At 42.7% G+C, this 72,089-nt stretch overlaps 2 protein-coding genes across 2 annotated transcripts; one reads left to right on the plus strand and one right to left on the minus strand.

Annotated features, from left to right (window-relative positions):
• Window positions 1-37,615: 37,615 nt before the first annotated feature.
• On the plus strand, window positions 37,616-39,753 carry LOC110501453 (homeobox protein Dlx2a). Its single transcript, XM_021579029.3, has 3 exons — window positions 37,616-38,191; window positions 38,300-38,484; window positions 38,704-39,753. Exons 1-3 carry the CDS (start codon window positions 37,873-37,875, stop codon window positions 39,028-39,030), a joined length of 831 nt encoding a protein of 276 aa, XP_021434704.1. The 5' UTR covers window positions 37,616-37,872; the 3' UTR covers window positions 39,031-39,753.
• Window positions 39,754-44,237: 4,484 nt separating this feature from the next.
• LOC110501454 (homeobox protein Dlx1a) lies at window positions 44,238-48,048 on the minus strand. The gene is made up of 3 exons (XM_021579030.3): window positions 47,586-48,048; window positions 47,104-47,303; window positions 44,238-46,532 (listed from the first exon to the last, which is right to left on the minus strand). The coding sequence occupies exons 1-3, from the start codon at window positions 47,896-47,898 to the stop codon at window positions 46,278-46,280; spliced, it is 768 nt and encodes a 255-aa protein (XP_021434705.1). The 5' UTR covers window positions 47,899-48,048; the 3' UTR covers window positions 44,238-46,277.
• Window positions 48,049-72,089: the final 24,041 nt, after the last annotated feature.

A 72,089-nucleotide genomic window follows, 5' to 3' on the forward strand; every position in this document is an offset into this window, starting at 1 on the left:
CACTTTGAACTCTTAACTGTCTGTCAAGGCAGCCAAGTTTTAATGTCACATGCACAAGTATAGTGAAATGTATCTCTTGCAAATCTATAAACCCAACAATGCAATGATCAATATTAATGTAGTAGTTAAGGTAACATACGGTAGAACAAAAACACATGAGGAATAAAGATACACTGAACAGATATATAATCGGAACATGTCAAGTGTTGGTCACATGTTTCATGAGCTGAAATATAAGACTCCAGAAATGTTCCATACGCACAGAAAGCTTATCTCTCTCTTATTTCTGTTTACATACCTGTTAGTGAGCATTTCTCCTCTGCTAACGTAATCCATCCACCTGACAGGTGTGGCATTACACAGGTGCACCTTCTGCTGGGGACAATAAAAAGGACACTCTAAAATGTGCAGTTTTGTCACACAAGACAAAGCCACAGATGTCTCAAGTTTTGAGGGAGTGTGCAAATTGGCATGCTGTCTGTAGGAATGCCCACCAGAGCTGTTGCCAAAGAATTGAATGTTCTTCTTTACCACAAGCCACCTCCAACGTTGTTTTAGAGAATTTGGCAGTACGTCCAACCAGCCTCACAACCGCAGACCACGTGTAACCACGCTAGCCCAGGACCTCCACATCCGGTTTTCTCACCTGTGGGATCGTCTGAGACCAGCCACCCGGACAGCTGATGAAACTGTGGGTTTGCCCAACCGACAAATTTCTGCACAAACTGTAGGAAACCATCTCAGGTAAGCTCATCTGTGTGCTCATCGTCCTCACCAGGATCTTGACCTGACAGCAGTTTGGCGTCGTAACCGACTTCAGAAGGAAAATGTTCACCGTCGATGGCCACTGGCACACTGGAGAAGTGTGCTCTTCACAGATGAATCCCGGTTTCATCCCGGTTTCATCCCGGTGTACCGGGCAGATGGCAGACAGGGTATATGGCATTGTGTGGGTGAGCAGTTTGCTGATACCAATGCTGTGAACAGAGTGCCCCATGGTGGCGGTGGGGTTACGCCAATATCGAGTAACTTTGCACAGCCATTGAAGAGGAGTGGGACACACTTTCCACAGGCCACAATCAACAGCCTAATCAACTCTATGCGGAGGAGATGAGTTGGGCTGCATAAGACTTCCCTTAAGTCACACCAGTCAGGACCCGTCAGGAAGTCCAGTATTGAGTTGCAGAGGGAGGTGTTCAATCCCAATATCCTTAAGCTTGGTGACGAGCTTGGAGAGGACAATGGTGTTGGGAACGTATGCACATCTGGGATGTCTGGGATGATGGAGTTGATGCGTGCCATAACCAGCCTTTCAAAGCACTTTATGATTACAGATGTGAGTGCTGTAGGGCAGTGTTCATTGTGGCATAAAGCCTTAAAGTTATTGGGAACAGGAATGATGGTAGTCATCTTAAAATGTGGGGATTTACAGACTGGGACAAGGAGAGGTTGAAAATCCATGTGAATATGCCTGCCAGCTGATCTGCCCTATGCGATGGGCATAGGTGCTTGTGTAATATGATTCCACCTTATTCTCATATTGGACTTTTGCTCGTAGCAGGACTTCATGTACTTGTTCCTGTCCTCAGCTATGGCCTCAGAGTTGTCAGCGATAGCCCTGTGTGTGGTAGCCCTGTCCTTTAGTTTAGCACCAACCTCTGTGTTAATCCACAGAAAGCAGCAAACCTTCACTGTGGGGAGAATGTCGCTGATGCATTTCCTTGTGAAGCCGGTGATAGAGGTGGTTTGCTCGTTGATGTTATTGGCGGAGTCTCTGAACATATTCCAATCAGCGCTAGCAAAACAGTCCTGTAGCATAATCTCTGATACTGATGACCATTTCTCAATGGAGTGAGTCACAGGTACTTCCTGTTTGAGCTTATTCTTGTGAACCGGAAGCAGGAGTACAGAGTCATGATCTGATTTGCCGAACGGGGGAGGGCCTTGTATGCTTGCTTGTGTGTAGAGTAACAATGATCTAGGACTCTATCCTGTATCCTTATGTAATACATGTATCACTAGCCACTTTAACTATGCCACTTTGTTTACATACTCATCTCATATGTATATACTGTACTCGATACCATCTACTGTATCTTGCCTATGCTGCTCTGTACCATCACTCATTCATATATCCTTATGTACATATTCTTTATCCCCTTACACTGTGTACAAGACAGTAGTTTTGGAATTGTTAGTTAGATTACTTGTTATTACTGCATTGTCGGAACTAGAAGCACAAGCATTTCGCTACACTCACATTAACATCTGCTAACCATGTGTATGTGACAAATAAAATTTGCTTTGATTTGATTTGATTTATCCCTAGTGGCGAAAGAGACGTGTTAATGGAAGTTGAGCGTCACGTGTCTTAATGACAGAGAATTAAAATCACCACCAACGAGGAAGGCATCCTCTGGATGTCAGTTTCCCTTCTTGTTTATAGCCTTCATACAGTTTGTTAAGTGCCAGCTTGTTATAGTTATTGTCCTGAAGTGGAATGTATACAACAGTCACGATAACAGCTGAAAACTCCCTTGGGAGGTAGAAGGGTCGGCATTTGACCCTCAGGTATTCCAGTGGCTTGAGACAACCACTGCACTCGAGTCAGAACACCATTTTTTGTTAATGAAGAGGCACACCCCTCCCCCTCTTGATTTCCCTGACTCTAATGTCCCGTCCGCTCTCTGAATGGAGAATCCAACGAGTTGGAAAACCATGATTCAGAAACACAGAGAATATTGCAGTTACGAGAGTCCTGTTGGTAGCAAATCAGTTACTGGCCAATAGAATGGAGGAAAGAGGTGGCCGGTTTTCTCTTTGCTTTAATCTCGCCAGAATTCCCCCTCTCTTGCCTCTGTAATGCCGCCATTTCCTCTTGGTTACCCTGAAATTACAGAAAGAGCCCAGGGCAGATGAGTCGAAGTCAAAGTTGAAGCTGGAATTGGGGTAAGTAACTGCAGATCTCATGTTCAAAAGTTATCATCGGTTATAAGAAACGGTAGTGGATACATTTTGTGAAAATGCCAAAAAAAATCACAAGGGGTAGGAGCCATCTAGTACGGCGCCATCTTGTCTGATGAACTCGAGGGCAATACTGGGAATAACTGTCATGTACTGGCATGTTGTGTCTTGTCTCTGTCCTTTCCCTTCACCCTGTCTCCCTCTGCTGGTCGTTGTTAGGTTACCTTTTCTCCCCCTCTTTCCCCCAGCTGTGCCTTGTCTCCTCCTAACCACCTCGTCACCCCTTTTCCCACCTGTTCCCTTTTTCCCTCTGATTAGTCCCCTATATCTCTCTCTGTTTTTGTTCCTGTCCTTGTCGGATTCTTGTTTGTTGTGTTTCATGCCTGAACCAGACTGTCGTCATGTTTGCTGTAACCTTGTCTTGTCCTGTCGGAATCTGCCGGTCCGTCTGAGCCTACCTATGTTTGGTAATTAAAGAAGCTCTGTTTAAGTTAATTCGCTTTTGGGTCCTCATTCACGCACCGTAACAGAAGAATCCGACCAAGAATGGACCCAGCGACTTCGGATCCTCTCCACTCAGCCGTCGGGATCCAGGGAGCGATGCTAGGCAGACACGAGCAGGAAGTGTCTGCTGCTCGACATGCCGTTGAGACCAGGTTCACCATCTCCGCCTCGATCCACCGGCCACTTCCAGGGCTTTCGAATCTCCGGAGCCCAGAATCAATAACCCGCCGTGTTACTCTGGGGAGCCCACTGAATGCCGCTCGTTCCTCACCCAGTGTGATATTGTGTTTTCTCTCCAGCCCAACACTTACTCCAGGAGCACTGCTCGTGTCGCCTACGTCATATCTCTCCTTATTGGACGGGCTCGTGAGTGGGGCACGGCAATCTGGGAGGCAAGGGCTGAGTGTACTAACCAGTATCAGGACTTTAAGGAGGAGATGATACGGGTTTTTGATCGATCTGTTTTTGGGGAGGAGGCTTCCAGGGCCCTGTCTTCCCTATGTCAAGGCAATCGATCCATAACAGACTACTCTATTGAGTTTCGCACTCTTGCTGTCTCCAGTGGCTGGAACGAGCCGGCCTTGCTCGCTCGTCTTCTGGAGGGTCTCCGCGCAGAGGTAAAGGATGAGATTCTCTCCCGGGAGGTTCCTTCCAGCGTGGATTCCTTGATTGAACTCGCTATTCGCATTGAGCGACGGGTTGATCTTCGTCACCGAGCTCGTGGAAAGGAGCTCGCGCTCTCCGTCGCCCCCCTCTCCGCATCACTACCATCTTCCTCTGCCGGCTCGGGTGCTGAGCCCATGCAGCTGGGAGGTATCCGCATCTCGACTAAGGAGAGGGAACGGAGAATCACCAACCGCCTCTGTCTCTATTGCGGTTCCGCTGGTCATTTTGTCACTTCATGTCCAGTAAAAGGCCAGAGCTCGTCAGTAAGCGGAGGGCTACTGGTGAGCGCTACTACTCCTGTCTCTCCTTCAAGATCCTGCACTACCTTGTCGGTCCATCTACGCTGGACCGGTTCGTCAGCTTCCTGCAGTGCCTTAATAGACTCTGGGGCGGAGGGCTGTTTTATGGACGAGACCTGGGCTCGGGAACATGACATTCCTCTCAGACAGTTAAAGGAGCCCACGGCCTTGTTCGCCCTGGATGGTAGTCCTCTCCCCAGGATTCAGCGTGAGACGCTACCTTTAACCCTCACTGTTTCTGGTAATCATAGTGAAACCATTTCTTTTTTAATTTTTCGTTCACCTTTTACACCTGTTGTTTTGGGCCATCCCTGGCTAGTTTGTCATAATCCTTCCATTAATTGGTCTAGTAATTCTATCCTCTCCTGGAACGTCTCTTGTCATGTGAAATGTTTAATGTCTGCTATCCCTCCTGTTTCCTCTGTCTCTTCTTCACAGGAGGAGCCTGGTGATTTGACAGGGGTGCCGGAGGAATATCACGATCTGCGCACGGTGTTCAGTCGGTCCAGGGCCACCTCTCTTCCTCCACACTGGTCGTATGATTGTAGTATTGATCTCCTTCCGGGAACCACCCCCCCCCGGGGTAGACTATACTCTCTGTCGGCTCCCGAACGTAAGGCTCTCGAAGATTATTTGTCTGTAGCTCTTGACGCCGGTACCATAGTCCCCTCCTCCTCTCCCGCCGGAGCGGGGTTTTTTTTTGTCAAGAAGAAGGACGGGTCTCTGCGCCCCTGCATAGATTATCGAGGGCTGAATGACATAACAGTGAAGAATCGTTATCCGCTTCCTCTTATGTCTTCAGCCTTCGAGATCCTGCAGGGAGCCAGGTTTTTTACTAAGTTGGACCTTCGTAACGCTTACCATCTCGTGCGCATCAGGGAGGGGGACGAGTGGAAGACGGCGTTTAACACTCCGTTAGGGCACTTTGAATACCGGGTTCTTCCTTTCGGCCTCGCTAACGCTCCAGCTGTCTTTCAGGCATTAGTCAATGATGTCCTGAGAGACATGCTGAACATCTTTGTTTTCGTTTACCTTGACGATATCCTGATTTTTTCACCGTCACTCCAGATTCATGTTCAGCACGTTCGACGTGTCCTCCAGCGCCTTTTAGAGAATTGTCTTTTTGTGAAGGCTGAGAAGTGCACTTTTCATGCCTCCTCCGTCACATTTCTCGGTTCTGTTATTTCCGCTGAAGGCATTAAGATGGATCCCGCTAAGGTCCAAGCTGTCATTGATTGGCCCGTCCCTAAGTCACGCGTCGAGCTGCAGCGCTTTCTCGGCTTCGCGAACTTCTATCGTCGTTTCATCCGTAATTTCGGTCAGGTGGCAGCTCCTCTCACAGCCCTTACTTCTGTCAAGACGTGCTTTAAGTGGTCCGTTTCCGCCCAGGGAGCTTTTGATCTCCTCAAGAATCGTTTTACATCCGCTCCTATCCTTGTTACACCTGACGTCTCTAGACAGTTCGTTGTCGAGGTTGACGCGTCAGAGGTGGGCGTGGGAGCCATTCTTTCTCAGCGCTCCCTCTCTGACGACAAGGTCCACCCATGCGCGTATTTTTCTCATCGCCTGTCGCCGTCGGAACGTAACTATGATGTGGGTAACCGCGAACTGCTCGCCATCCGGTTAGCCCTAGGCGAATGGCGACAGTGGTTGGAGGGGGCGACCGTTCCTTTTGTCGTTTGGACTGACCATAGGAACCTTGAGTACATCCGTTCTGCCAAACGACTTAATGCGCGTCAGGCGCGTTGGGCGCTGTTTTTCGCTCGTTTCGAGTTCGTGATTTCTTATCGTCCGGGCTCTAAGAACACCAAGCCTGATGCTTTGTCTCGTCTCTTCAGTTCTTCAGTAGCCTCCACTGACCCCGAGGGGATTCTCCCTGAGGGGCGTGTTGTCGGGTTGACTGTCTGGGGAATTGAGAGGCAGGTAAAACAAGCGCTCACTCACACTCCGTCGCCGCGCGCTTGTCCTAGGAACCTTCTTTTCGTTCCCGTTCCTACTCGTCTGGCCGTTCTTCAGTGGGCTCACTCTGCCAAGTTAGCCGGCCACCCTGGCGTTCGGGGTACGCTTGCTTCCATTCGCCAGCGTTTTTGGTGGCCCACCCGGGAGCATGACACGCGTCGTTTCGTGGCTGCTTGTTCGGTCTGCGCGCAGACTAAGTCCGGTAACTCTCCTCCTGCCGGCCGTCTCAGGCCGCTTCCTATTCCCTCTCGACCGTGGTCTCACATCGCCTTAGATTTTGTCACCGGACTGCCTTCGTCAGCGGGGAAGACTGTTATTCTTACGGTTGTCGATAGGTTCTCTAAGGCGGCTCATTTCATTCCCCTTGCTAAGCTTCCTTCTGCTAAAGAGACGGCACAAATCATCATCGAGAATGTTTTCAGAATTCATGGCCTTCCGTCAGACGTCGTTTCGGACAGAGGTCCGCAATTCACGTCTCAATTTTGGAGGGAGTTTTGCCGTTTGATTGGGGCTTCCGTCAGTCTCTCTTCCGGCTTTCACCCCCAGTCTAACGGTCAAGCAGAACGGGCCAATCAGACTATTGGTCGCATCTTACGCAGTCTTTCTTTTCGTAACCCTGCGTCTTGGTCAGAACAGCTCCCCTGGGCAGAATACGCCCACAACTCGCTTCCTTCGTCTGCGACCGGTCTATCTCCTTTTCAGAGTAGCCTCGGGTACCAGCCTCCGCTGTTCTCATCTCAGTTCGCCGAGTCCAGCGTCCCCTCCGCTCAGGCTTTTGTCCAACGTTGCGAGCGCACCTGGAAGAGGGTCAGGTCTGCACTTTGCCGTTATAGGACGCAGACTGTGAGGGCTGCTAATAAGCGTAGAACTAAGAGTCCTAGATATTGTCGCGGTCAGAGAGTTTGGCTCTCCACTCAGAACCTTCCCCTTAAGACGGCTTCTCGCAAGTTGACCCCGCGGTTCATTGGTCCGTTCCGTATTTCTCGGGTCATTAATCCTGTCGCAGTTCGACTTCTTCTTCCGCGATACCTTCGTCGCGTCCACCCGGTCTTCCATGTCTCCTGCATCAAGCCCGTCCTTCGCGCCCCCGCTCGTCTTCCCCCCCCCCCCCCCATCCTTGTCGAGGGCGCACCCATCTACAGGGTCCGTAGAATTTTGGACATGCGTCCTCGGGGCCGTGGTCACCAGTACCTCGTAGATTGGGAGGGGTACGGTCCTGAGGAGAGGAGTTGGGTTCCCTCTCGGGACGTGCTGGACCGTGCGCTGATCGAGGATTTCCTCCGTTGCCGCCAGGTTTCCTCCTCGAGTGCGCCAGGAGGCGCTCGGTGAGTGGGGGGGTACTGTCATGTACTGGCATGTTGTGTCTTGTCTCTGTCCTTTCCCTTCACCCTGTCTCCCTCTGCTGGTCGTTGTTAGGTTACCTTTTCTCCCCCTCTTTCCCCCAGCTGTGCCTTGTCTCCTCCTAACCACCTCGTCACCCCTTTTCCCACCTGTTCCCTTTTTCCCTCTGATTAGTCCCCTATATCTCTCTCTGTTTTTGTTCCTGTCCTTGTCGGATTCTTGTTTGTTGTGTTTCATGCCTGAACCAGACTGTCGTCATGTTTGCTGTAACCTTGTCTTGTCCTGTCGGAATCTGCCGGTCCGTCTGAGCCTACCTATGTTTGGTAATTAAAGAAGCTCTGTTTAAGTTAATTCGCTTTTGGGTCCTCATTCACGCACCGTAACAATAACACTCTTATTAGGAGATTGTTGACTGGACAAAGGGATGACAAAGGCATGAATACAGTGTTGATATGTCCTGAGACAAAATATTACTGATGAGTGTATTTTAGCCTTGAGGAACACTTTTTAAAATGTTTTTCTTGAAAACCCAAACCTGTGCACATAAATCTACTGTATATTCACATACACTGAGTGTACAAAACATTAGGCATATTGAGTTACACCCTCTTTGGCCCTCAGAAGAGCCTCAATTCGCCGGGGCATTGACTCTACAAGGTGTTGAATGCGTTCCACGGGGATGCTGGCCCATGTTGACCCCAAATGTTTCCCCAGTTGTGTTAAGTTGGCTGGATGTCCTTTGGGTGGTGGACCATTCTTGATACACACAGGATAATGTTGATTGTGAAAAAACCCAGTTCTTGACACACTCAAACCGGTGCACCTACTACCACTTAAATATTTTGCCTTGCCCATTCACCATCTGAATGGCACACATACACAATCCATGTCTCAATTGTCTCCTCGCCTTCATCTACACTGATTGAAGTGGATTTAACAGGTGACATCCATAAGGGATCATAGCTTTCACCTGGATTCACCTGGTCAGTCTATGTTATGGAAAGAGCAGGTGTTGCCAATGTTTTGTGCTCTCAGTGTATATCACACACAATTGGTTTTAACATGTTTCAATGGAATGTATTCTGCCTATCATTCACAAAAGATGTTGTTTGATCATGCCTTTAAGATGGGTTACAGCTTGAACTGACCTGGGTCTTATTCTCACTGCAGATCATAAAACAATGTGGACATTGTAGAGACCTCAAAGCTAAGTCTGCCCCCATTTCAACTTTTCAAAGATTATAGGGAGGAGAGAGAGAGAGAGAGAGAGAGAGAGAGAACTTTCTAAACGCATTCCTAATTTCTACAAAGGATTAGAAAGGGGCCTATGTCAGGTCATCATAATGGCAGCATTACTGGTTACGGCAAAGATGTGTCAGAACACAAGGGTTACAATTATGGAGCTCACAAGACCAAAGCAAGGGACCATATGGAAGTATGTTTGCTAACGTAGTCCAGTTATCTCATGAGGTGGAACGAATAATAGTACAGTTAATGTATGTTTGCAGTGTTATGCTCAGCATTTACTCAATAAGAAGATTCACACAGTCAGTGTCTGCTTTACAGTTGCAATAAAGCAAGCTATTGAGTTCCAATCCAAATGAACTTTTGTATTTATCCTTTTAAACTACATCTTGTCAAACACACAGCCAATTACATGACCATTTTGAGTCAGGAACAAGAATTCCAGATTGCGTGTTGAATAGCTTCTGATTCAAAATGTCACCTTTCACTCTTCTCTTAAAGACACTGGAATGTGAGTGGCTAATAGTGACACTGTTCTGAAACAGGCTTCTAATGTTACTGATAGGCGTGTAGCATTCTGTTAACCTAGAAGTTAAGGATAATATACTAGATTTAGAGTGAATAAAGAACTTATTGATTTAAGCTTAGCCACAGGAGTTCAGGTTCAGACCAAAGTCTATTGTAAGATGTACTTAGAAAGGATTTATCTTGATCAATGTTGGCAAATTACCAAATGAGGTGGCAAATTAATTAATGGCTTTGTGACATAAATCAAGGCGGCTGATGGCGCGGTGTGCTGTATATTATCATAAAGAATTATACAATCTGTTATTCTGTATTACTGTCCAGCATTTTGATTTGTTAAATCAATGTGTAGAAAAGGGTCACCAGGGCCTTTTACCTACAGTGCATTTGGAAAGTATTCATCAATCTACACACAATCCCACATAATGAAGAAGCAAAAACATGTTTTAAGATATTTTTGAAAATGTATTTGTAAAAATAAAAATAAAAATGATCACATTTACATAAGTATTCAGACCTGTCCAACCCCCTCCAGGTGTCGCCCATATTCCCCATTATTCCCTGTGTATTTATACCTGTGTTCTCCGTTTGTCTGTTGCCAGTTTGTCTTGTTTGTCAAGTCAACCAGCGTTTTTTTGTATCAGCACCTGTTTTTCCCCAGTCTCTCTTTTCTCATCCTCCTGGTTTTGACACTTGCCTGTCCTGACCCTGAGCCCGCCCGCCTGACCACTCTGCTTCCCCTTGGCCCTGAGCCTGCCTGCCGTCCTGTACCTTTGTCCCACCTCTGGATTACCGACCTCTGCCTAACCTGACCCTGAGCCTGCCTGCCTGCCGTCCTGTGCCTTTGCCCCTGTTGCTGTAATAAACATTGTTACTTCGACACATCTGGGTCTTACCTTTATCCTGATAAGACCCTTTAATCAGTACGTTGTTGAAGCACCTTTGGCAGCAATTACAGCCTCAAGTCTTCTTGGGTATGATGCTACAAGCTTGACACCCCTGTATTTGGGAGTTTCTCCCATTCTTCTCTGCAGACCCTCTCAATCTCTGTCAGGTTGGACGGGGAGCGTCGCTGTACAGCTGTTGTCAGGTGTCTCCAGAGATGTTTGATCGGGTTCAAGGACATTCAGAGACTTGTCCTGAAGCCGCTCCTGTGTTGTCTTGGCTGTGTGCTTAGGGTTTTGTCCTGTTGGAAGGTGAACCTTCGCCCCAGTCTGAGGTCCTGAGTGCTCTGGAGCAGGTTTTCATCAAGGATCTCTCTGTACTTTACTCCATTCATCTTTAACTCGATACTGACTAGTCTCCCAGTCCCTACCACTGAAAAACATCCCCATAGCATGATGCTGCCACCACCATGCTTCACCGTCTGGATGGTAATGACCAGGTGATGAGCAGTGCTTGGTTTCCTCCAGAAGTGACGCTTGGCATTCAGGCAAAAGGGTTCCTTCTTGGTTCCATCAGATCAGAGAATCTTGTTTCTCATGGTCTGAAAGTCATTTAGGTGCCTTTTGGCAAATTCCAAGATGGCTGTCATATGCCTTTTACTGAGGTGTGGCTTCTGTCTGGCCACTCTACCATAAAGGCCTGATTGGTGGAGTACTGCAGAGATGGCAATCCTTCTGGAAGGTTCTCTCATCTCCACAGAGGAGCCCTGGAGCTCAGTCAGAGTGACTTGTCAACTGTGGGACCTTATATAGACAGGTGTGTGCCTTTCCAAATCATGTCCAATTAATTGAATGTAACACCGGTGGACTCCAATCAAGTTGTAGAAACATCTCAAGGATTATCAACGGAAACAGGATTCAACTGAGCTCAATTTCGAGTCTCATAGCAAAGGGTCTGAATACCTACCTACCTATTTGTAATAAATTTGCTGACAATTTCTTAAAACCTGTTTACGCTTTGTCATTATGGAGTATTGTGTGTAGATTGATGAGGAAAATTGTTCATTTAATACATTTTAGAATGAAGATGTAACAAAACAAAATGTGAAAAAGGAGGTGGGGTCTGAACAATTTCCAAATGCATTGTATGAGGTGTAGCCTTTAATTACCAAACTAGTATAGAAATTTAAAAAAGAAACCAGATAAACAGCAGGGCCAGCCAGGGCTTTCATGTCCACTATAGCCCTGGGTGGCTGTGTAATGTGAGCAGTCAGAAGGGGTCTGCTATGTCAGATTTTCTCATGTCAATGGTAGGGGGTAACCTGAGAGACGGTGCATATTGAGGAGGGACACAGGTGGGTGTTCACAGATGAGAGAGCCTTTCTCTACATATTTGCTTTTACATTTGTATACAGATGTAGGATCTTAATTTGAGCTGGTTTCCGACAGCAGGAAAATAAGTCCCGCAACAACAGTTATTATGTGGATTATGATTAATGGAAATTTTTGTAGGGGTTGATACATTTTTTGTTAGGGAAATCAAGTCTCAAATTTCCAAGTGGATATACTTAAACATTAGAAGCCTTTTAAAAACTCAAATAGGCTACAGCTTGCATTTCCTGCTTTGCAAGAAAATTCTCAGCAACAAAAGAGTGATCAAACTAAGATCCTACATCTGTAGCAGGAGGGAGCTTTTACCTTTATATGTGGTTGGTCTTCTTACAACATTTGCATCTTTGTATGCTCAAAATACAACGATGAGTCCTGTACACAAAGACTGACCCCACGTAAACTGCTGTAACGTTATTTAAAAAAATGTGTGGTACATCTCAGTGGCATACATTTTGTAAGCATGCATGTCATGCCCCGACTGTCACTATCTTTCAGAAGCATCTATCTTTTTTTTACCAGATGCTAAAGAGAGGAAGGATGTCTGAGGCTGATATGGGCCCCTGCGTAGTCAAGCTGTGGTGAAAAATGTCAGACATGATTTGAAAATGAGTGTGTGCTATTTGGGTGCACCTAATTCAACATTTCTTTTCCATAATGTTCAAACCATTCTATATATTTTGTATATTCTATAATCCCTCTAAAGGTTGGTGATTTATATAGAAAAAAAGACATGGATAACTTTTAGTTACTTTTTACTTTTTGCAATCAGACTTTATTGCTTTGTTCAAGCATCTTTGTAACACTGCCGTTTGGATTTTGCAGACCTGTCACCCAAGCTGCTTTTGAGATTGAAGGACTAACTTCTGAAGTTACACTATGGTGAAATCAAAGCTGACTGGCTAAAGAAATCAAACCCACAAGTTATCGGACGCAGCCCAAAGAGCACAGCAGGCATGGCACTCATAAAGGCATTTAGACAACTGTCGTTACACCCCATCTAACAATCCTAGACTGGTCACTGCTATGCAATGCAATGACAGATGCACTATTAGACCACTAAGGAGTACAGAACTCCTCAGTCATTATCATGCCATATGTCCACCTCAGTTATTACATACTTAACCTGTTGTCATGAGGAAGTAGGTTCACAGGGATTTCAAAGCATTCTCGTTCATGAGATCCGTTTTTTAAAGATGGATGCCTTTGTAATCCACCTTGGTGTAGCTCTAATAAAATGCACTGGTTACATGATCACGTTATAATGATTTCAAACATCTGTGTTTGGGGAGATATACCTGGCTACATGCATATCGGGTGGTTCTTTGGCCTCAAAACATCACTCAGACGGATTTGTCCTGCTTATGTTCGCATATTCATCTTACATTCAGTCTGACAGCCGAAACAGGGACGACAGAGTGTTATCTGAGACAAGTTCACCGCGAAACTCCACAGGGCACAGTCTCTGGCGTGATCATGGTGTCACTATTGCGACACCACCCGCACAATCCTCTCTCTCGGCATCCCTTAAAATCAATCTTTTGTTTTCTTCTTTTTTTTTATTGTAAAAAAATAGGTCAATACAAATATTCAACTTTATAGGAAACTGAACATTAGCATTTTGTCAAGGTTATACATTTCAGGAAAGGCTGTTTGGAAAAGCAAACATTAGTCACAGCTATTAATATGGAATACACAGACCTCTTACTGCTTTACAGTGAACGTGTGGGAATGCCTGGTGAGTGAGTGTGGCTGAAGCTGAAGGCCCCAATGAAAAGTCTGTGGCCAGATAGTTTTGTCTGCACCAGTGGCTGTGTGAAGCGTGGCGTTAAATCACACTGTGTGAAAGGGAGAGCTCCTCATCTGCTCCTGTTGTGACAGTGACAAGGCCCTTTGTGGAGGAACCCCTGGCAGTAAATCTGCTCAGGTCCTCCTCACAAAGCACTGCCTCCATTTACGACTCCTCTGAGGGAGGTGTGCCTCTGAATAAACAATGAGGGGAGTGGGACCTCACGGACCTCACTGCATTCTTTCTCAGGCAGGTCCAGCAGATGAGGCAGGGAATTATGGGGGACTCCCCTTTGTTGTCTCTCTGCAAACTGCAGGACTGCGTTCCTTTGATACAAAGCCATGCATCTCTCCATGTGCCTCGCAGGTTGTTCTTGCATAGCATCACAAGGCTCATCGGCAGGTAATTACTGAATAAGGTAAATGTATAATATCATCAAAAATGGCTCATTCTGTATTATAATATATATGTAATAGATTAATAACTCAATTATATTCTGTGCACACCAATGTTGTATTCAACATCTAAATGTACAAAATGAGCGCAATGTGTGTCATAAAACAAGAAAATCCCGTCAATACTGACATTATCAGCTGAATAATGTGCACTCAAGCACATCAGACGTTAACCTAAATAGCAGTATAGAGTTCCAAAGGGAAGACTTCCTTCCAGTTGTGATTGTCTACTGCAGCTTGCCCATGGAAGCCATTGTTGTTCAAAAATACCCTAGCATCTGACAAAAGCCAGCATGACTAATTCAAAGGAAACATGTGCTCAATCATGAGAGCCCAGGGGTGGATGGTCCCAACATAAACAGTATCTTCCTGCACCCAGCAGAGGAACAGTCTCAGAGCTACTTTTGCCCCAGTCTGACAGGGAATGGTCTTGCAAAGCTAAAAACCATTAAGGAAATCGTATCCGTGTTCACAGGATACACAGTCACGTGTGATACATTACGAAAATTCCATACACTCATGGCATGCATGTATTTTTATTAACCAATGGTTATATGAATCAAACAACAGTTGGTGCTTGACTAATCAGCAAATCAATATGCTATTTTTCAGTAAATTAGTTTTGTGTGCTAAGACAAAGGGAAAAATAAGCCACCAGTTGTTTTCGAGGTTGTGTATGGATACCCACCACACAAACAACCAGGTATAATAAACGTTGGGTACACTGAACTAAGGGATTACCAAGGGCGATTTGCCATAGTGATTAATGCTGCAACACTCTCAGCAGGACATAGGTTCCATGAATCGCAGCAAAAGCTATTTCACTGAACTGGAAAGCTGCCTGCATTTCATTGAGTGTTCTCACTCATAGTTTACTCAAACTTAAATGTATGACATTGTCTTGTAGATTTGAACCTAGTTATTGTCTCATACAGTATGCGTAAGGCTATGGTAGATGTATCCACCCCAGTAGATTTATGGGGCTCCTCTGCACCACTGCTCAGCATTGTGAGAGAGTGGACAGGGCGACGGGAGGTCCCAGCTTACACAGTGGGGATGCCCATAGTTGATTAGCCTCACAATGAAAGTCATATCCTCTACTTTCTCCTGTTATCTTGTGAGGTGCAGGAGCCGTGCTTGGCAGCTTAAGTGTTGCAAACTCAACCATGTATGTTTCGTGTATGTTTTCCCATGTCGAAAGTTTAAACAGTAACAGATTTCTCATTGCTGAAATGGGCCTGACCACCAGGCACCATTTGCATCTGCGGCCTTTGTCTGTATAGTCCAATTTCATAATCATTCAAGGGATAAATAAACAACATGGAAACATACTAATAAATGTAACCTTACCCCTCCCCTCTCCCACTGCCAATCTATGCCTGATGAGAGGAATGGCTGCTTTTATAAAGGGAGTTGGAAGTGCAAACAGACAGTATTGGTCACCCTGGACACCTGGAATTCCAAACAGAGAACAAGACCACATTTGTATCAAGGGTCATGTTTTCTAGGGCCTGAGTCACAGGGGTCATTAACAACCCTCATGGAAAAACGGCATGATTTCCCATGTGACATTTCCACACGTTTGGCACGTGAAACCATGTACAACCATCTGTTTTTGGAACCCTTCATATGTGACATTTCACATGTGTTTTTGGAACACTTCAGATTTTCACATATGAAATAGTGTGTTTATACTTTATTATTCATTATGTCCTTACCTGGGATTTGAACTCACAACCTCTTGGTTCACTGCATTTCAATCATCCTGCTGTGTCAATGACTGATTTCCCCTGTATTCCTACACTTTGGACTTCAAAGTAGATCTCAGCTTTGTTAAAAATACACTGAAGAAAAACTATTATATTTATCATAGTGATTCAGGAGTAAGATTAAATCAGAATAATATGCCCAACCAACATTAGACAACTATAGAAAAAAAACTCAAGTTGCTGAAATCAATGATGAGAGAATAGTCAGAATAGCTGATCATTAAAATAACAGTGCAGAGGAGACTATTTTGCTAAGTGCAGAGATGCATTATTAAGTATTGAACGTGTATGTGAATGCTGCAGAAAGGTCAGTGTACTTCAAGTCCAGGTTGTGAGTTCAAATCCCTGGTAGGGTTGTACTTTGGCGATAACACATGAAATTGCACTTGAATGTAAAATAATAATCATGTGAAGTGCTCCAAAAACACTTTTTCAAATGTGAAATGTTACATGTGAAGTGTTCCAAAAACACGTTTTCCATGTGTGAAATCACGTGGTTCAACATGTGATAACATGAAACTGAATTGTTAGCCATTGCTGTAAATTTAGTGGGATTTTTTTGTCATTTTACTGTACATTTCTACAGTAATAGGATACTGTATTAGTGTCCTGCTTTATATTTACTGTCATCACAATGCACTTGGAAAGGCTACTTTTTGGCCTGTCCTACAAATTAACTTAGCATGCCTCACTTGCAATTGCATTTAAACTTATAGGATACTTTAGATGCACTTATTATTTTATAGTAAGCTACCAGCTATTGAGTTGCGGTGGAAATAGTGGAAACAACTTTTAATGTATTTCTACAGCTGAACTGCATTTTGTCAGTAAATATACAACAACAAACTATATTCAGGAAGTATACAGAAATTCAAATTACTTTCAATGATAGAAAATTATGAAGTAGAATTTAGTTTACTTTCTGAATTGACTGGAATTAACCTCAAAATTGGTAAGCACACTTCGGACAAAACCACATCTGGGATTTAAACTCACAACCTCTTGGATGCCAGCAACATGAATTTCCTGCTTTGCCACCGAGTCTGTGGCTGTGACAACGATCGACCACAGATTTACTGGCAAGAATACATTTCTGCACATAGCTAGAAGTTGCCCAGAATCAAGTCAATAATTGTGCGATTATGCGACGACACCAACAAAAAGGTTCAGGGACACTTGACATTAAGGCCCATTTTCATTCAGATCAAGCGTAATCCTGTCTAACGCTGCATTTAAAAATATATATATATTGCTTAGTAAAACTGCATAAGCGTTGCTCTTCACTTTCTGGAGGACCGAGTTTTGAAATCAGTAGAAGATCTTCAAACTAAGGGCAACCATGGCATCAGTGACAGAGAGGAAGAGGCGTCCATCCATGTAAGAGTCTACTGTAGCTAGCTACATTTTCAGATATTACACGTTTCTAATTTTGTCAGAAAGTAATTTTAATTTAAAGTTAAAATGTACTGTTAGCTAGCTAACTAACATTAGCTGGCTGGCTGGCTTGCATTACGTGTATGATCTGTGTAGTAATATTTATTTATATCTCAGAGCCATTTGCTTTGCTAGTTATAGCCTAAGTTAGTGAACTAACATTGAACCTGGTTGGTTAGCTACCTGCAGATTCATACAGGGTAGTAACATCATAAATTGGGATTATGGTTAATTGTTTAGCTAGCTATGTCTTAACAAAAGACTCCACTATGCAAGTAACTATTTCAATTGAATGAAAAGGGAAATTGTTGCAAGCAGTACAGTTGTAGTTGCCAACACTCTGGATAACACAAAAACAGCCTAAAAAGCTCTGAATGGGCAAGTAAAATGGTCAGAGTGAGCTATTCTGTTATTTGTGTCTGGAAGTAGCTAGCAAGTTAGCCAACGTTATCCAGTTAGCTTGGGTGTTGACTGCCGTGGTTAGGACAGAACACTCAGATCAATACTTAAAGAGATGGGTGGGGCTAAAGCTTAAGAGGGTGTGAACGACGCTAAATGGGTGTAGACAAAGAACTCTCCATTAGGTGTACCAAAACATTCAAAGGCCATTTTCTCAAAAGTGAGGTTACAAGTTAATCAATTTTCAAAGCAGAATGACTTTCCCATTGTTCCTCAAATGTTGTGTATGATATTCCATTTTCTAGCTCCGAGTCTCTACTTTTATCCAATGTAAACAATTTCAAATGTTGCTATATAAAACCAAATGGAGCCAGTCGGTCACAATTAACAAAGCTAACCCATCACTCTCTCTGACCTGATAGTCTGGTAGGAAGTATTACAACATGGTGATCAGCTATAAATTAAATATTGCATGCTTTTTCACAGTAGACGCACTTACCTCAGCTTTAAATAAGGCAGAATACAAGATTAACTGGGATGACAATCCCTTTCATGGGAGACCTTAAAAAGTTAGCCGAAAGCCACGCCTCCAATAAGCTACACCTGCAATCTTCTGATAGCCCACCCATTTTTACCTACCTCATCCCCATACTGTTTTTATTTATTTACTTTTCTGCTCTTTTGCACACCAATATCTCTACCTGTACATGACCATCTGATCATTTATCACTCCAGTGTTAATCTGCAAAATTTTAATTATTCGCCTACCTCCTCATGCCATTTGCACACAATGTATATAGACTCTCCTTTTTTTCTACTGTGTTATTGACTTGTTAATTGTTTACTCCATGTGTAACTCTGTGTTGTCTGTTCACACTGCTATGCTTTATCTTGGCCAGGTCGCAGTTGCAAATGAGAACTTGTTCTCAACTAGCCTACCTGGTTAAATAAAGGTGAAATAGGGCCTCCCGGGTGGCACAGTGGTCTAAGGCACTGCATCACAGTGTTAAAAATAGGCTGCCGATGCTACAGTACGCTGCCAATCAGCAAGTGATGCACATGTTGTCAATAGAAGAGTAGGTGAACACTGTAGTTTACCGGCAAGGATTGCTAGTGGCAGAATTTGTCCTGTAGGTTCCTGGAAATGCATTGTGAATTTTACACTAACTGGTAATTTCCAGGTAAGAAATGTCAAATACACAGCAACAAGTTGCTTTTAACTTAATGAAAAAGAGAACAATAACCTCTCACAGTGCTGCTCATTACTGACATATTCTCTTACAATGTTTGCAGGACAGACAGTGTCAAAGGAGATGTTTAACTTGAATCGGCAAAGCCACCAAACACTTAAACTGCTAAAACACTTTCACTGACGGTTGGCACAAATGCACATATATTTGACCATGCGCCCAAATATGCTCACCAGTACATTTCCCTACCCTACAGTACTAGTCAAAAGTTTAGACACACCTACTCATTGAAGGATTTTTCTTTCTTTTTCTTTTTAATGATTTTTTATTTTCAGACGATTAAAACTGGGAAATAACATAAGGAATCATGTAGTAAGCAAAAAAGTGTTTCAAGTTCTCATTTACAACTGTGACCTGGCCAAGATAAAGCAAAGCAGTACGACAAAAAACAACAACACAGAGTTACACATGGGATAATCAAAAGTACAGTCAATAACAATAGAAACATCTACATACAGTGTGTGCAAATGGAGTAAGGAGGTAAGGCAATAAATAGGCCATAGTAGCAAAGTAATTACAACATGCCAAATGAACACTGGAGTGACACATGTGCAGGTGATGATGTGTAAGTAGAAATACTGGTGTGCAAAAGAGCAAAAAAAGTACATAAAAACAATATGGGGATGGGGTAGGTAGTTGGATGGACTATTTACAGATGGGCTGTGTACAGTTGTGATCTGTGAGCTGCTCAGATAGCTGGTGCTTAAAGTTAGTGAGGGAGATATAAATCTCCAACTTCAGCGATTTTTGCAATTCATTCCAGTCATTGGCAGAAGAGAACTGGAAGGACAGGCGGCCAAAGGAGATGTTGGCTTTGGGGATGACCAGTGAAATATACCTGCTGGAGTGATACGGGTGGGTGTTGCTATGGTGACCAGTGAGCTGAAATAAGGCAGGGCTTTGCCTAGCAAAGACTTATAGATGACCTGGAGCCAGTGGAGCATGTGCACTAACTAAATTGGCCTTTGCACTCCATCTAAACAATGCAATTTAAAAAAAACTTTGGGAAAGGGTCTAAAGTAAAACAAACTGAGTCCACTCTGTTCATAACAGATTCTAGTTTTGGGAAGAGAAAACTTTCAACGGGAAAATGTGCAGAATGTCAGTCAAAATCCATCTCCTTCCATCTTCTCCCACTGCCGCCCACTGGGCATCCTCTCACTATGGAAACGCCAAGCGGCTGCTTTACATTTACACATTGGTGAAATATCGGTCTCATTTTTCTATCTGTCATAACTATAGATGGTTTAATTGGAATGCTTGTGTGCTGCCAGAGCGGCCCTAATTATCATTTCCTACTGTATCTGAGTCTCAATATCCTGAGTCATTTTTTGTTTTTTTCCACTGGCAGCCAAAGGTTTTGAGAAAGAAACCAGAGCGTCCTCTGCCAGGAATAGTTCATTAACGGCCATTCTGGTAGATGGAGCCTGAAGTCAATCTTTATTATTCCAGCATGGGCATTTGGCTTCGGGTCAAATAAAGAATTACAGTGAAGGCCCAAAGAAAGAGCACATCAATCTGTGAAACTGCCAGTAGCTATGACTCCAGTCAAGTACATAGGCACACGTCATATTCTCAGGCCTCACATTGGCACTACCATGATAGGGCGTGGTGGAGGACAGCTGAGAGAGATTTGTGGCTAAGTGTTAGCATGATTGACTGTGTTCCCCTATAGCTCCATTAGCCACCAGGATGGCTAATTCCTTACTGGTGTCTAAGGTGTGATCACAACAACAACACTCACAGCTTGGAGTGCTCAAATCAATCCAGGGCCAATTGGGATGCCATGGAATAATGCCAAGCCATTTATTTTCTCCAGAAAAGAGGTGTCCTGCTAAAGTTTCTCAGCTTGTACACCTCCAGCTGAGGCACAGTAACATGGAACTTGCTGGGATACGTTGGACACTCAAGCAGAATGTATAGATCGGCTTAATGGTCAGAATTGTTATCTGTCACATTGCACAATGACATCCTGCTGTCTGAACTTGTATTGTTCACAGCAAGTATTAACACCAGTTGATGTTTAACCTTTACTGAAACCTGTTTGTAACCATTTTGCATCAGATAGAACTACAAACGGCAACTTGTGGTAGGCTCTTGTATGAGGCTCTAAAGTAGCAGAGAACATGGGTGAAGAGAGGGCAGGAATGTGTTGTTGTGCCAGTGAGGGCAGTGACACGGAGTCAGAGGGAGGATGTGGGTGGGAATGCAAGGGGGATGAGAGGAAGATTGTTCCAAACTTCTTCTTTTTTTAACATAACCTCTAGTGGGAAAGCAGGTGTGAAACCTTTGTTTTGCTTTGTTTCTACAGATAGTGTGCTGTGTGTATTAGTAAAATGGACAGAGAGAGAGAGAGCGAGAGAGACACACACAACCACACACACACAGGAATAGGAACATGTTATCACCATAACCAAGATGATAAAGCACATCAACCTTGTCTGGCCTTGTTGAAGTCAAAATAAAACAGCAACATTGAATGCTCCACACTTAACAAAATCCTTTATAAATTTCCATTCATACCAAGCACATCAAATCAATGTGGCAGTAAAGTACAATTTGCTTTAAAAACGCATTTAGAATATGTTCAGGCACCTTTTCTAACTCTCCCTATTGACTGACTGTACACAATAATACATAATATATGAGCATTTCAAGCATTCAATAATTGATAATGCAGCAAAAAAAAGAGAAGTGCCTCTATCAGACCTGCTTTCATGCTTTTATCCTATAACAGATCTAACAGGACATCAGCACAGTATGTGAACTGGCCAAAGAAAATCCTTCCTCAGCCATTAAAACAATAAATCACTGGGAAAAGCCTGTTAATTGAAAGCTCCCTGCAGTTATCTGTTCTAGTTACCAGCAGCAGATTTTCACACGTTCCTCTCAACGGTTTCTTATTATGTTCAGTTTATTACGCAGTTTTGGGAGGAGAACTTTAAGCTTCAGATGACACATCTAATCCACAGCAGGAACTTCCATATATCGGCATTCCGTATTGGAAAGCATCCTTAGAGCAGGAACTCCATATGTGGACAAATACTTTCGTATTGGAATGTGGCCCTGAGCAGGAACTCTTTACATGGTCACCGACATTTATATTGGAACGTAGCCCAGGAGCAGGAAAGCCATATATGGGCCCAGACACCCATATTGGAACGTGGCCTATAAGCAAAGTATTCCATATGGACATAGAGCCTTGACCATGCCTATATGCTCATTAGCTACCAGCCCACCTCACTCACCTGAATCCCCTTTCTTAATCAACCACCCTCATAGTATTTAAACGGCATCCATCCTCACTCCTTTGTACATCTGCCTAGCGATCTCACCCATGACTGGTTTTTGGCCCCCATATCAAGCAGCTTAGGCCTTGCAACACCTAGCTTGTGTTGTCATGTGCCTTCAAGTTGTGAGAACTTCTATCCCCCTCTACCTATGATGACCCCTGTGGAATATTCTCTGCCCTGCTAATGCCTTTGTTCTCAGTCTGATCTTTCTCCATGGTCAATGGCTCCTACTGTGACTGGCCTGGCATGCTGCCTCACTGCCAGGGTCCATTGCCATGGTTCCACCCTTGAGTTCCCCTGACTTGGAGGTCCTTCCTCTCTCCCTTTCCTCTAGGACAGATATTCCCAAACAGGGGTACATGCAATGCTGTCGGGGGTACGCCAAATAAAAAAGTGATACACATTTACATTTTATATTTTCCAACGTGACTATACATTTGGGTGAGGTTTTTTCTCACCTGAGTAGCCTTGTTGCACTGCCAAAAATAAAATGAAACCATCTAGTGTTCAGCGAAATAACAACACAATGTCAAATACAGGTAGCCTAGTCAAATAATTAACATCCAATCACATTAACCGGAATTCCGCTAACAGTCTGTATGTAGCCAAACTTAGCTGCTGCTCATGTTGGTATCTGTACTGATGGTGCAAATGCCATGACAGGGAGACGTAGTGGAGTGGTAACGCGTGTGCAAGCAGTTGCTCCCGATGCCTCTTGGGTACGCTGCAGCATCCATTGAGAGGCTCTTGCTGCCAAGGGAATGCCGGTGTGTTGGACACTACAGTGAAAAATTGTTAACTTTATTAAAAGCAACCCAGAGTCTCTGGTGGCACAGCTAACACTGTGATGCAGTGCCTTAAACCACTGTGCCACCCGGGAGGCCCTATTTCACCTTTATTTAACCAGGTAGGCCAGTTGAGAACAAGTTCTCATTTACAACTGCGACCTGGCCAAGATAAAGCAAAGCAATGCGACAAAAACAACAACACAGTGTTACACATGGGATAAACAAAGTAAATAACAAAATATAAAAATCTGTATACATTGTGTGCAAATGAAGTAAGGAGGTAAGGCAATAAATCGGCCAATAGTGGCGAAGTAGCGGAGAAGGTACGGTGGGATTCGAAATGGTCGGTGATCTGTTTGTTCACTTGGCTTTCGAAGACTTTAGAAAGGCAGGGCAGGATGGATATAGGGCAGCGACTATGTAATGCTTTTACAACATACAGAAGTGCACTGGTTATCAAGAGGCAAAGTATTGACACATTTTTTTTGATTGAGAGACAAGCTTAAAGTTTTCTTTAGTGACCATCATTTTCACTTGTCTGACCGCTTGCAGGATGACGAGTTAATCACATGACTGGCCTATCTGGGTGATGTTTTTTCTCGCCTGAATGATCTGAATCTAGGATTACAGAGACTCTCCAACTATATTCAATGTGCGGGACAAAATTGAGACTATGATTAAGAAGTTGGAGCTCTTCTGTCTGCATTAACAAGGACAACACACAGGTCTTCCATCATTGTATGATTTTTTTGTGTGCAAATGAATTCAAGCTTACGGACAATGTGATACAGCGAAGCACCTGAGTTGAATGCGCAATTACGCAGGTACTTTCCCGAAACGGAATACACAAACAACTGGATTCGTTATAACTGGGGGTTGACCCTACCAGGAAGTGGGATTGAGCAAAACCTCGGTCCAGGACCGGACTGGGGCTTCCCTTATATTACATTTCCACCCTTGTCTGCTCTTTTCGCCTCCTCCGTGCCAAAAGCACCTGCCACTCGATATTGGCCACTCTAGTGCATTTCTACAAGCAAACACTTCAACTAGGTCGAGTGAATGACTCAGCTCATTCACCAAAGTGCAACGTGACCATTCCAACTTGGCGCTCTACTGGAGCTTTGGCATCTTGCCGGGACAAAACCCTGCACCTCTTGATCTTCCTACCTGCACTCCACAACTCCAGATTCCCTTTTCACAGCCTGCTACATAGGCCCAGATCGAACCAAGCATCCTGCTTCCACCGTACAGCCATCACATGGCCATTCCCACATGGTTCTTTCCCACGCCGATTCCGAACAGATCCTCCCACTCCACCAGACAGCCGTCACACAGCCTTCATCACACGTTTGCCCACCCTAGGACGGGGCTGAATCTCCTGCAAGCGCCCATTTTCTCTCCAACAGTTGTAACTACACTCCCACGCTGTTTCCTAGCCAGCCTTCATAATGTGTAACTCCATTACCAATGTAGCTTTACATTTTTAGAGCACAGCTTTAGCACTCCCAAGGGTCTTGACTTGGACTAGACTCTAGCGAATACAGGACTCAGACTGGGACTCGAACACCAGGGACGCGGCCTTCCGGGTGGCACAGTGGTTAAGGGCGCTGTACTGCAGCGCCAGCTGTGCCACCAGAGACTCTGGGTTCGCGCCCAGGCTCTGCCGTAACCGGGCGCGACCGGGAGGTCCGTGGGGCGACACAAAATTGGAATAGCGTCGTCCAGGTTAGGGAGGGTTTGGCCGGTAGGTATCCTTGTCTCATCGCGCACCAGCGATGCCTGTGGCGGGCCGGGCGCAGTGCACGCTAACCAAGGTTGCCAGGTGCACTGTGTTTCCTCCGACACATTGGTGCGGCTGGCTTCTGGGTTGGATGCGCGCTGTGTTAAGAAGCAGTATGGCTTGGTTAGGTTGTGTATCGGAGGACACGTGACTTTCAACCTTCGTCTCTCCCGAGTCCGTACGGGAGTTGTAGCGATGAGACAAGATAGTAGCTACTAACAATTGGATACCATGAAATTCGGGAGAAAAAGGGGGTACAATAAAATTTTAAACATTTAAAAAGTACACCAGGGACGCGACTCAGACTTGAGGTTTAGTGACTTGACTACATCACTGCTCCCACGTCATCCCCACAGTGGCTTCCTCCACGGCAGGATTGGACAGAGCCTCCACCCAGAGCCTTCCGCAAATGGACCCCACCTTCGATGAGACAGGACTGAGGCTCCTGCATGCACCTTCTCTCTAGCAGTCAGCCAGAGCTCCCGCTTCCACCTAGAGATGGGAGCTGAGTCCCGGCTGCAGAAGAGAAAGGGAGTGAGGGCATGATGCCCAGTCTGGGCTCAGAATGGACCCAGCAAGATAGCTACCTACCTATCAGCTCCCATCTCTACCCCACAGCCACGGCCCTCCCTACGCCGAGCCCTGACCCTTCACCCTCCTTTCCTGTTGACCAGGCCTTCTGAAGATTGATCATTTCTTGGAGGAGTCAATGTCCCTATGTGTGACTTTCCTATCATCACATCCTACGTCAAGTACGCCCACCAGCACCACCGCTAGTACTACACCACCATCAGTAGTATGTGGACACCCCTTCAAATGAGTCGAATCCACTATTCCAGCCACACCCATTGCATGGCTCTGTGCTCATTTTATACACCTGTCAGAAGTCTCCACAGACAAATATTGGCAGTAAAATGGCCTTACTGAAGAGCTCAGAGACTCAACGTGGCACCGTCATAGGATGCCAACTTTCTAACAAGTCAGTTCGTCAAATTTCTGCCCTGGTCAACCCAACCTCACTATTGCTCTTATGGCTGAATGGAAGTCCCTGCAGCAATATTCCAACATCTAGTGGAAAGCCTTCCCTGGAGAGTGGAGGCTGTTATAGCAGCTAAGGGGGGACCAACTGGATGAGCATGTGTCCACATACTTTTGGCCTCCAATTCATGGATATTCCTTTTGGGGGGGCCAGCTCAACCTTGGGCCACGATCGGGGGCTATCTTGCTATAGCCAGCAGGAAGGCCAGCACAACCTCGACATACAGCTGGAGGTTGGCTCTGCCAGCAGGCTCAGCACAACCACAGTTCATGACCGGGGGCTGACCCTGCCCGGGAGGCCGATCCATGATCGGGGGCTGGCCTCCCCAACCTCCATCCATGGCAAAACCCTTATACTAAACTCTGAGCTACTACCTCTTCCGACATGTTCGTCAGATGGCGAGAAGCCGAACTTGTGAAGTCAACACTTTGTAACCCAATTCTCAAGGTCAGATTGAACCCAATGGGCACAGACTTCAATTCAGAGCATAATAGACATTGGTTCAACATAATTTCATTGAAATAAAGTGGAAACAACGTTACTTCAACCAGTGTGTGCCCAGTGGGAAGAGTATGAAGAAAAAAGGTTCCCGGCGAGTGAGTCATCGTGACAAAGATTCTGAATCATCAGAGGTTCAAAACAGACTGGTTACTGAGCTTTACTTTGGTCAAGGAGGGTTACAAGCACAGGGGTGAGACGCGGTTGCTCTAAAAGGCCCAGGCACCTGCTTCTTGTCTTCTGTCATCATCCTCATTTCAGTGAACACTGAGCAGACAAACAGCACCATGCTTATGCACAGCACTGAAGGGAAGAACTCAAACAGCAAAATCAATACGTTCAATACAAACAGGACCTTACACTACAGAACTATTGATGTGCAATAAACTCCGATTATGAGAATCAGGATGGTAAATATTGAGTACTAAAGAATCTGTATTGAGTGCCTCCCAAAACCTCTATGCTATCCTTTATGGAGAAGAGTAGTCGTGTTCCCATGTGTTTGATGCCATTCCATTTACTCCATTTCGGCCGTTATTATGAGCCTTCCTCCCCTCAGTAACATCGACACTAACACACATGCACACACACTCACTGTATATCGCTTACTTACTTCCTCATGTTCTCCTTATTTCTATTTCTGGTGTGTTTTTGTTCTACTTTATTTTATAGTACTACTGATATTGATTACTGTATTGTTGAGAAAGAGCTCGCACGAAAGGCATTTCACTGTACTTGGCACATGACAATTTAACTTTAATATTTAAACTAAATAATCCTCTTGAACGGTGAGACTACACTGTGAAGTTCCATCATTCCACAATCCGAAAGTGATGAATCATGCATTCCCAGTGGGTATCTGTTGCCTTAAATTGCTTCTGACAGTACTTACGTTTTCCGTGCCAAGTATTTGCACCCTGTGCCTTGTTAGCTGGCCTCCCGAGGAAAAACAGATGTTGAGACAATGGACAAATCTATTCCAGGGGCACTATCGTGGCACACAGCCAAGACTCACCTCTCACCTCTTCACACAGGGCCAAGCAGAGGAGAGTAGTAGTAGGTGTGATGACTGCTCATCTTTCACTCTCCCTCCAGATTACTGTACAATGACTGTCCTGGCTGAAAACAACTTGTCTGTTGTCTCTTGCCGTTTGTTGAGTCTCAAACTGCAACGTGTCAATAACCAAATGGTTCGGTATGAAACACATTTGAAACTAAAAAAGCAACTTAAATGTAGGAAACGTAGTGAAACCACTGATTAACCATGTTTTATAGGTATACCGTTTTTTTTCTATTATGCTTATTTCAAAGAATAAACTCAAACTTAGTATATCCTTAGTAAAACATGAAGTGGTAATGAGACAGATCAGCTTCAGTGCTGCTACTTTAACTGCATGGGAGCAGCTCATTCTGGCCATAGACTATTAGGTTGTTGCTGGCTGAGTGCAATGAGACTGTGGAGATCCTTAATGGGCTGTGACAGGCAGTCCCCATCAGTCCAGCCTGGGAATGGAGCGTTGTGTCCCTGGAAACAATGGGCAGATATATCCCCCTCATTATGTGAGGAGGAGAGATCCCAGCAGCCTGGCTCTGCCAGAATGACTAAGAAAACTCAAACTGACCATGTCCACCACAGCAGATGGCCAGGTCAGAGGTATCCTGGAAACAGAGGGTCATGTCTATGGTTTATTCAATCTCAGCAGCTATTTTACTGTTAGCTTGTTTGTAGAAATGTTTACTTTTATTTACGATGTATCCATATACCTTTTGACATTTTCAATGCAAAGTTCACTCGGGCCTGGACAAATTGGACATCTTCTGAGTAGGTGAATTTGAAGTGAAAGGGTAAAGTAGACAAATTGATTGATCGGGTCATTCAGTGGATGTGAGATTCCTCTTTTCGTTTTGTCATTCAGAAGGTCCTTACACACTGATAAAAGTTGTTGGAAAGAGAAAGTGAGATCTAAGTTAGAATGAATTCAAGATTGTGCCCATTGTGTAGGGGGCCTGTTGGTACTGGTGTAGTGACCTGTGTACTGACCCCTGCCCATCCCTGCATCCATCCTACCCCGAGTCATGTGCAAGATCTGACAAAAAGCATTTGTACTGACGACTGTTCAGTGCTTTATTTGAGCCAGATCTGGCACCTCTTTCCAGGGTTGCCAGGTATAATTCGTAGCCCAATGAACACTCAAAACCCACCCAATAGGCCTGAAAACTAGCCAATTATTTTTTTCCTACAGCAAGAGTTGCCAGATTTATACGAACCATTTTACCATTACGTTATCGAGCAAATTAAGGAATATCGACAAAACTTGTAACTACGTTAGAAGCAAAATGCCGTTTTCATTAAAATAATAATTATTGCGAACTATGACATAATAAACTAACTTGAATATTTGATTTATTTAACCTTTAACTAGGCAAGTCAGTTAAGAAAAAAATCGTATTGACAATAACGGCCTACCCCGGCAACGCTGGGCCAATTGTGCGCCGATCAAACCAGGGTCTGTAGTGACGCCTTTACCACAGCACCACTCGGAAGCCACCAATAAGAGAAAATACAATTTGCCATTATTAAACTCGCCAGATCTTTTTCCATCAATGGATGTCGATTTGACTCATTTGACTACTATGACTAAGCAATAAGGCACAGGGGGGTTAAATAGCTAAACAGTTCAGTTAAATATCCTACCTACAACTGGTAAAAAGTTGTCAGGACGTGTGCTGCTCTGTCTCCTCTCACTAACCTGACTCAAAGCTGCATACTGCAGTGCACTCTCAGCACACACACACCACTCAGCTACAGCCTGCCACATTGCCTGATAGTCAGCAGCAACAGGTCACAGTGAAATATATGTTTGATTTTTTAAGAGAAATGCCATGGCGGCTGCGGTGCAACTTAGAAGTAGCCCAAAAAACACTGCAACCTGTGAACAATACATTTTCGAAGTACTCCAATTTTCAGAAAAAAACGCGAACATGGCAACCTTGACTGCTTCCCCAGCACCTGCTTCGTTCCGGAACCTATTTGGCCGCATCCAGTACATCTCGTGGCATGAGAAATAATTGTCACTTTTTGCTATACAAACATTATACTAAAAGTGATCAAAGTTAATTCGAGTTAAGAGAGGGAGATATAAACTTGTGGTACGTTTGCGCATCATAGGGTGAGTCAGTGAAAATGGAAAGCATTTTTAGGACTACCTTCTTCTTTTTCGCATTCTTCTATAATATAATGGCGGTCTGCAAACAAAACGTTAAAGGTGCATGCCGCCACCTACTGTGCTGGAGTGTGTGGTCAATCTCAGTTTACAAAATGTCTAAATCCTACCTAACTCAGTACTTCTGAGAAAATAAAAAAGAGCCCTACTAACTTCTAATAGACCTTCCCTCACCCCCCAAATCCCTTCCAACCCCCCCAACCACGTCCAACTTCAATGGCCATACACTCCAGGCACAAACCATTCACATGCTTGCCAACCGGATGTAATGACGAGTTCAATGTCCTAAGTAATTTCCTTCTCATATTGTAGCCTACAATATTTCTCCACATGCCCAGGCCTAGACCACGTGTCCAACTCATTCTGCAGAGGGCCGAGTGTCTGCTGGTTTTCGCTCCTTCCTTGTACATGACTGACAATTTAAGGTTACTAATTAGTAAGGAACTCCTCTCACCTGGTTGTCTAGGTCTTAATTGAAAGGAAAACCCAAAAGCCAGCAGACACTAGGCCCTCCATGGAATTTGTTTGACACCTCTGGCCTAGGCTATGGATTCAAGACAAGGGCGTTTTTATTGATCTCAGATTATCTGTTTGACAGTGCCAAAATAGTTTTGTTTTTTCCCCCTAGCACTACACACCTGATTCAAATAATCAAAGCTTGATGAAAAGTGCAAAAACCAAAACGCCCACCCCTTGGACCGAGTTCAGAAAACCCTGCACTATGCAAATGTGCAGTCCTTAACCACTGAGATGTGGTTAAAGAAGAGTGTTTGGAATACTGATGTTAACCTTTCTGGTAATAACCTTTTTCGACAAGACAGAAGTTCCAAAGGTGGGGGAGGGACAATCGTTACCAAGGATCACCTTCAGTGCTCATTTGTCTCCACCAAGTCTGTCCCCAAACAATTTGATTTGCTGGTTTTAAGTATTATCATCCTCCATCAGCACCGGCTTGTACTCGACCTGCCCTAAGCTCTCTCCTGGCCCCTTACACCAAGTCTGAATTTGTCCTGCTAGGTGACCTAAACTGGGACATGCTTAAACCACCTGACCAAGTCCTAAAGCAACGGGACTCCCTAAATCTTTCTCTGATTATTACCAATCCCACAAGGTATGACTCCAAACACCCAGAAAAGGCTACTCTTCTTGATGTTATTCTCACAAATAATCCTGATAGGAATCAGCCTGGGGTTTTCTGTAATGACCTTAGTGAACACTGTTTTACAGCCTGTGTTCATAATGGCTGCTCAGTGAAACAACCTGTCCTGATTTGTCATAGACGCTGCTAAAAAAACTTGAATGAGCAAGCCTTCCTTCATGACCTGGCCTCTATAAATTGTACCTTCTTTTTGATATTTTCAGTGGTATTATTAACAAACAGGCCCCATACAGAAAATGATAATTAAAAACAGGTTCAGCCCCTGGTTCCACCATGCTCTTGCAGAGTTACTCCACCTCAAGAATTGCATTTGGTGAAAGGCTCGGCACGCGCATGCTCAGGCTGACTGGCTCTCGTTCAGGCAAATGAGAACTAAGTGCACTCAGGCTATCCGGAAGGCCAAAGTTAGTTGCTTTAAGGAGCAGTTCTCTCTCTGTGGGTCTAACCCCAAGACGTTCTGGAATACAGTTAAAGACCTGGAGAATAAACCATCCTCACAGCTGGTTGTTACTGACAAGAATCACATGGCTGAATCACCACTTCATTAAGTCAGGATTCCCATTTGACTCAGCCGTGCCTCCTTGCCCGTCCAACATTTCCTCATCTCCCACCCCTTTGAATGTGACTATCCCCGATGCTTTTCCCCCTGCTCCCCTAAAACAAAGTTTCTCCCTGCAGGCGGTCACTGAGTCTGAGGTGCTAGAGGAAATCCTGAAACTTGACCCCCAAAAAACATCTGGGTTAGATAGACCCTTTCTTCATTAAGGTTGCTGCCCCTATCATCGCCAAGCCTATCTCCAACCTTTTTAACCTGTCTCTCCTTTCTGGGGAGGTTCCCATTGCTTGGAAGGCAGCCACGATTCGTTCTTTATTTAAATTGGGAGATCAAGCTGATCCTAACTGTTATAGGCCTATTTCTAGTTTGCCCTGTTTATTAAAAGTGTTGGAAAGACTTGTCAATAATCAACTGACTGGCTTTTTTGATGTCTATAGTTCTCTCTCTGGTATGTAATCTGATTTCTGCTCAGGTTATGTATGTGTCACTGCAACCTTAAAGGTCCTCAGTGATGTCACCATTGCCCTTGATTCTAAGCAATGTCGTGCTGCTATTATTATTGACTTGGCCAAAGCTTTTGATACGGTAGACTATTCCATTCTTGTGGGCCGGCTAAGGAATATTGGTGTCTCTGAGGGATCTTTGGCCTGGTTTGCTAACTACCTCTCTCAAGGAGTGCAGTGTATAGTCAGAAAATCTGCTGTCTCAACCACTGCCTGTCACCAAAGGAGTACCCCAAGGCTCAATACTAGGCTCTTCTCAATTTACATCAACAACATAGCTCAGACAGTAGGAAGCGCTCTCATCCATTTATATGCAGATGATACAGTCTTATACTCAGCTGGCCCCTCCCTGGATTTTGTGATACATGCTCTACAACAAAGCTTTCTTAGTGTCCAACAAGCTTTCTCTACCATTAACCTTGTTCTGAACACCTCCAAAACAAAGGTCATGTGGTTTGGTAAGAAGAAGGCCCCTCTCCCCACAGGTGTGATTACTACCTCTGAGGGTTTAGAGCTTGAGGTAGTCACCTCATACAAGTACTTGGGAGTATGCCTAGACAGTACACTGTCCTTCTCTCAGCACATATCAAAGCTGCAGGCTAAAGTTAAATCTAGACTTGGTTTCCTCTTGTCACGTTCTGACTTTAGTTCCTTTGTTTTGTCTTGTTTTAGTATGGTCAGGGCGTGAGTTGGGTGGGTTGTCTATGTTAGTTTTTCTATGATTTTCTATTTCTGTGTTTGGCCTGGTATGGTTCTCAATCAGAGGCAGCTGTCAATCGTTGTCCCTAATTGAGAACCATATTTAGGTAGCCTGTTTTTGATTGTGTTTTGTGGGTGGTTATTTTCAGGATTTGTGTGTCTGCACCAGACAGAACTGTTTCGGTTGTTTCTTTGTTGTTTGTTATTCAGTGTTAATTTTTTTCAGTAAATAAGATGAACACTTACCACGCTGCGCTTTGGTCCACACCTCATTCCAACGACGATCGTTACACCTCTATTGTAATCGTTCCTCTTTCACCCCAGCTGCCAAACTAACTCTGATTCAGATGACCATCCTTCCCATATAGATTATAGAGACAAAATGTATAGATCAGCAGGTAAGGATGCTCTCGAGTGGCAAGATGGTCTTTACCATTCGGCCATCAGATTTGCCACCAATGCTCCTTACAGGAGGCATCACTGCACTCTATACTCCTCTGTAAATTGGTCATCACTGGTATACCCGTCGCAAGACCCACTGGTTGATGCTTATTTATGAAACCCTCTTAGGCCTTATTCCCCCATGTCTGAGATATCTACTGCAGCCCTCATCCTCCACATACAACACCCGTTCTGCCAGTCACATTCTGTTACAGGTCCCCAAAGCACACACATGCCTGGGTCGCTCGTCTTTTCAGTTCACTGCAGCTAGCGACTGGAATGATCTGCAACAAACACTCAAACTGGACAGTTTTATCTCAATCTATTCGTTCAAAGACTCAATCATGGACACTCTTACTGACAGTTGTGGTTGCTTTGCGTGATGTATTGTTGTCTCTACCTTCTTGCCCTTTGTGCTGTTGTCTGTGCCCAATAATGTTTGAACCATGTTTTGTGCTGCTACCATGTTATGTTGCTGCCATGCTGTGTTGTGTTGCTCCCTTGCTATGTTGTCTTAGGTCTCTTACGTAGTGCTGTGTTGTCTCCCTTGTCGTGATGTGTGTTTTGGACTATATTTGTTATTTATTTTATTTTTAATCCCAGCCCCTGTCCCCGCAGGAGGTCTTTTGCCTTTTGGTAGGCCATCATTGTAAATAAGAATTTGTTCTTAACTGACATGCCTAGTTAACTAAAGGTTAAATAAAGAATAAATAAAAATGTGACGATATTCAAATCAAACTGTATTTGTCACATGTGCCGAATACAACAAGTGTAGACCTTACCGTGAAATGCTTAGAAAATATTTACCAAATGAACTAAAGTAAAAAATACAAAATAATAAAAAGTAACACAATAACGAGGCTATATACAGGTAAAGAGTCAATGTGCAGGGGTACCGGTTAGTCGGGTCAATGTAATAGTCCGGTGGCCATTTGATCAATTATTCAGCAGTCTTATGGCTTGGGGGTTAGAAGCTGTTAAGGAGCCTTTTGGTCCTAGACTTGGCGCTCTGGTACCGCTTGCCGTGTGGTAGCAGAGAAAACAGTTTATGACTCGGGTGATTGGAGTCTCTGACAATTTTATGGTCTTTCCTCTGACACCGCCTATTCTATAGGTCCTGGATTGCAGGAAGCTTGGCCCGCGCATTACACTCTGTAGCGCCTTACGGTCAGATGCCGAGCAGTTGCCATACCAGGCGGTGATGCAACCGATGCATCTCGATGGTGCAGCTGTAGAACTTTTTGAGGATCTGGGCACCCATGCTAAATCATTTCAGCCTCTTGAGGGGGAAAAGGTTTTGTCGTGCCCTCTTCACGACTGTCTTGGTGTGTTTGGACCATGATAGTTCGTTGGAGATGTGGACACCAAGGAACTTGATTCTCTCAACCTGCTCCACTACAGCCCCGTTGATGTTAATGGAGGCCTGTTCGGCCCACCTTTTCCTGTAGTCCACGATCAGCTCCTTTGTCTTGCTCACATTGAGGGAGAGGTTGTTGTCCTGGCACCACACTGCCTGTTCTCTGACCTCCTTATAGGCTGTGTCATTGTTGTCGGTGATCAGGCCTACCACTGTTGTGTCGTCAGCAAACTTAATGATGGTGTTGGAGCCGTGGGTGAACAGGGAGTACAGGAGGGAACAAAGTACACACCCCTGAGGGGCCCCAGTGTTGTGGATCAGCGTGGCAGACACACCGTGCACTTGGCGACCTTGCATGCACTGCGCCCGGCCCGCCACAGGAGTCGCTGGTGTGTGATGAGACAAGGTTATCCCTACCGGCCAAACCCTCCCTAACCCGGACGACGCTGGGCCAATTTTGCATTGCCCCACAGACCTCCCAGTTGCAGTCGGCTGCGACAGAGACTGGGCGCGAACCCAGAGTCTCTGGTGGCACAGCTAGCACAGCGATGCAGTGCCCTAGACCACGGCGCCACCTGGGAGGCCCTTCGTGCTCACTTTTTGTTCCGGCACCTCACGATTTACAAATTAAGAACTGCAACTGTTGCTGTATGCTCATGGTTTCATTTCTTCACAAGCATATCTCCATGTTACTGTGGTAAGGGCAAGAGAAGGAGTCTCAATACAGTTTCTACTGAACCTCATATAATATACTGTACATAGCCAAAACCTTACTTTTATGATCATGTCCACATAGTCTCATATCAACTTGAAATGCTGTGATACATGGGGTGTTCTGTATATCAAGGGCATTTGGAATGTGTACAATAAAACAGAAGACATTATTTCAAGAATCTGTTGGCTAAATGAGATGATACTGACCCCTAGAGGGCATGTTTGGGCCACTCTAAACAACCAAAACAACGCATAAAAAGGATTGACAATATTATTTGTCGTCTTATTGCTGTCTTAATGTCCTCATGCATCAGTGCTCAGATAGGACGCAAATGGTATAGCAATACGAGCTGCTTGCCAGGTGTTGTTGTCTTTGAAAGGACATATAGGCCTATATGTAATCAACCAAGATGACTTCGTAATAGAGGTGTGGAGTGCCCTCATCAAGAGAACAGAATGATTTGAAGAGTTTCATTCCAAAATGCTATATATACATTTTCAGAAATGTTGGTCAATTAGCTTTGGATATTTAAAGAAATGATGAAAGAGATTAGTGTGTTTTCTCTCTATCTAATTATGGCATGGGGTTGACAGACATGTATTTGTTTAGAATCTATCACTTGATGGTTTCATTTCAGAGAGATAAATAATCATGTTTTTTTACTAAATGCTATATATCCACCTCACTCTCAGAGAAATAAGTAGACCTGCTAGGTTTACCACAGTCAAATGCAACAAATAACTACTTTTTCAATAAACAAATGATAGATCTGTGACATCAACATTTAAAAAATGGTTAAAATAATAATTCAATACAGTAATATGTATTTCCCCTAAGTCTGGAAAAAGATGAGAAGTCTCTATCTGGTTACGTTTCCAAAATATTAATGGTTCTGTATAGAAGAACCGGTCGCCGGAGGGTTGTGGCCCGAGCCGGAATGCGAAACCAGGAGTTTCCTACCACATCAACTCCAGGGTGGAACCAGGTCATTGCTGTATATGAGAATGCATTCTCAATCAACTTACCTTGTAAAATAAGGGTTAAGTAAATAAAACAATTCCAGCTAAACAATGGATATATAGCGTTCTGCAACAACAAAATAATTATTTCACACACATCTAAAATCTATGAATAAAACATTTGCAATATTTTACACACACATGAACGTACCCATAAGAAATAATTTCTGATAAAAAAAATAAATATATATATTTTTTATTTTATTTAACGTTTTGGAAATAAACTCTTAATTTGTACTGTACCAACCACCCACTCACTATATTACTATGGTATATTTCTTATACCACGATGAAGGTGAATGCAGTTGTAGCAACAAAGAACAATGTTTACGCTTGCCTCAATGTCACTCATGATCATGTCACGCTGCCTGGTGAAAAGTGTATAAATAGTCGAAATAGTCTTCTCGCGGGGGTAGAAGATATGTTCATGTAAATTTTAGAGGACAGAATAGGTATCACTTCAAATAGAGAAAGAGGCTGACACTTCAGTCATGTTCTCTGGGAAAACAAGACATATTTTTGTACATTGCTGAGATGTGTTTACAGAGCTAAAATAGCGTATACATTCGATAAAACATGACTGAAGAATCCCCCACCCCCCCCCCCCCCAAAAAAAAATGAAGTGCAGTAAAATTGTAAATACATTTTTAAGTGCAGTAAATGTCTGTGGGGCAACAGGGTGAACATGCTGCCATCTTGTAGTGGAAAAGGACCTGCAAGTGCCGCAAGAAATGTTGACCAAGATGGGGATAGAAACTTGCTTGAGACAAGCCAGCTGCTTCTGCGATGTGGTATCCCCCAACATCCTTGTCTCTTCTACCGTTCTTCCCCGTGTAGGTAACTCGCCTCCATGTTCTAGTAGGCCTATAGGGTTCGAAGTGGGTGCCGTTTTTGGAGGTCGCTAAACTGGTAGTTCAGTAAACCTACACTAGCCCACTTAATCTATAAATTATCTCAGGCATCCCCGTTTCAACGAGAAAATCTTCACAATCTATATTATGCCACCACATGAGGACGCTAGCCTACCATGACGGTCTCCCAGAGGGCTACAGGCAGGAGTAGTATATGTCAATCATAACCTCCACGCCCAAAACCAAAAGGTGAAGAGAAAATTCTCAGGGTCTGACATCCTCTCATCCTCAAATGTTCATTGCAGTGACGTTTAGGCATACACCTCAATCTGGTGCCTGTGCGTGTGTGCGTGTTTGTGTGTTGGTCTTTTTTTGGCACAGGTGCCATTATGTCCTATACTTATCGTTGAAATATGATCCTGAAAAATAAAACATTTGTCTTTGAAATCTTTTAAAACAAATACAATCTTGAACCATATAAATAGAATGTGTACTCCCTTAGGGTCTAATGCGTGTGAGGTCATATAAGTAGACGCAAAACGTACATTTACACACGTATCTCATGATCGGAATTAACAGAGGCTGTTTGGACTTCCAGAAGGTTTTTCAAAGAGCAGGTCTTTATAACAGATAAATAACTGCTAAATGTTATATTGTACAAACATGTGTTATCACATTTTCTATAGCCTCTGCTTTAGAAGTTTAGTTTACGATATATTGTTAAATTTGTTTTACATTTGTCAATCGGTGCAGGGCAAGCAAGCGGGATAAGTAAATGTTGGGAGTCTGAAAATCTGTGGAGTTGTCAGACATGCACACAGTACTCATTGGCTGCCTCGGAAATACCAGCTCTGCCTCCCACGTGATACTGGATAAAGGCCCGCCCGCTAGCCTCCTATAGCAGACAATCACAGACCACTGAGAGAGGGACACACCTTCGTCGTTTTTAGGTAAAGTTCATGGGGATGCCATTTTACACTCAACTCATTTAATCTACGAGATTTAAGCATTCTTTGCTAATTGACGTGTTCAATTGCATTGCTTCAACCACATCTACTTGCGCGACTTTGCCGATAAAATGACTGGAGTTTTTGACAGTCTAAATACAGACATGCATTCGAACCAGATTACCTCGAACAGTTACCACAGCTTGCACAAATCGCAGGAATCCCCAACTCTACCAGTATCGACGGCGACGGACAGCAGCTTTTACAATAGCCAACAACCTGGACACTGCGCAGGGTCTCCATATGGCCAACTCGGGACTTACCAGTACCACAGCAGTGGTATGAGCAGCGTTCAATACAATAACAAATCATACGATCTTGGTTTCAACTCCACTTATGGCACCTACGGCTCCTATGGTTCGAGTTCTTCACCGACTCTGACGGATGCAGGTAAATAAAATCGCAATGTTTTCCTATTCGTATTATATTACATGTAAATTCTACTAAGATCAAAAATGGTATGCATTTTTAATAATTGTTCGTACATGTATTTCTCAGAAAAAGAAGAAAGTGAACCTGAAATCCGAATGGTTAACGGAAAACCGAAGAAGGTCAGAAAACCTCGAACTATTTATTCAAGCTTCCAACTGGCCGCTCTTCAACGGAGATTCCAAAAGACACAGTACTTGGCTTTACCGGAGAGAGCCGAGCTGGCAGCCTCAATGGGCCTTACACAAACCCAGGTTAGTGCAACTCTGCATTGCATCCAGTTTCTGTCAAATCCCCCATCCCCAATCTGTGAATATTATGGCTAGCTACATATTTTATATAAGCATGACATTTTTACTTTGGACTGCTATTTATATTTATCCAGCATTTGTTGTGTATAGTTTGTATCTTGTTAGGATACGTTTTGAAATAAACTTTAGGTTTAGAACAATAGTAACAGAGTTCCTTTTCAGGTGAAAATTTGGTTCCAGAACCGTCGCTCCAAGTTCAAGAAGTTGTGGAAAAGTGGAGAAATCCCCCCTGAGCAACATGTGGCCTCCATCGAGTCTCCCCAGTGTAACTCTCCACCCGCCAATGCCTGGGACTTTCCACAAAATCAAATAATGAACAATGTAAACTCCAGTTTACCTCAGAGCAGCAGCCCTCCAAATACGACTGCGCCTTCTTTCTTGGCAAACTATTCTTGGTACTCATCAACGAACTCTGCAACGCATCTTCAGTCTGTCCCGCGTGTCCAGAACCACCACAACTCCGTCTTGAGCGCTGGGACAATATTTTAATACAATTGACTCTTACTCGGAGAATACTGGTGAAACATTAAAAAAAAGTTAATGATACATTTTCACAGACCTCACAAAGCGAACTTTACGCGCAACGTTGACCAACTTAATGTATAGGTGCCAGGGTAATTCAGAAGGTCACAGTCCTCACGCCTGCAAATGGCAGACTACAGATTTGTACAGTTATTTTTGTATTTATTTATTTAGTTTATTTTAATGGATAAAATGTATGAACCACTAATATCCAGAGCAATCACAGAGTAAGTTGCTTTCTTTTAGCGCGGGCGTTACTTTTGCATCAGTGCAAGTAAAAAGTTGATTGCAGGATGTAAACAACTGTCACATCTAGCACAATTTGCAACTGTATCGTGCCTTTTGAAAATGACCTCAGTTTTGTTGTATGATGAGATCGATGTTTTACATGCACTCAGATTTCTATTGGGCCTATTCTTTACTCTTGATTTATTTTGTACGGTGTCAGAATTCGTCTTTGAGCATATTTCATAACATTCTTTTCATATTAAGTCCTGTCATTTTTTTCTTGTTGATATTAGGGCCAAATACCTTCTAAATCCTTCGTAAGCTACTGATTGTCCCATATTCATACTGAACTTGTATAACATTTTGATGGTATATTGTCTTTAATTTATTTTTATGGTTAGCAGTGTTTCTTTTATAATGATATGATAAGGCGTTATTTAAATAAAATGTGTTTTCTGTGTACATGGTGTTTTTCTCAATTTTAAGAACTTTAAGAAATGTGTATACTAAGTGAGGAGTGGATTTATTTTTGCATTGAAGCTTAGCCCGGTTCTTTGCGTCTTTATAGTCTATCAATAAGCATACTTCAATGGAGCTTTCTTATTTAGCCTACTGGGAGAAAAACACTACTCCACCTCCATTCAATACCACGGCGCCAGAAGAGTTCTCCATCCGTCAAAGATGTGTTCCTGACCCTTGTAAATCTTTCAACGTAGCTCACAACATTTGAACGTCGCAGGTATGGGCTCGACAAGCTTTTTGAAAGACGTAGCTTAAGTAATAACCATATTAAAATACCACCATTTGGTTATGCATTTGTATTATTTATTAGCTGCAAATTGTTTCGTCTTCTTAACTCATGTTTTATAGACGCGTTAATTCTAGCTGGGTATGGTTCTGGGAACTTGATAGAGGCAAGATGATTAACAGAGCCGAGACACACTGCCGGGGGCGCAGAGAGCGTTGGAGTATTCAAAGGCACGCAACACGCCGTGGCATGCAAAAGAGAAGATGAGGGCGTATGACTGAGCTCAACCCCTCAGACTCTCTGGAGTCAGAGCGCCGCTCTCCAGACGTTTTATGAACTCAGTCCAATCAAAAAACTAGACCCAAGACCGCCTGAAGCTAAACAACATGGAAACATTTCTCACGTGTTCACTCACACAACACAAGGCCCTTCTCATCGGTTCTCATTGCAGGCTAGATTTTCCCATCGTAGACTAGGCTGGTAAACACATTTTTATTTATTTATACGATCGTATTCTTAGCTAAATGTTATCTACTTTATCTCAGCCAAGTTTTGAAATACATTCCAGATAGTGGGCCTTTTATTTAACTAGGCAAGTCAGTTAAGAACAAATTCTTATTTACAATGACAGCCTACCGGGGAACAGTTGGTTAACTGCCCTGTTCAGGGGCAGTTACCTTGTCAGCTCGGAGATTCGATCCAGAAACCTTTTGGTTACTGACCCAAAGCTCTAACTACTAGGCTACCTGCCGCGCCTATTCTCTGTTTTGTAGGCCTATCCTCTGTTTTGAAATGTAAGGATAAAATCTGGATAAGGATAAAATCTGGATTTTCTTAGACGTAAAATAAAAAATGTATTACGTTTATTTATATTGTGTTCTCTAAAGGGATGTAAAAGACATAGCTTTGAAAGCCTATCTATCCCAAAATGCACGAGCGTTTGCTAGGTTTGATCATCACGTCGTCCCGTTGCTTTTTATGGTTGAGTGATCATAAGCCACATAACGTGGAATCGTTTTGCATAAGGATGTACCTTGTCAGTGATTGCCACATTACAAGATGGAACATTCTCCCTGGGGCTGTCGTTGCTTTATCTTGATATGAGGAGTCCCTCGGGATAGCAGGCCTACCACATGTTGAGTGGGCCTGTGCAACAAGAAACAAGATAATACACATTTGATTGAAGACTACGGTGAATATATAGATACATATTGGATAAATACAAGCTTAAATATGCTTAATAAGTGGTACTTTACATTTAGTAAGATATACCTATTTCGCAAGTGATGAGCTAGTGCGTGCGTAATGTGCGTGCTCATACTCACGTTGGCTTTGACGGTCTCCCTTTATAGACATTTGGATGGAACAATAATCTCCATAAAAGGCATGCACTAATTCATCTGCTTCAGAAAGGTCCTCAGAACACATGCCCTTAGCTGACATTGCAGCATTTTCTAGTCTTTGTCTACACACGAATAATAATGTTCACTTATGGAAGCATATGTAGCCATTACGCACGGGATCAAATAAAGAAAATCTGACAGATGAAACCTTTTTTTCTCTGTCTAGTTGGTGCTTGAAGTGCAATATATGTCAAATAAAAGTAGGTCCGAGCAAACAATGGTTAATGACAATCACAATGATATGTATGTTTCTTATTGCGCCCTGCATCCATGTCTCATCCTCACCGATTAGAAATGATGTGGCTTTATACTTCCGGAATCCTGTAGGCAACTTGAAAATGCCATACCCCCTATCCTAATTTATACCCTGATCTGTAATCACATCCACATTTGCTCTACTTTGAGCATTCTGGCGCTTTCCGATCTGAAAGCCTGCAATTACTATATAATTCTTCGCAATTTTAGATGTCCTAATATGGGCTGTAATTTTTTGCACAAAACAATTTCAGGCTATTTCAAGCATCAACGTTGTCAAAGTTGTATGTACATAATAAATTGGAATATCAATGCATAGGTTTTAGCATACCATCTTGACTCGGCGATAATTATATCCGTGTGGAGCCTACGCAGAATTAGCCTGAATTGCATGGTAACTGCTGCTTTACATTTTTAAAAATTGCTCATAATTTTCCCAAAGATTACCAAGATCTCGAGTGCACAATGTCATCAGCGTAATGAGGAGTAAACATTTATGCTAATAATCTACAATTTTTTTCCATCAGCTATAAAAAGGGGAAATAAAGCAGAAATGTTCAGTCATATTCCGAGCTGTGCTGTTATAGCACTTAACACTTCATGGGCAACAGTTTATGGGATTCAAGCGCTCAACATATGCCCATGCATCAAGATGCTACTTTCATTTATCTGCCTTTATCGAAATCAGGGAATATTTGAATCCTGTCAAAAAGAGACTCCGCGGGCTTCCTTTTTAGAGTTTACGGTAAGTATATAGCCTATGGAGCGTTATTTTATATATTTTTTAGATTTTATGTTAAAACATTTTTTTTTGTGGGGGGGGGGGGGGGGGGGGTGGATAGCCTATTTAGTATTCACCAAGATTCCATTAGACCTAATTGATAGTTTAATACAGACATCACGATTAGGCTATAGCAATCAAACGGATATATAGTTAGTAATTAATTGTAGGCCTATTCATTGAAATATTACAAATCTATTTTTTATTTAATTGGAGCATAGTTGTCATACATTTAATTTCTGGAAATGACAAAATTATGCACGCATGTCAAATTGTAATGTGTTCTAGCCTATTCTAGACAAACTGAAAACATAGAAATTGCACACATTTCAAACAACGTCATTATTTTGTCCATAATATACTATCTGTAACGAGTTATTTTATTGTCATACGCGTCTGTATACAATACTAATATAATATATGCCATTTAGCAGACGCACTTATCCAAAGCGATTTACAGAACTGCGTGCATACGTTTGAGTTGTCCCGGGAATCGAACCCACTGGGGTTTTTTTTATTAATAAAAACGTGTACAAAAATGGGAGAAAAAAACAAGGATTCTCGATTAATCTTCCGGAGACAATACTCACCATGCTATGACTGATTCTATATTTACATTAGGAAATGGGTACTGTAGCCTATGGATTTGGAAGGGACCTGGCATAGAATAAGCCTCCTCTCTTGCTGTAATTTAGCCACTGCCTTCATTACTCTTACATTGTGCTTTGCTAATTTTGAACCCTCTTCGCATAGACAATCCCGTGCTATACACCTGCAAGCAATTTGCCAGCCTTACATGTAAGGGAACAGCGGAGAGGCAGCAGCTCACCTATTTCACGATTTTCATTGCGCAGCAAATTTCTTTTAGTGTCTCTTTTGTTAACGCTGAAATATTCCCCGTGCGAAAAAATTGCTCATAATTACCCCAGAGATGGGAAACTGCATTAGAATAAATAAGGGCAAATTACTGTAATTATGTTGGGTTTGATGGGCTCGGCTCGTAATCAAGGGGAGAATACAGTGAAATAGCACTGAACCTCTTGGACGTGCAGCTGCGCCTTTCGGAGGGAGAGCGAGAGTATATTTATGTTGCAGACGCCTCACTCTAGCATTTTCAGGTTGATTATTGCCAGGCTATACTCCTCATAAAGTAGCCTATATAGGACTACTAATACCAAGTGAATGGGGAAAACATAAAGATTAATTTTTACACAGAGAAAAGAGTTAAAGGCACATATAGGCTAGCCAATAATATAATTGGTCATTACAATTATAATGATTTGCTATGCAAATTAGTTGATTTAACGATAACCTGGTGACAAGATTAAACCAAGACCAACACATATTTTTTCTCCTTTCCCTGAATAATAATAATAACAATAATAGCATAAATGCCAAAGTTATAGTTACATTAATGTGATCAGGTTGTTATCTTGCTCGTTGTATTGAACATAAATCAAACAATAAATCAAGGCAAGCAGATGGATGATCTGTCTATGCGTGAACTTTAAGGGCAATTTGTGGCGGTGAGTTAGCCACATTATTGCTGTGGTTTTCTCAAGGGATGGCTGGTGCCTTTTCTGCTCTGGCCAAGCCGGCTAAACATTAGAACGTCTCTGCGGGTCACACAAATTGTGTCACATTTGTCATCTTAATTACTAAACACTCGCATTTTAATCTTCATGGGGAATGCTTTATACACGCACTTATGGAAAACATGTTGTTTTGTCATTAACAACTTGAAGAACATAACACTCAGTTTTTTTCTGAAGTATATATTTTATTTTGTATATTTGAAATATAGGATATATAGGCCTTGTATTTATGAAATAGACAACTGGAATGAGTGTATATCTGCATGGTGCATGCACGGGATGATATTGGCAATCTATTGTCTCCAGTAGGCCTGCACTGTTTTCCCTCAATTGGTCCTTTCCTCAGCTCATCGGGTGCTTCAGAATGTTCTGTAAAATCGCAGTTAAATCATCAAACCCAAACAAGAGCCCCTTTGAACTTTTCACTTTTACTTATCTGCATTTAAACCCCACCCCCACCTCCTCTACCAACCAGTCTTTTTGCAGCACCTGCCTCTCGCCCAATTATTCACTTAACACACCCCATTGCTCTCTCCTCTATTCATCGATGAAAACAGTGTTTGTTGGAACCACAGAAGACTTAAAAGGAGCTTATAGCGGCTAAATGAAACCGAAAATAAACAAGCACTATATTGTTGAAGGAATTACAATGTTATAGAAACTGACATCATTAATCAGGTCAGGTTTGAATTGACACGTCTTCAGCATGGCTATATCCAGCACTCACAGTAAGAGATTATGATAAACTGATAGGCCTATCCTAGGGACTAAAATGTGGAAACGCTGAACGCCTGTGCGTAATCACATGTAGGCTATACGGCCAATGCTGCACATTGTAGACTAATGAAAAGGAATAACCATATAGGCTTTATTTTATCACACTGTATCTTACCTCTGTATTAGTTTTAAATATAAGTCCTGAAGAGATAGCTGCATGTCATATCCCAGGCCTACATGGACTTGCATGGAAATGTGAAAGTTGTGGCCTACAACAAATGGCCGGTAAGGAGTCTGACACGTCATACTGGCCTTTTAAATCATAGCTTTACTGTTTTCAACATTATGTACACAACTTCCATAAAACAAAGCAATAAATTAAAGTGATCAATACAAAACTAAATATTTCTAGATTGCTAAACACATTCATCTTAATGAACACATGTAAAAAAAAAAAATTAAAAATTAAATCCTATTACACAACATATCGATTACAGCACAAACCAAAGCTGAAAAATGCCTATTATATTGTCCTTATGTACATCCAACCGCTCAACACATAACAAACAATGACAAACCATATCTTTATCATCGGGATCACGTTAATGCTCTTCTCAAGCAGCCAATCATCATTTAAACGTGTTATTAACAACACGTTGTTGTCGTTTCATAAGTCAAACACACTGCATATTAAATAAAGACACAGACATTGAAAAAAAACGAAATAATTTAACTTAAATTAACATACAAAGACAGCATGGTAGCATGCGCAAAGGGCGCGGGCAACTCGGGCTGTGAAAACTAAGGAACGGACTGAAGATTCGATTCCATGCAGATAAAAATGATGAGGCTATTTTTTAAATTATTCATTGCATTGGCCTACATTCGTTGGTCAAAGTTACATTATAGACCAATGGGGGTTTGTCTGTTTAAAGGCTAGGTTTTAAGGTCATGGTCAAATCACCATGTTGACCTTCGTTGGAGCTGTAGAGGCCTAGCCTACATCTGATAGGCCTTGGTAATACACGGCTTCATAGGCCTATTTTTTTATCATCATTGGGATAAGAAACGTAGCCAATCTTAAAATCAAACATAGTATACATAAATATACTCTCACTGACTTGTTACAGCAAAATATATTTCGTCTAACACATAGCCTATTAAAATTTCACAAAAGATAATAACAGCAGCTTGAGGACCCATTTGTCAAAACAATTTCCGGTATCTGTCGTGGACATGACAGGACTTCTTGCCCTTGGGCGCAGACAGTGCCCTTTTCAGTCTCTCGGCTCCCAGGCTATTCTCTGTGCCGTCGTATGAAGAGGCCAATATGTCATCTGGCAACTTTGAGAGCAAACTCCGGATTACATCTGTGCATGGCTACAGCGGGCCAGTGCAAGGCCACGCTGGGTTGTTGACCCAAAATCTCCTGATATGGGCCATGGCAGTATAGAGGGCGGGACAGGTCTATCAGCTCACAGTTATGTTCACATGAGTTGCGGTTGCTGCATAGACTCTTGGTGTGCAGTTGGATACCATGAGGTATAACTTGGAATGTAAGACCCTGGTGCACCCACGGATGTTTTCACGGTGGTCGGTGAGCTCCAAACTGGTGCTACCGGAGATCCAGTCGTAGGTCCGTGACCATTAAACTGGGCTAAAGCGTTCGTGTCTATCGTGCCACCACCTTGCTTCATCAGTTTCTTGAACTTCGATCGCTTATTTTGAAACCAAATCTTTACCTGAAAAGAGAGAGACAACCAATGTGATTAAGATTGGCTAGTTGGGCCATTTCCATGAACTCTAGACCAGGCGACAGTGACGCACCATTTGGACTTGGAATGTAAAAGCCTATATTTATTCCCAGAAAGTCCAGGGCAAATTCATCTACATTTTTTCCCGTTTTATTTAAAAATAAATAAATAATTGAATGCAAGAGGAAATGCTTGCTGAACATGGTTTTGCCATTATGGGCCAAATTGAAAAGCTATGAAGAATACAATGAAGAATAAATCAGCAAAACATAATTCTGCGTAGCTATTTATTATACTTATTTTAAAAGCCAATCCTCGAAATACTTGTAAGCTTTTTCATATAACATCTGCATGATGATAATCAATCCGAAACATTCGATAAAAAACACTTTTTTTTTGTTGTCAAACACGAGGACAACAGTTGTCTATAACCCAAACAAACAGGGAATACATAGTCAATGTAACCACTTGGTGGCCTATTGTTTAACGTGGTCAGAAGTACATTAAACTGCGAGCATTAGGCCTAAGGAAATGAAAGTAAAAGCAAACGTTGACTTGCCTGTGTTTGCGTGAGTCCCATCGAAGCTGCGAGCTCGGCTCTCTCTGGCAGTGCCAAATATTGAGTTTGTTGAAATCGTCTGTTTAGAGTCTGTAGCTGCAAACTGGAATAGATAGTCCTTGGTTTGCGAATCTTTTTCCCTTTCCCATTGAACCGCACCTCTCCGCCTTCTACAACTGTGTTCTTCTCTGTCTCTTGTGCTGAGAAGGAGAGACAATAGCAACATTACTCAGGAGACAGCTCGCCAACGTTGCTGCACAGCAATGAGCATCACAGTGCACGTTTTACAGGCTGTAGTTTAGGTATAATTACACTTAATTGCATACATTGTTTATAGCATTACGCAATAAATAATTACCGAGCCTAATACCCCGACATCTGGGTTGCTTTTCCAATCCAAAGCGTGTTTGCGGACCGAAAAACACAAACCTACAGATTCCAAGAACATTATAGAGCCGAAAGGGATGAAGTATAAATCTTACCTGTATCTTCTAACCGTGTCTGTGTTAGTGTCGAGTTGTTTTGGTACGACTGCACTGTACTGAGATATGGACTTGAGGAATGGCTGCCGACGGAGTTAACGTATGGATAACCTAAAGATCTAGGAAATGATGAGGCTGGACTGTACGAGCTCTCGTGTTGCGTATGACCCGCAGAATGTAAACAGTGCATGGAATAGTGTCCGTGAGACATTGAGGAAGGCGACATTTGTTGACTCGGTGGCCCAAATTCCATGAAAACGGTTTTTCCTGAGACAGGGCTATTAAGACTTTCTGGTATTGTAGTCATTGTCATCTCTTCTGGCGGATCTCTCCTCTTCCTTTTTTGTTTTCTTCTATGATCTCAGTGAAGGATGGATCCCAATTTAAGCTGTACTGATTTTTTCTCTTTCCATTCATAAGAAAATGTAGTTTGTCTCTGTGAAAAGTCTAGGCATGATGCAGTGGTCTAGACAAACTCGCTCAAAGGTTTGAATCAGGGATTCATGAATATTCATCAAAGGCGGTCGCTGATTGGTCCACTCTATCCAAGAATGATGCCTATTGGCGATCCTGGGGTTGTGTCCGAAGGACCTGATAAACTCAAGAAAAACAACAAGACCTGCAGATTCAGGTCTGAGATGTATTTTTTTAAGTGCTTAGGTAGCAGGGAAAGGTATAAGCAAAATAAACACTAACATAAAAAATGTCTGCTTTAAAAGAAACAACACACAATTAAATCTAGCCTATTTGATAATAATAATAATGATCAAATTGTAAAGAAATAGCCTATTCTGTGATCAATCACACATAGGCTACGGATAGATCATGTTATGTTGATAGGCCTGCTGTTCATTTAAACATTAAGAAACAGCCTGCATAGTGTTATTATCTAAGAACTGTTTCATCCAAATTAATCACACTACAACAACAAAGATGAATGTTCATAAATAGCAGTATGAACACATTTAAGTGTAGCTTTGAGGCGTACTATTTAACAGAAAAACGACGTTTTATTTCGCATTAGATATTATTTCGATATCTCATTAAAAAAAATCGTTATAGATTGGCTCATTATTGCCAGCGTCTTTTGCTGTTCACATGCACAGATGTATATCTTACAGGTCCGTTTGATTATATGCCAGTCTCAAGTGCTCTGAGCCACAGCTGAAGCGAGCTGAATTAGCATAACACTGATGTTTAATTTTCATACGCATAATTAGCCATTTATTTAACACTTGCAATAGCTCGTGGTCTCAATTATCTGAGCAAAGAAGTCCTGGTTGAATTTATGCATTTAAAGCAATGACTAGTCTAGCCTATGTTACATGCGTAAATATATTGTTGTGAAAATTAACACCTTAAACTTAATATTTGTAAAACCAGATTCCTATTGGGCTGTCTATGCAACATCTCTCCATATAGCATTTTATTGTGCAATCATTTCATGACCAAAAACAAAATGCCTCCAGGAATCCTTTAACTTAACAAACCGTTATGTTTGCCCTGAGTCAACCATTAGTGTTGAACGTTTTTGATGCGGGGTACATTATGATGACCATGAACGTGTGTTATCAACTTACAAAACAATCATTTTTGTATCTAATTAGCTAGATTGTCAACCGATGTAAAACACTACACAACTAGCAAATCCCCAAATGATTAATGTGTGGGTAATCAAACAAAACGAATGAAACATAATGTGTCATTCATTTGAGGCTGATGTGGCAGCAGTGTTAAGACATTATTTATAAGTGTCATATTTTAACAGGTTTTGTTTTGACAATGGTGGGATTATATTTAATTTATTTTCACTTATTTTCAAATTAAAGTCACCCTTTTCCAAATTCTTGTCCAGTACATTTTCATTAGGAGTAGGCCTACATTATGCAATAGCTTTGCTGGAACACGGATTGGGTGACCTTTGGCTGATCAATTTATTGCCCAGCTCTCACAATACAATAACTAAAGTATTCACTCTCAGTTGCCATTAATGGGAATTATATAGTTGATATAATACCGTATTAAATATGGAGTCATGCAGCCCTATATATCATCTCCTCTATACAGTATTTTGCCCAAACAGCCAACAGCCGCCATTTACCGCAGCAGTTGGTAAATCCGTCGGCATCATGTTTTGTCGTGAAATTCAAAACACATCAAGTTCAATTAAACATTTTGATTTACTCTGTAACATAATAATGTAGGCTAATTTAATCGTAAATAAACCTAACATTTAACATAGCTCCTTCAACTAATTTAATCCCCAGCCAGGTTGATGGGGGGTGTGGACAGTTTTCCATTAAGACCATAGACGTTGAACAATGATTTTCCCGAGCACGTTTGATTTAACTGAACTGACGACTGACTAAAGAGTAGGCTGTTTCCCTTTGTTATTGGCTCAGTTTCCGGAGAGAAAAACCCCCGTCAAAAACCCACGCTGATCCATATAACAGGGCATGTATGAACGTTGATCAGTTGAGTTGACAGTAGCTATACAGTAAGAATAAATGGGCTCCACATTTCAATCAGCACTGAGATTAAGTTAACAGCGATTAGGCATTATTTGCACTTACTTAATCGATAATCATGTGAGGAAAAAGAACGCACATCCCCAATATCCATTGCGTACTACTCATTGAGGGTGACGAAGAAGCAGCAAGTATCCAAATCTTCATTTTATTGTACAATGTACGTTATAGAGTCCGTCTGCTGTAGACGATCTGAAACCAAAATCACCACTAGCCGGTTCCCCGGCAGCTCAAAATACCCACCTGAATAACAAATTAAAGGCAGTTAAATTCCGTCACTGTGATTATCAACCTAATTGCATAATTGAACTCGAAGCAGAACAAGCAACTTAAAAATGTGTTTTGAAAATGCGAGCGCTAACATTATGGTGAGCAATATCTAGTCTGCGATGTGCGTCTGACAGTGGATCTCTGGATTTGAAGAATTCTATAAAATATTAAGGCTTATAAGGAAAACTGCACTTCTCTCCTTTAAAATTGCCCAATTTCAAGTCATTTATATCTGGAATTACATTCGAAAAATACTTAAAGGTATCCTCTGTCTACAGCGAAAATGATAATAGTACAACCAATAATTATCATCTTCCAGAACAGAGGACAGATTTTTATGGGCACTTGGTGGGTGCGACTGATAACTGTCATTATTTCCCCCGATTATAGTATCTGCAAACTGGAATTCTAAAGATGAACATGCGTGTTCTGAGCAATAGGCCTACATTTCAGACCATTAACAGATTTAAAATGTATTTAATTCCAAGGAAAAGCACGACAAAAGATAAATAATCACATGAATACAGTTTCACTGAAGAAAATGTCAAGTAACCCAATCTAAAACATAGGCCTACTGATATTTAAATATAACAACATGCATATCAAGTCGTTACCAGTAGATATATAGTCTTTCTCAAATGGCATTGTAATTAACTTTGTTTACAATAATATTTGTTTTGACAAAATCCTCAATTCTCGAACAGGGCAAATATTAATTAGCATTTCATGTAACGATTTAATTAATTATTTTCAACCTATATTTTCATTAAGAATAATAAAGAACAATAGAATACCAATTTGTGTTCCATGCTATTATTACAATCAGACTAAATGCAATTCCAAATTGAAAATCACAGCTTTTAAGGACACTGCTGACTTGGAGAAGCGTTAGTCATAGACGAGACATAACATAGTAAAGATAAATCCGGGACATTCAAATTAGTATAATATGTTATGTTTGGTATGGTTACATCAGACAGAAGGCTACTTTAGACAAAAACAAAAGTTGTTCAAGTGGGATGGGTGGCACGAACCTCTAGCAACTCAAAGGATGTGTGGTCGAATCTCATCACGGACTACTTTAGCTAATTAGCAACATTGCAACTACTTAGCATGTTAGCTTCCCCGTCCCCTAATCTTAATAGCATAACCCTAACCTTAACCTTGACCCCCAGCCTAGCTAACTTTAACCATCTAGCCAATGTTAGCGTTAGTCACCTAGCTGAAGTTAGGTGACTAGGAATTCATATATCATACGTTTTGCAAATTCGTAACATATTGTACACATTGAAATTCGTTGCATCATGACATGGTTGCAGCATGACATGCCTTTACATTCGTGGCTCCTCCAGATGGAGGTACCTTGTAATGGTCAGTCTTACACGATTTTTTCATCTTCGGATGTAATCATGGCATTGCTCTAACTGGCCTACGCTAACAATAAAGCCCATGTGCATGGAAGCATCAGTGGACCAGAGAATTTAAGGAGACAGGACTCATTAGCAGTGAGTAGCTCTATGGCAGAGTGTGTTTTAACACCTGCTGCACTTCACATGAGGGTTAGCAGCCAGTGCTAAGGGTGGAGGGTGGAAGCGACAGGGCCTGAAGTGTCACAGACCTCATTTCAGCCCCCTGGTGGAAAACGCTCACTAACTGTCCCTTCCAAACGACATTTTAACAGTCGCCAAATGTTAATGCTGTAGCTCTGGAAAAATCATGTTTCTCAAATTAATATTCTCTGCCCCTATGAGCTTGCCAGACTAATTCTGTTCTTCTGTTGCTTCAGACTGTAAGGCCCAGGGTAAATGTGAGTAAATGTCAATGATTAATTACTGTTGTTGGTGGCACAGGATACTCAGGTTTATTTAATTTCCTCTATGTTGAAGGGAGGGACACACGCTATCCATGGCAAGACTTAGCCATGAGTTGTACAGCCATATTCTATGAATCACATTACTCTCGAAGATGGCCATCCTTTGCAGTTGTAAATGTGGTGAGGTGACACTTTATTATGAAGAATATCTGAGGAATGTTGTAAAATGCTCTATAAATTCGGACTACATAATGCCCAGTTCATTTTGAACAGATCATTTAGCAACAACATTGCCACGATAACATGCTGGACAGAGGGATACTATGGATATCTGCAGAATATCCATGTTAAAGGAAGAGGTGAGAAACATATCCTGTTTCTAAACCTTCTCACTTTGGTTCTATTTCATCGAAAAGATTGCTTCTTGTTGCAATGCATGTCTTTTGATGTGAAGTACACTGTTCTGTGCATCATCTATTCTGTTTACACGAGGAGGTAGTACGTGGAAACATATCCACACCGTAGATTTCTAACAGGCTAGGAATATCAGAGACTGCTCTGAACAAACTACTTTGTTAAATCTAACTCAAAATGGAAAATGTCTTCATTTGTCATGCTTGTATTACTTTTGTCGCCAATTAATATTGTATTCATTAAGCGTGCAACATTTTATAAAGACAAACTCAACAGTATCATCTACGTTACATGAACTTGATCTATTTGCCAATAATAGCAAGACAAAATGACTATATTTCTCTCAAATCGGCAATAATTCATTAATGCGTCTTTATCAGAGTAACAAATTCTTTTAATATGTGATTGATATCTGTCTGATGTCTAAAACCAGCTGTTGATAAACAAATATTAATTTAACAATATGATCAATCCATCCAGGTCCTCTGGATGGCATTTCCCTCAGCTTCTCCTCTGCGCTTGGAGGTCTTTGCCTTGTAATTTGCTGCTTCGCTGGGCACCAACTAGACGAATTAAGTCAACCTTAGAGGTCCATTTTCCCGTTCAATGTAGCATCAAACAGTTAATTGATTTGGATTTACTCATTCCTACTCTGTAAATAGATACTGCATTATTTTATAAATGAAATTCAAATGCAATACAATTGAACAATTGCTTGACTATTATGTTGAGAAGTCACGATGTCTTTATAAAAATGCGAAGATGTTATAACATTATAGCAATTATACAATTTCTGAGTTTGAAATATTCTTATAATAAATGGAACAATGTTCTAGCTATCAATTGTCCTTTATTTCAGTTACTTCCGACAGAAGGCATGATACATTATTTACAGCTTCTCAAATATCAAACTGTATAAGTAAGTGTATCAAAAGATGACAATATGTGGAAGGAGTAGGGATTCGGCGCAGTGTACCTTTACTCATCAGAACTGTCAGGGGAGTCACTGTGAACAAGAGAGCAGAACATGCAGAAATTCTTGTTAAATTCCATTATCATTACCATTAACAATCAATTATAGGTTTGGATTCAGTCCAAGTGGTTTATGAAACTAGGAATACGAATGATATTTATACAAGATGATGCATGTTTCTTTAATTTATCTTGTAAACTCAAACTTCTATTCTTTGACATTTGTTGACTGAGCTAGGGGGGGTTGTTTCTTGTTTTGAGCCAGTGCTCTAGAGGGACAGCCAGTCAAGTTGGACTTGTTGCTTCTGGGTGAATCAAAACCCAGCAATCACCATTGTGGACTGGGTCAGTCTGAGCTTCTTCTCGTACATCACGCGTCTGTCTGAGGCACTTCCCGATGTCGAGTTAGATAAACTCCAATCAAGAATAAAATAACACCAAACAAGCACTGCACGGCCCTTAAAATCTCAAAGTGGTAACACTGTCTCTGTAAATATGTATTTGAAATAGTCAGGGTCTCAACTGCTCAACTGTTGTTATGTTTTTTGTTGTTCTTTTTGAGAAAATGACACACGAAATAGCATGTCAAAGGTTAAATAAATATGCAGGCTGTTCATTCGGGCTTTAGAGGATGTGATTTTAAACTTTCCCAAGCGTATAATGTTACTTTTAGACAATATTTTCATTGTTATTTTCTTACATGGCTGAGTATTTGCCAGCCTTGTCTGGTGGAATTTTAGCAGAGTACCACATCAGTCTTGAAAGATCAGCCAGAGATAATTGTCTCCAGACACTGCAAGTAACAGACACCTGCACATTGAGAAATACTACGTTGACTGACTTCCCATATTCCGTCTTTTTCAAGAGGTTTTCTAAGAAGAGGGTTCATATAGGTACCATATTGGCTCATACAGGCACCATATTGGCGTTGTTCAAAGGCCTATTCCGCACTTAGTGATTGGACATATTATGTTGGAACAAAATAAGTTAAACGAATACATCTAGCTCCATACTTTCTTAAAACATTATGATATTCTCTGACATAAAAAAAAACTATATTGGAGGTCCAAATCAATCCAAGAATTGTCCATAAAGAGAGCCATTGGGAGTGAAATGTGATTAACTGTGGCGTTTTCATGATCTTAATTAACTGAATCAAAGTGAAAGCTCTTTCATTTTAGGAGAGGGGCAAATCATACACAGGATAATGTGATGGGGTCAACCATTTGTTGAATTTTCTGTGACCCATGTTAAAACAATGCTTAATTAAATGTGTGCAAATGTATGGCTCATTGAATTAATGTCCTCACAAATGGGAAACATGCAAATTTCCCAATTAAGTCATTTTCCGTGGAGGACTCGGCTGCTGCCTGAAGTTCAGCTGCCTCTGTGCCTTCGTCTGGCTCCTCTTTCTAGTTTTTCTAAAGATTGAAGTCGCTAAAAAAGAGAGGAAGGAGGTCAGCACTCACCCAACACCTGAATGCGCTCCCTTTTTTGTGTTCCCCTTGATCCCCACAGTCCGTGCCTGTCATTAGTCTTAATGATGGAAAATTGTCATGTTGATACAAGTCTCTTACTCTCCCCCTCTCTTCTTTGTATAAGTAGTAGGTGGAAGCTCCATTTGTTAGAAAGTTCTTTGTGACTAAAAGCAGTGGACGGTGCATTTGTGCTGGGGAAGAGAAAAGGCTCTAGATGCTCTTTCCATAGCTGGGATAATTATTCCTACTGTGACCTTAATGGTTCACAGTGTTCCCTCTGCATCTCATCCACGTGCCAGGCCCTCAGTGAAGCCCCATGTCAGGGAATATGAAAAACACATATAATGAAACCATTTTGGCTGATGGAAAAAGGCTACTGAAGCTTCACTTGCTACAAAGACGGCTCAATTATATGAGTAATTGTGATAATTTTCCTTCCATTCAGAGCTCTTTCTGAAAGGTAAAAAAAAAACAGAGATGCTGAAAGGGAAATTACTTGGACAATATAGAGTGTGAAATGTCGACAACAAAAAAAGGTGACTGTAAGAAAGTATAGGACTATAAATAAATAGGTTAATGTAGGGTCAGATAAATACACCCCTCAAAAGCTAGCAAACAAAGACATATATAAACACACAAACTCTCTCTCTCACACACACACGGACGTACACAAAAACGTATGTAGACAAATGACCGTTGAGAATAACTACATCAAAAAAAAAGTAGATCTGCAGCTGCCTGAAAATTAAACCTCTTTCTCCTTCCTATTGACGAAATTTCAGCTCCTGCAAATGCACCCCAGTCGCTGGCTATCATTTGTTGTTCTGTGAGAGGAAAAGGATAATTACATCTCTGAGAGGCAGGGCGACTGACATTCCCTTTAGACTGCCATGAATGCAGGAGGCTTGATAGAAAAAGGCTGAGGAATAATTTGTTGCTCTTCCTTTTCTTCATTTAGCAGAACATGTTGTGTTCAATGGAACACAGGAATGGCAGTGTTGTAGAGTGCATTAAACTCCGGGTGTTCATAAATATGATGTTCCCTTGCCTGTAAACTCTCCCCTTTCAAAAAAAAAACTCTTTCATCACGCTGGCAGACAGGAGAGACAGTGAGATGTGCATTACTTTTTGTCTCTCAGTGGGGGTCGGATTAAACATTTCCTCCCCACAGCAAAGATAGAAAAGATTCTTGACAAGCAGGAGCCAGCCTATAATTTCAATCTCTGTGCTACAGCGAATGGCCAACATACATCTTGACAATGGTGTACCTTCTGAATTTAAGAAATCATTATTTCACACAGTCTACCTTTATTCTTTGTAAAAATGCTTGAGACGAAATGCATGATGCACAAAGCTAATTCAACCAATTTAGAGAAATGGAAGCCCTCAAAATATGAATTAGAATAAGTAAATGTGTGCTCTCCTCAAAGCCACATTGCCCTGTCTAGACTGAACATCTGATCTATGAATACAATGTTTGGAGCATGTATTGCTCCAAACATTGTACCCTACTAAATAATTCTGAAAATGTTATCAAACTGTTAAAACCAACTGTTACATCACATTGTGTGATTGAGCAATAACTATCCCACTGCTATCAATGGTAGATTAGTGTTTCTTGTTCTTTTTGCTGACTAGCTGACACCTGGATGTTATCCATTTTTGGGATGTTAGTATACCCCCACAAAACTGCAATTTATTCAGACAAAGCTTAAACTGTTCCCACATGTATAGCTGCTGACCCCTTAGGCCCTGCAATCTGGGATAAATCTTTCCAGGCAAGGCGAGCAACATTACAGCCTGGCAGCTCAAATGCTTGTATCACACTCAAATGATGAGTCTCCTGTCACCAGCCATGTCATCAGCTTCATCCCAACCCCCCAATAACTTCTGGCCCATTGAGCAGCCTGTGTGCTACATGGCCAGCCAGTCAGGGACCCTCTGGTCCCACCTGATTGTGCCTCCGGTGACATGTAGAGGGGGTGTCCAGCTCACAGGCGCCAATAGCTGCGTCCCGCCACCAACACTCAGCTCCCAGCATAGCCAAGCATCTCCATGCAGCCCCCCCAGCAGCGCTTCTCCTGGCAGCCACCAGAAATGTCTGCAACTTGTCAGGTTGCCATGGTGATAGGCCCGAAACAGAGAATAGCACTAAAGCATATTCAAGCAGCGATGCGGAAATAAAAAGCCTATGAAAACACTGACGTTCACAATGTTCACAATTTAAAGAAATAAGAGAGCCTTGAAGCCGTACATTATTTCCTCTATGGGCTGCGAAGAGGTGGTATATTGGTTTCTTTGCCATTGATGACTTCTATGTTTAAATTGAAAGCACATATCATCAATATAGCCACTATATGAGGCCAATGGGGGTAAATCAAAAGACAATGATATTAATTCCAGGCCACTGCTGACTTGTAACACGACCTGCCACCACTAAGCAGGGTTTATTTGTCTGACACACGAACAAAACACAAACATCTCAAGGGGTCGGTAACATTCTGCTTGCCTGACATTAATTGACGATTGAGATAAATGGTTGACTCACAGTGAAGGAAACAAAGGAACTGTCCCTGTATGATACAATCATCAGATTCTCATGCATCAAAAATGGCTTTACACACAAGTTCACGCACACATGTAATTCCTAGACGGGTGTAATCATCAAGACCAACTAAACACCACTGCAGTGTCAGTAACCCTTCTGGATGGTTGGACAGGTGGTTTGACTTTGAACTACGATGATTAGTCATCTTATCCCATCACGCAATGGAAACCACACCATCTACACCTTAGCACTGCCACAAGGACAGGTACCCTATTATCAAATCCATTCCTGAGGTTAGCGTGTTTACTAATCATTCCACAGTTTTCTTCAAGCTTGGGCATCTATCCAGAGAAAGCTCACCAGCAGCAAGGGTTAAGGTGTCCCTAATGCACTCGGAGGCCAGCTAGCCTGACAGGGATTTTAATAAACGTAAGAGCACAGTGAGGGAAAAGTGTTGCTGTCTCAATAGAGTGACACAGACAGGCCAAGGCTGTCAATGGAGCGCCTAATGACAGAGGAAGATAATGACGGACCCCAGTCAGAATCAGCAGGAAGAGGAAGATCAATCCGCAGTGAAGGAGGGAGGGATGGAAGGGGGGGAACGGTAGGCTCTTTCTTTTCTATCTTCTCCGTTCTAGCTCATCTCATACATATCTATCTGCTGCAGCTGGCCCATAGAGTGGCGAGGGAGCTCTGCATTAAGCGCACAGCGGATCAATAACCATTACGACTCCTCCACAGCCTGACACATAGCAGGGACGCGTTTGACATTTCACTCAGGACTGCATTGATCCCAGCACACAGTATTTCAGCCCCCAGTTTGTGCCTGAGCCTGGGGTCTGGCTGGAATTGAAAGGGGGGGGGGGGGGAGCAGCAGAGGGAGTAGCTAACCAGCTGCCGGCGTACAAGTAAACAGCACACCCCTCTGTGCATTCCTCGTTTTCAATTTACTGTTTTTCCTGCCGCTACTGGCAATTCAAGAACTGGATCAAAGTGGATCAAAGCTTGACCTATGTAGGCTATGTTATATATAGCCAGGGTCTGAGTTTTTAGTGAGGTCTGGTCAAATACATGTTTAGAAAGTTGAAGCTCAAATACTGCATTGCTATATAATTTAAAAACTCTAAAAGGGCATTTGGAGAACAGCACATTGGTTTGCTGTACCTTCATTCCCCTCAGTCGATCTACAAACGCATAGCCTGTTAGCCGCTACTCGTTAACTCAGCACCGGGATGATAATTGAATATGTACAGAGGGATCTGTTAGCAGAAGAAGTATTTTATGAACACAAGGTAAACAAATATGTTTGTTTTTACAGAACCTGATTTTTTTTTAATGCAGTTTCACTGCACATTTCCTGAAATTCTACACATTTTGCCATGTGGAGGGGAGGAAGTTTGAAGCTAATTTCCTGCTATTCTACACATTTTGCCACCACTTATGCTAGGTGAAAATGATATCTGAGGGAGAGTGACTAGGAAAATCAACGGGGGCCGCCTGGTGGTCAGCCATGGTTAGCCTGCTGCAAGTTTAGATAGCTGTTTATACTAACTAGACTCATTTACCAATCTAAAATGTTTTAACTGACATGGGCTAATTGAGTGATTGTCAGTGAGTGACATATAACAAGATGAAAACTGCCGCGCCCACGTTTAGACAATTCACCTTGTGTATTCTACCATTCTAACTCTCAACAGTAAATTGAGACCCTGACTGAGTTCAATTATTTTTTCGTGAAGAATTACCGCCCTGACTGTATGTGTATGAATGTGTATGAGAGAGAGAAATAGTCACACTGACATCATTCTGGATAACATCTCCAGCCTGAAGTGGCGGTCTGGAAATCCAGAGGCATAAAAAACAAAAACATTTGGAGCAATTCAGAAAGTGGGAGTTTCTGAGAAACCATGAACAAGATAAACATACAGAAAAAGTAGACGACATAAAATTAGAAACAATTTAGTCCAATTTCTTTTTAATCGTCCTTTGAGACCCAAGATGTTATCTCCTAGGTCAGTCTGCTCATTTGGTGTTTTCATGTAAAAACAGAGGTGGTAGTGATGCAAAAAGACCTTCATCCAAGGAAAGGAAATGGTTGAACTTGAGGTCTACCAAAATAAAATAACACATTTTTATTTTTAAATGACTGATACAATCTGAACCATCTCAAGTTTTTATTTCCATGTACTTTATATCAGGAACTTGAAATGTTAAATAGGAGTCTGAGATATTATATTTTTTTGTAGTCCGTCGTGTCTATGTCTTCCATACATACTCATGCATATTTTTTCCCCATTAAAATGTGCTATATTCATATGCCATACAAATCATTACATTAACCTGCATGTAATTTGTTTCTGTTTCATTGGAAGGATAGGACATCAATGAGCTTCTTCATAGCAAAAGACAAGCCTATCAATGACCAACAGGGATCCTTTCCAGGACCTATCTGCAACACAATGGGCTGTGTGTTCCCCTGTTTCTATACTCATGTCGCTTTATTTAAACGAAAAACATCTTCTCATAACTCCACTGCCAGCCATCACTGTTCCTGGGGTTGATTCCTAAATTGCGCTGGTATAATGGAGAGAGGGGGTTTCCCAGCTGGAGCCGGAGCCAGGGCTAGACTGTACAGCTAAAAGGAGGTGAATACCTGTCAGGTATACCGTGACACACCACATTGTTCACTGGGGTAAAGATTGATTTGGGGAAGCTTCTGTGGAGCAGAGAGGAGGAGACTGATGGCTTTTTTTTTGCTGAACAATTTTTGTCTGTTTCTTCAGTTGTCATGCCAACCTGAAGATTAAACAACTGAGTGCAGCTCAACTCCAATCATGAGTAATGAGCAATTACTTGCCCATGCACACATTGAGACTCTAGTAGAAGTAGGCCCAATAGGTTTCCAGAACTCGTTTGGGTGAACGTATGTGGTCTAAGCATGCTGAACGCACTTCTGGCATTGAGATGCTAATGGTAGCATGGATAATTACAGTGGCAAGACAAAGTATGTGGACCCTTTGGAAATACCTGGATTTCTGCATAAATTGGTCATCAAATTTGATCCGATCTTCATCTAAGTCACAACAATAGACAAACACAGTGTGCTTAAACTAATACCACACAAATTATTGTATTTTTCTTGTCTGTATTGAATACATAATTTAAACGTTCACAGTGTAAGTTGGAAAAAGTATGTGAACCCCTAGGCTAATGACTTCTCCAAAAGCTAATTGGAGTCAGGAGTCAGGTGACCTGGAGTCCAATCAATGAGACGAGATTGGAGATGTTGGTTAGAGCTGCCTTGCCCTATAAAAAAACAGTACAAAAATGTGAGTTTGCTATTCACAAGAAGCATTACCTGATGTGAACCATGCCTCGAACAAAAGAGATCTCAGAAGACCTAAGATTAAGAATTGTTGACTTGCATAAAGCTGGAAACGGTTACAAAAGTATCTCTAAAAGCCTTGATATTCATTAGTCCACAGTAAGACAAATTGTCCATAAAAAGAAGAAGCCACTGCTGTCCAAAAAAACATGGCTGAACTTCTGAAATTTGCAAAAGAGCACCTGGATTTTCCACAGCGCTACTGTCAAGATAGATTAAACTAAAGTTGAGTTGTTTGGAACGAACACAACACTATGTGTGGAGAAAAAAAAGGCACAGCACAGCACACCAACATCAAAACCTCATCCCATCTGTAAGTATGGTGAAAGGAGCATCATGTTTTGTGACTGGTTTGCTGCCTCAGAGTCTGGACAGCTTGCTATCATCGACGGAAAAATGAATTCCCAAGTTTATCAAAACATTTTGCAGGAGAATGTAAGACTATCTGTCCGTCTATCGAAGCTCAAAAGAAGTTGGCTGATGCAACATTACAACGACCCAAAACACAGAAGTAAATCAACAACAGAATGGCTTCAACAAAAGAAAATACGCCTTCTGGAGTGGCCCAGTCAGAGTCCTGACCTCAACCCGATTGAGATGCTGTGGCATGACCTCGAGAGCAGTTCACACCAGACATCCCAAGAATATTGCTGAACTGAAACAATTTGGTAAAGAGGAATGGTCCAAAATTCCTCCTGACCATTGTGCAGGTCTGATCCGCAACTACAGAAAATGTTTGGTTGAGGTTATTGCTGACAAAGGAGGGTCAACCAGTTTTATTAAATCCAAGGATTCACATACTTTCCCTACCCTGCACTGTGAATGCTTACACTGTGTGTTCAATAAAGATGTGAAAACATATGTGTTTGTGTGTCATTAGTTTAAGAAGACGTGTTTGTCTATTGTTGTGACCTAGATGAAGATCAGATCAAAGTTGATGACCAATTTATGCAGAAACCCAGGTATTTCCAAAGGGTTCACACACTTTTTCTTGCCACTTGTATGTCCTTTTGCAGAGAGGAGTTACATGAAGGATCTCTGCTCTCTTTCCTTACAAGTCTTTGATGTTGACAAGGTACTCTCTGAGCGAACATGAATAAATAATGGAAATTACAGGGATTGTCATTCTTGTGAATCATTATATAACATTTTATATCACAATAGGACTTGTATGCCAAGCCTGCCTGTTAACCAAGATATGCATCAAATTACAGGGCTAAACCTAATATTGATTTCTTGCTCTGGGCAGCTGATCTGATGTTAACTACTACATGTGTAGGAAATCACAAACACACACACACCTTACATTCATTTGAACCAGTGGCAGGAAATGGCAGGCCAACTAAAGGAGCTGCGGCAGCCCCTGAATCCGATCTTCATCTTTAATTTCTCTGTGGTCGCCCCAGTTGGATACAATGCCTGTCGTCACATAGTCTGGGGTCATTATGTGCTGGGAGGCAGGGGGGGGAGAGATTGTACGATGAAGATGAGAGCAGGTCTGCAGTCACAATGCAGCCATTTAGCATGGTGGGGGTGTGGGGGACCAGAAGCAGCCTGCCCTCCATGTCCCAGGCCGACCCAGGGCAGCTCTAGCAGAAAGACTCCAGAGCCCTGGGGACTGACAGAGGACTCAATTCCCCTCAACACTCCCAGACCATCATATAATGTTTGTCTGGCACACAATAACAAGTGATACTTGGGCTTAACTCTGGAGCTTGTTGGCAATCATCCATCTAGCCGCTAGCGGTATGGATACCAACCAGTGGAGAGTTGACGTGGATGGACTTGATGTTTGTTATCGGCAACCAGATGTACACCACCAGTCAAAAGTTTGGACACACCTACTCATTCAAGGGTTTTTCTTAATTTTTTACTATTTTCTACATTGTAGAATAATAGTGAAGACATCGAAACTACGAAATAACACATATGGAATCGTGTAGTAACCAAAAAAGACAAATAAATCAAAATATATTTTATATTTGAGATACTTCAAAGTAGCCACCACTTATGACAGCCTTGCACACTCTTGGCATTCTCTCAACCAGCATCATGAGGGAATCACCTGGAATGCATTTAAATGAATGCCTTGTTAAAAGATCATTTGTGGAATTTCTTTCCTTCTTAATGCGTTTGAGCCAATCAGTTGTGTTGTGACAAGGTAGAGTTGGTATACAGAATATCGTCATATTTTGTAAAAGACAAAGTCCATATTATGGCAAGAACAGCTCAAATAAACAAAGTGAAACAACACTCCATCGTTACTTTAAGACATGAAGGTCAGTCAATGTGGAAAACTTCAAGAACTTTGAACGTTTCTTCACATGCAGTCGCAAAACCAACAAGCGCTATGATTAAACTGGCTCTCATGAGGACCACCACAGGAAAGAAAGAAAGACATTTATTAGAGTTAACTGCACCTAAGATTGCAGTCCAAATAAATGCTTCACAGAGTTCAATTAACAGACACATCTAACATCAACTGTTCAGTGGAGACTGCTGCAAAGAAAATACTACTAAAGGACAGCAATAAGAAGAAGAGACTTGCTTGGGCCAAGAAACATGAGCAATGGACATTAAACAGTGGAAAACTATCCTTTGGTCAGATGAGTCCAAATGTTGGATTTTTTATTCCAACTGACGTATCTTTGTGAGATGCAGAGTAGGTGAACGGATGATTTGTTTTTCAACAGGACAAAGACCCTACACACCTCCAGGCTGTGTAAGGGATATTTGACCAAGAAGGAATGATGGAGTGCTGCATCAGATGACCTGGCCTCCACAATCACCCGCATAGTAAAGGAAAAGCAGCCAATACGTGCTCAGCATATGTGGGAACTCCTTCAAGACTGTTGGAAAAGCATTCCTCATGAAGCTGGTTGAAAGGATGCCAAGTGTGTGCAAATCTGTCATCAAGGCAAAGGGTGGCTACTTTGAAGAATATAAAATATATTTGGATTTGTTTAACACTTTTTTGTTTAATACATGATTCCATGTGTTATTTCATAGTTTTAGACCCTTGAATGAGTAGGTGTGTCCAAAGTTGACTGGTACTGTACACAAAAATATAAATGCGACATGTTCTGTGTCCCATGTTTCATGAGATGAAATACAATATCCCAGAAATGTATGTGCACAAATTTGTTTACATCCCTATTAGTTAGCATTTTATCCTTTGTCAAGATAATCCATATACAGTGCCTTGCGAAAGTATTCGGCCCCCTTGAACTTTGCGACCTTTTGCCACATTTCAGGCTTCAAACATAAAGATATAAAACTGTATTTTTTTGTGAAGAATCAACAACAAGTGGGACACAATCATGAAGTGGAACGACATTTATTGGATATTTCAAACTTTATTAACAAATCAAAAACTGAAAAATTGGGCGTGCAAAATTATTCAGCCCCTTTACTTTCAGTGCAGCAAACTCTCTCCAGAAGTTCAGTGAGGATCTCTGAATGATCCAATGTTGACCTAAATGACTAATGATGATAAATACAATCCACCTGTGTGTAATCAAGTCTCCGTATAAATGCACCTGCACTGTGATAGTCTCAGAGGTCCGTTAAAAGCGCAGAGAGCATCATGAAGAACAAGGAACACACCAGGCAGGTCCGAGATGCTGTTGTGAAGAAGTTTAAAGCCGGATTTGGATACAAAAAGATTTCCCAAGATTTAAACATCCCAAGGAGCACTGTGCAAGCGATAATATTGAAATGGAAGGAGTATCAGACCACTGCAAATCTACCAAGACCTGGCCGTCCCTCTAAACTTTCAGCTCATACAAGGAGAAGACTGATCAGAGATGCAGCCAAGAGGCCCATGATCACTCTGGATGAACTGCAGAGATCTACAGCCGAGGTGGGAGACTCTGTCCATAGGACAACAATCAGTTGTATATTGCACAAATCTGGCCTTTATGGAAGAGTGGCAAGAAGAAAGCCATTTCTTAAAGATATCCATAAAAAGTGTTGTTTATAATTTGCCACAAGACACCTGGGAGACACACCAAACATGTGGAAGAAGGTGCTCTGGTCAGATGAAACCAAAATTGAACTTTTTGGCAACAATGCAAAACGTTATGTTTGGCGTAAAAGCAACACAGCTGAACACACCATCCCCACTGTCAAACATGGTGGTGGCAGCATCATGGTTTGGGCCTGCTTTTCTTCAGCAGGGACAGGGAAGATGGTTAAAATTGATGGGAAGATGGATGGAGCCAAATACAGGACCATTCTGGAAGAAAACTTGATGGAGTCTGCAAAAGACCTGAGACTGGGACGGAGATTTGTCTTCCAACAAGACAATGATCCAAAACATAAAGCAAAATCTACAATGGAATGGTTCAAAAATAAACATATCCAGGTGTTAGAATGGCCAAGTCAAAGTCCAGACCTGAATCCAATCGAGAATCTGTGGAAAGAACTGAAAACTGCTGTTCACAAATGCTCTCCATCCAACCTCACTGAGCTCGAGCTGTTTTGCAAGGAGGAATGGGAAAAAAATTCAGTCTCTCGATGTGCAAAACTGATAGAGACATACCCCAAGCGACTTACAGCTGTAATCGCAGCAAAAGGTGGCGCTACAAAGTATTAACTTAAGGGGGCTGAATAATTTTGCACGCCCAATTTTTCAGTTTTTGATTTGTTAAAAAATTTGAAATATCCAATAAATGTCGTTCCACTTCATGATTGTGTCCCACTTGTTGTTGATTCTTCACAAAAAAATACAGTTTTATATCTTTATGTTTGAAGCCTGAAATGTGGCAAAAGGTCGCAAAGTTCAAGGGGGCCGAATACTTTCGCAAGGCACTGTACCTGACAGGTGTGGCATATCAAGAAGCTGATTAAACAACATGATCATTACACAGGTGCACCTTGTGCTGGGTACAATAAAAGGCTACTCTAAAATGTGCAGTTTTGTCACACAACACAATGACACAGATGTCTCAAGTTTTGAGAGAGCGTGCAACTGGCATGCAGGAATGTCCACCAGAGCTTTTTCCAGGTAATTGAATGTTAATTTCTCTACCATAAGCCATCTCCAATGTCGTTTTTGTGAATTTGGCAGTTCATCCAACTTGCCTCACAACCACAGACCAGAACCTCCACATACAGCTTCTTCACCTGCGTAATTGTCAGAGGGGAAGGGCGGGGTGCTGAGGAGTATTTATGTCTGTAATGAAGCCCTTTTGTGGGGAAAAACTAATTCTGATTGGCTGGGCCTGGTTCCCCAGTGGTTGAGGCTATGCCCTCTCAGGCCCACCCATGGCTGCACCCCTACCCAGTCATGTGAAATCCATAGATTAGGGCCTAATGAATTTATTTCAATTGACTGATTTACATATATGAACTGTAACTCAGTAAAATCTAAAACATTGTTGCATGTTGCATTTATATTTTTGTTCAGTATTGATACACATTTATGTCATGCACCTTTTCCCAAACTGATTTGCTACAAATAATGTATGTAGGAAAGAAAAAAAGATTCATTTTGATCCACATTTAGACACTTAACATAATTTGTCAAGTTCCCACACGGCAATTACACGGATGCTTTCATCCCTCACAGAGTAAAATATATATTTAATCCCCCCCCCCCCCCACAAATCACTTTATCTGTATTAAATAACATTGTAAACATCAACATTGAAACTTGAAATGCAACAGAATTACAATATTTAATACCAAACATGTTAAATACAGCAATACAAAACACCTTCAAAATGACTTTGACACTCTCCTACATTGCTTCTTTGGGCATGTGGAATGTCTTGAATATTGCACTGCATACATAATGCAAGCACACACACAATTGTTTCTCTTGATATGGTTGACAATGTGTAGACGGGGAGAGCAACTATTACGGTTGTTGATTAAGTTGGCCTTTGAAGACACTGTGGATATCCATTCACCTTTTGAGACTGGGTGGGTACGCCACCACTGCTCTAACAACGCTCTAACTACGCTCTAACAACACTAACAACACTCTAACAACACTGGAGGAACTGATCCCCAGACCCTCTGGAGGAAACACCTGCACAGACCACATGTTGAAGATCCTCTAGTTCCTCTATGTCTGCATTTCTCTAGCAGTGAAAGATGACGACCTTGTTCTACGACAGCTCAGGACATTGTCTGAATAGACCTCGGGAGACTCTACCAGGGAAAGTATCACCATGACCTGTTAATTATATCAATTACAAAACAACCCATTTATGTGAACCAGCTCTGTAGTGAACAGCAGCAGGAAGGGCAGTGGTGTTAGAGAGGCCAGACGGCCACAGCCTGAGAGGAGCTGTGTAACGTAGTGTGTAATGCTCTTTGGGCCGTGTGAGAAAGTGCTCTCCCTCCACGCGGCTTGTTTAAATTAGCCCGAGCACCAGAGGCAGTGGGAACAGCAGCTGGAGAACGAGAGGCAGTGCTGGCAGTGGTGATAATCAGCAGGGAGGATGTGGGGCGAGAAGCCCTGAGGGAGGGCAAAGAGGGGGCCTGTGATCTTACAAGCCCAATCAGGGCCCAAGTGGAGCCCGCCAAGGCCTCATACGGCTTAACAGCACACCAGCGCACCACTCAACATCCTGAACACAGAGCAGATCTCCTCCCTGACCGGCAGCTTAACCTTTTTCAGAGTGTGGGGGCTCCCCTGGCCCGGGCTCACACCGCTCGTTCGCTCATCACCACACCAATCAGCCTCAGAGGGAGCAGCGACGGGGAGCTCCACTCCCAGCCTGGGCTGGAGAGGCTTTTATCCTCCACCAAGACGAGTGCAAATATGGAGCTTAGTGTTCTCAGCAGGGACAGCATGAGGAGCCGCATTCAACCACATCCAGTTGGCTCTTTTGTCGTCTTCTGTCAACAGCGGGTTTATTCACCGAGTATGTCTACGAATAGAAACACAGAGAAGGGAAAATGGGGATATGGTGAACATTTCCATGACAAATATAGAATAGCAATTTTTATACTGAATATACAAGCGCTAGAATTTGAGTCCCTGGAATTGTGAATTACAGTCACTAAGCTGTGAATCTGTATACCAATGACGATACTGTACGTCAATGATTGAGGAAAATAACAAGAGCAGGCTAGTTGCTGGGGCGTTTCTAGACCCTCTGATTTCAGGCCCACTGGCACCTGTAGCCTCAGTAAATCAAGCACCAGGACAACCTCCTCAGAGGTTGCACGCGACCAGTTCATCAGGGGCCCGCTCTCCTCGCGGTGTGTGACAGGAGGACATGACGGAGGGCAGAGAAGCCCTTCCGCTCAGGTAGGGTCAGCGCCAGGCACTGATTACACAGCTGCTGATCCTCCCCAGCACAGAGCCCTGAGACAGACGGGGCGGACGGATCCCATGTCCCCAATCCATCCCCAGCCCTGGCCACGCTGCTGCTGAGAGGACACGGACCACAGACACACACTGCCTTCTCCTCACCAACACCTACATAACAGAGGTAGAGGAGGAGGAGAGATCCAGAGGTAGATGTCCCCGTGTGTTCCATAGGCTAACACCACAGACATGAACGCCCAAGCCACTGATATTCCAGTCTCAGGCCCAGCTTGACACAATATTCAGTAACGATTTTATTCTGTCAATCAAAGCAGAGGAAAATCTACACCACTTGGCAGCATTACATAAAGGGCTATTCTCACAAGAGATTGTCTGAGCGCCTACTCTTCTCCCCCCCCCCCCCCCCTTACTTTTGTCTGGGGTTTTAGAGAACGGCGTGGCCCGTGGGAGGGGAGCCTTGGAGAACAATGTGGGAAGCCAGAGAAGAAACAGCACATGTTCCCTTTCTACAGTCTCTGCTGTGACTCCGAAAAGAGGCTGCATCTTCACAGGCCATTTCATGCGGCTACATCGTCAATCACGTCAGACAGGCCAGACTGCACCTTCTACTCTTCACGTTACTTACATGACCCCACATTCTTCTCAGATGAAGGAGGACAAAATCCGACGCGCTCTTACACAATACTAACCTAACGGAAATGTATTTTGGCCGTTGTGTGACAGGGTAACAAAATTGTGTAATTATTGGATGTATAAATACACTGTACTATTTGGATGTGTATGCACTGAGAAGGCTCATTTCAATTGAAAACATGCGCTATTTTTTCAGCTCAGTAATGTACACACGCTCATTTAAATAAGTAGCTATGTAACCTCATCAGATGGTAATGATTAAAATCATGAGCTGATGTTCATAACACCTCAGAATAGTGAGCCCAGAATAGGAACATAAAACACCCATCAAAGATTACAGCACATTATCACCAACCACACATGCGATGGATACAGTCTAATTATGGCGCAGATAAGGTGAGAGCTTGCCCTATTATAGGCTGAGTGGTGGTACGGAACACTCGCATGGAGACGATAATGGGACAAGCATTGTTGACCCCTGTAGCAATGCAATGGGCTCCCAGGGACCCAGGCACGGTGTCTGTCTGTGGGCCTGTAATGCTGCAGCCCTCGCCCAGCCAGCGGAGCCTCTGCTGTGGCTGGATGTGACAGCCTTCTCCACCCCTCCACCCTTCCCCAGGGTCCAGCCACCAGAGGATCAACCGTGCTTAGAGATGCCTAGGCAGCCTGGCTAGCAGGGGAACAAGCCGGGCTTTGAGGAGACCGCTGCCAGTCAGACAGGGAGCCCCAGGTCTCCAGCCCTCAGGGGTTAACCTCTCAGGCTGCCAAGCAAAATACTGCAAGAGGCTCATAATTACACACACAGTCAAAGGGCATGCGTAATTTCCAGAGCTATTTACACAGTTGAGAAGGCCCCCTCGAGATCTGCCAGGAATAGACCGAATCAAGATAGTAAGGTGGTCTCCATTGAATATGCCCACTGTAATTTAAGGACATTGACTGTTCTCGGATTAGAAGTCATTTGTGATCGTATGACCTGTGTACTGTCTGTTTCAAAAACCAGTGGCTTTTATGCGAATGAAAAAGTCTGAGGGCCATGATAGTCTCAGCCTAAATAATGTGTCAATGTTCAGGACTATAAAATAATGAATCAAGTTCATCCCTAATTACATGTCAAGAGCAGTTGTCATGTGTGCAAATGAGTCTATCATACATCCTCCTAAAACAGAAAAGTGAATACTCATAATTCAACTTCCCAACGGAGTGGGCTGGGCGTGAGGTGTTGCTGTTAAGCTGGCATTGGCCCAGCCTCTGGACCTGGCCTGCTGTGATGTGAGGATGAGTATGTGCAGTGGGACTGAGAGTGTATAAATAGCAGTGCAGAGCTGTACCTCCTACCTGGTCCGTGCAGAGGCCCCAGGGGAGCCAGGAGTGCTCGGGGCCCCTGCAGCCTCTAACCCGCACAGCTGTTCCCCAGGTCCAGAGTCTCTCCAGAGCCCACCGCTACCCCCTGCAATGGGGACCGCCAGCCGGGGGGCATGGAACACTAATAATAACAACATCCAACATGCAGAGACCAGGTCAGGCACTCCATGACCCTCCCCATCACAGTGCTGGAAACGGGACAGGAGCCAGGCAACAGCCCCATGCTGCAGCCCAGGAGAACCAGGCAGGGAGGGGGAGTAAGGGGATCTGTGGGTGGCTACAGCTCAGAGGTCTCCTTTCACTTCCTGCTCTATATACTGTTTCCTTACAACAGGGCTCCAGGTCAATCTCCAACAAATTCAGACTTCTAGGAGAATCTAAATATTTGTTTGTATTGATCGTTTAGGAAAATGTCATTCCAGTTGACATGGTCACTAATCTTCATGGTAAAACGACTTGGACATGTGAACACCTGCAGACGAGGTAAGAAAAATACATGATTTCGCACCGGAGAGATGGAGGCCTGAGTAGGACAAGTTCATCTCCGCTGTGGACTAATGGTGTTTTGCTTCTCCTCCACACTATGTGCTGCTGTATTTGTGACACACACAAAAGGCACGGCAGTGAGGCAGGCGGAAACCGCAGCCTGTGTGGCTCTTAAAAAAGCCAATGGATCCTTAATAACAGTCCTCCTCTACAGAGTCTGGCTGCACCTTTCAGCGGGAGGCATCCTGGAGAAAGGACACCGCTAATGCCTCCAACGGAGCCTCCTGCCAGAACTGGTCTCCATATTCTGGAGCTCTGGGCCCACCAGGATACAGACCCAGCCCACTCACACACACACAAAGAGCAAGTGGATGAGCTGCTACTGCAACTGAAGTCCTACAAGGTGGTCGTCTCTAACGGCTCCAAATATAGAGCTCTGAAAGTATTAAAGACCTAGGAGAGCCAGCTAAAGTGTAGGAGGATGGTATGACCATTCACATGTCTATGAACAACAAAATGACACATTGCTTCTCTAGAATAACACTTCTGGTTTACAAAGCCAATAATAAAGCAGTGTTTGTTATGTTCAAGTGTTTGGAGTCCAAACACTGACGTTTCACTCGAGGCAGGTCTGATATGGTTTCTCACCCACGCCACGCAAGAGGGAATACTTGGCCCTAATTAGAACAGAGCATCTGGCAAATGTCAGCGACTTCTCGCAGCATAGGCAACATTCCTATTTACTTACTAAGCTGGGGGTTCAGCTCGAAAATTCACTGGGAACTTCAGAACGTTTCAGACAGGGAGTGTTCCCACTTCAATCTTATTGTGAGTGGCATACAGAATGGAATGGCATCTCACCTGAATAAAACCAGGGGAAAGTAACAGGGGTTTAGATATTTTTACTGTCGAGTTGGAACAACCCGTACAGGAAAAAAAAACACATGAATATCACGTGAACACGTGATTTTATGTGAGGTTAATGTGATAACATGCGATAACGTAAAGCTTCATGTAATAACATGAAACTGCACTTAACAGCACTTGTGGAAACATGATCTCATGTGAAATAAATGTGACAACATGGGGATGCAACATTTTAACATGTGATTCCATGAAACATCAAAACCCATGTATCAAATGTAATTAAAAAGGCATAACTGACATTAATTCAATGTAAACAGTGATGGTCCCTTGCAGGTTTTGTCTAGTTCCCGGATGTTCCAGGGACGTCCCCAAAAACGTTTTTAGGAAATTCTTAGAATGTTGTGTCACGGTCCCCTGGAGGTTTTTGTTTAGTTGCGGCGAAAATACAATAAATTTA

The sequence above is a fragment of the Oncorhynchus mykiss genome, chromosome 22 (assembly GCF_057628025.1).
Source record: "Oncorhynchus mykiss isolate SJ-2025 chromosome 22, ASM5762802v1, whole genome shotgun sequence".
In the NCBI taxonomy this organism is placed as follows: Eukaryota; Metazoa; Chordata; class Actinopteri; order Salmoniformes; family Salmonidae; genus Oncorhynchus; species Oncorhynchus mykiss.

What these genes read in the sequence shown, in the direction of transcription:
- LOC110501453 (XM_021579029.3), top strand. Translation starts at nt 37,873, where the DNA reads ATGACTGGAGTTTTTGACAGTCTAAATACAGACATGCATTCGAACCAG. An exon ending in ACCGACTCTGACGGATGCAG is followed by an intron (nt 38,192 to 38,299) that starts GTAAATAAAATC and finishes TGTATTTCTCAG; the next exon opens with AAAAAGAAGAAAGTGAACCT. An exon ending in TGGGCCTTACACAAACCCAG is followed by an intron (nt 38,485 to 38,703) that starts GTTAGTGCAACT and finishes GTTCCTTTTCAG; the next exon opens with GTGAAAATTTGGTTCCAGAA.
- LOC110501454 (XM_021579030.3), bottom strand. Translation starts at nt 47,898, where the DNA reads ATGACAATGACTACAATACCAGAAAGTCTTAATAGCCCTGTCTCAGGA. An exon ending in GACACGGTTAGAAGATACAG is followed by an intron (nt 47,304 to 47,585) that starts GTAAGATTTATA and finishes TCTCCTTCTCAG; the next exon opens with CACAAGAGACAGAGAAGAAC. An exon ending in TGGGACTCACGCAAACACAG is followed by an intron (nt 46,533 to 47,103) that starts GCAAGTCAACGT and finishes CTCTCTTTTCAG; the next exon opens with GTAAAGATTTGGTTTCAAAA.